Raw genomic sequence first — 72,089 nt, 5'->3', positions numbered from 1 at the left:
GAAAGTAGCTTTAAAAATGTAGTCACGCCCGGAAAACCTTCTACGAACGTTTCGAAGAGAAAGAAATAATTTATAAACAGACTTCCGAGATCGTACGAAAGAAAAATAAAGATAACTGCGAACGTTTTATTCATTTCTTTTTTCCGAAGCAATCGGTTAATGTGTTACGGGAAGTCGAACGTGAGTTACAAGTTAAATGAATTAAGATAATTTGCGGAAAAAAATTGAGAAAAAACCCTAAGCGTTTAATATGCGCATATAAAACGAGCTGTACTTCTCTTTTGGAAAACTTGAGCAAGAGGGGCCAGGTTTATATTTAATATGGCGCGGCACGATGGGCGGCGGAAAAAATCAGTGGCGGTGCTTCGTTCCTCTCTGACAAAATCTTTATGCGCAAGTTACGTTTTTTCGGTCGTTCGATCTCGGCGCAATCAGTTATGCGCCGACGGTCCGGGACTCGCGCAGAAACCTACAACGAATGCGCCATTGGTTGTCACTGTGATCCCGTGACTGCTGACCGCATCCAATGGGAGCGAGGCGCCGGCCGCTCGGGAGCGCTTCTGTGGCTGTGGCGGAGACAGCGACACACTGTCACATGACACGGCGTTACGTGATAGAGTATCGCGTGGTGAGCCTTCGGCCGTAACGCTTTCGCCTCTCGCTTTTACGTCTTAAGCCGCCGTCACGCTGCTAGTACACTCCACAAAAAACAGTCTGACGCGTATTGCTTCCTTGGACGATCTTTTTACATGAAAAATGTTTTCTTCGTACATGTGTTGGAAGAAAACTTGCTTCGAACATGACACCCTAAGAGAAGTGTCCGCACGTAATTCTCTCATCACCTGTGCAGCGAACACCCTGTATGGTGTATGGCCAGGGTGACTACGGCGTCGGGTTCTCACGGAGTCACCCTCGCCAGAATCCTGTTTTACCTTCAAGCAGAGCAACCCGACTCGCTCGCCCGAGCGACTTCCAGCACGCGCTTGCCATCCGCATCTCCGCTTCCGACCGTCGGGATCCGCGTCGCTCGGATCCGGAACTTGGCGTTGCCGAAATTAATCGGCTACCCCCCGAGTCCGCTTTGACCGCTCATTAAAACCCGACGGCCAATCGGAGAGTCCTCCCACTCCGACCACTTTTACGCGGTCCGTCCGGTTCCGGCCCCGCGTGCTTTCGCTGGTGGGTCCTTTAACTCCGCTGGTACCTAATTGCCGCGGCATGACCGAGGGTCAGCCAACGCGAAGCGTCGCGCAATTACTGTTCCGTCCGATTGCCATCCACTCACGTTTATGGTTCCGCTAGAGTTACAAACTGTTTTTCTCCGTTGCACGCCGTCTGTGATATTACGCAATTAAACGAGTAGACGCGTCGACGACGATAATAAGTATTTTTTTTTATATTTAATACCCGACTTGGCCGGCCGCTTGGATAGATGCTGAGACCACTAAAAACAGTAATATTTTAGCGTGACAAACAATTCAGTTGTGTCGAGGAAAGAGCAACACGTTGCAACTCCGAAATATTAAGGTTTTTTCACCCGGTAGCATACGGCTACTTTTGAATATCTTGTGAGGGCTTACTTAATACAACTGTGAGTTGCATTTGTAGTCATTTGTTGTTTCGAATGGTTGCCGCTAGTGCCCATAGGTGCGTACTTAGAATGAGTGCAAGGCCCGGACTAGATTAATATTATTGCAGAAAACGTTTTAGAACTGACAAAAAAAAAAAAAACAACAAAAAAACAACAACATTGAAGTGACGTTATTAGCTTGACTTCATCAACGTCATATGATCTCAAGACGTGGCCACAGGGATGACGTTAACACCATGTGCTAAATTTGGCCGGCGATGTCTCGTACATAAAATTTAGCGCATTTCGTTGGCTCGGCACATCTCAAACTTTAGTGGCCAGTGTAATAGAGTCACTGGACAACGAGGCTTCCTCGGGAGTGGCGCCTCACTGCCATTGGTTGGCATAAAAAATCACGTGACTGTAGCGACAACCGGTGGCGTTCTGGTCAGAAGTCTCCCGTAAGAGTCTCGATACATAAAAACATTGCAACCATATCTATCGATTCAAGAATGTAGCCTACATATGACAATTTTGTTTCATATTTTTCTAACTGAAGACATACGCTTGAAATGTCACTGTGCGTATTGACATTGAAATGAAAAGTAGTCGACCGTTCAAACACAAGCCATTAGCATGTACAACGATATATAGGGTGGTTCAAGTCACCAGGCTTGATCTAAAATGGACCGTAAAAATCGACGCCTGTCTTAAATGTCCTTCTTTCCTTATCGCAAATTAATAACCAACACGCTCAACCATCTACGTTCAAAGCGTAGCTCTCTTTATGTAAAAAATAAGACCCAGAGACTTGCCAGGGTCTACGGCGGCAGCAACGCAGACGACAGGGGTCCAGTAGTGGGGTGTGTTTGACGTTCGTATTGATAGATGGCGCTACTTCCTTATGGCGACGGCTCGCGACCACCGTGGTTTATTAAAATTAATATAATCTTTTTGAAATGTACATTCTGTTAAAACTAAATGCAAAAAATAAAAGCAAAACGTAAAGTAAAAAAAAAAAAAGAAAGAAAAAACGCGCTTGCATAACGGCGGCGTGTTTGCTGCCAACGGATTTCGTCTGCGTGTCGTCTGCTATCTTTCGCTGGTCGGCTGCACCTTCAGACGCTGCTTCCGACATCATCTATCAATACAAACGCCAAACACACCCCGCTACTGGACCCTATCGTCTGGGTCGCCGCCCGCCGTAGACCCTGGCAAGTTTCTTGGCCCTATTTTTTTACTAAAAGAGAACTACACTTTGTAATTTTAAAAGAAAAAAAACGACTTCTGAATTGCACCTTCCACAAAAAGTTTAGATGGCTACGTGCAGGCGTCGATTTTTACGGTCCATTTTAGATCGAGCATGGTGACTTGAACCACCCTATATAACACAGAATGTTCATCGAGCTTTAGCGGTAACTTATGATCGAATGCACTGAATTGCGCTGAAACTCGCGTTGACATCAGGAATCAGTGCCCATAAGCGTAGTTTGGAAACCTACTTGCGTCACGTAACATTCGTCCCCACCAAATTGCGTTAAAAGTGCTACAGAACAAATCGAGACTGCGCCTCAACAAACGCTACCGTAGGCGACTATTCGAATAGGCAGGTACTTGAAAGGAAGACATTCCAGAAGGTCTCCCGAAGCGAGTGGCGGCAGCTGCAGCCTTCCCTGCACGTTTCCCCAAATAGCGGGCAGCAACGAGGCAGTCCAATAAAACCTCGTTAGAGAAAAACACCTCTTGTGGAAGTGACGACATTCGCAAAAACGGGGTTTAATGGACCAACGGTTGCCGAAGTAACGCCTACCCGCTTCCGAGTCCTATCGCGTTTTGTCCCAAATTTATGAATTACCACCGTGAACTTGATCCCCGATAAAACCATATTACCGTTTTGGTGCGAGGACCACTTAACCTCTCAGCGACACGGCGTTTATGACCCGCAACATTCTTTTGGGCTAGGCCCTTTCTAAAACAGGAAATGTGTTGTAGAAATCTGAGCACACTCCGTACATTAGTCCTCCCGTATTCGTGAAACACTTGGGCAATCGAATTTATCTGTGACCAGCGCCGCCGACATTGGTAGCGGTTAACACGCCAATTGATAGTGCAAACGAACACCACATTTTAAGTTCCTGAAGAATTGACGAGTCCCGGGATGTTTCGTAACGTGCCACCAAGCAAGTTTATGGCGTTAGGAAAGCCCGACTGAGCCCCTGTCTCACATCCTCGTTAATAGTTAATTTGTCATCGAGTTAAACCCGACTGGTCATGCAAATACTGGCTATACTTCATCTTCTTACTCACTTGGTAAGCAGCTAAAGCTACAGGCCCGATCAGCCAATGGGAGCGTCGGGAAAAAGCACTTGGCAAGGCGCTTTCGGAGCAAATTCATGTCGGACACGGTCACGTGCCCTTCGTCTGACGCTCTTATTGGCTGATGGGAGCAGCTTCCCCGGGTGCCACCTTTTGATGTTACGGAGGATAGCGAAGATAGGGAAGTACGTCGCTTCCTATTTACGTTTGAATTTCGTTAGAGATCACTCCCGGAGCTCGGACTGCGCGGTTTGCCGGCTCTGGCTCAGTCGCAGTTCAACTTTATTAACAACGGCGGGACAAAACGTACTACTGGGCTGGTTAGCTGGTGAATGCAGCTATCTCTAGGACTGCTTAAAATATCCGCAAAGGGGATTTTGAGGCCATGGAACCGGCCCCGTGGGAACAATGAACTAAAGGCACTATACCTAGCGTTCCATGGCGATGGCTGCTGTAAGTCAGTTATCCACTCAATTATTCGAGTTCGATTTTGCGAGAAAGAAGAGGCTGAATAGGCTTAAGATGTAAGTGACATGAAGTTCATGTTTGTACTTTAGGAGTGGCATGTCAAGTAATTTCGGAGGAAGATCGTCTTAACCGAGAAATAAAGAAAGCGAGAGGCATTGCTGAGCGGAATCGGCTGGAGCGCTAGGTACTTTCTCCCCACGGAGAGAGTCACGTGACATTAAATTCTTTCTTGAGGGTACTTTAGCCTCCGGGAGGGTTACCCGCATTCACCCTCAAACCGGTTCTGTGGTGAAATTTAAATGCAGAGGGTTATCGAGCAACGAAAGCCTCATCTTGGAACTCTCGCCTGTGACGTTTAGCTGAATGCCGTGTCCGTCCCAGTGTATACTCTATTCACCCATAACCTGAGACTACATCCAAAGCTGCAAGCTCGAGGTAGCCCGCTCTCCTAACTTTGAAACGTGGCTTTCTAGCGCGAGCGCTCGTTTCAAAGCCGAGGTCCCATGCACTGGTGCTTACGGCATTGGCTGCTGTTTCAGCTCAAGGCTGAACAGAGTATAACTCGGATCGCAGTGATGGCTACCGGCGCGTGCTGCCGCTACACGTTGAAGTTGCAGGAACACAATTTGTAGTGCATACCATACATTAATCAGCGAATAAGTCAATAAACAGGTCGGTGAAAACGGCAAATAATATGCCAATATATAGGGCAGTAAAAAAAAAGGGGGGGGGGGAGGGTTGGGAGGGGCGGAAACGTGAGTAGAAAACAAAAGGTGTGCAAAGATTATTGTAAATTATATTTTCACTGAGGGCTAAAAGGTGGCTGAGAATTAGAGAAAATACGTTCATGTAAAGTAATTTCGGGGAAGGTGAGGGGAATTTGAAAGAATAAATTCGTGAACGGGCCATTGAATAGATAAGTGAATAAGTAAGCGAGTAAGTTGATGCGTAAATAAGGTAGTGAAAACAGCAGTGAACAGAGTGTATTTATGGATTCACCTTTCTGCGTAATCAAGAAATACTTACACCGTAATTAATTTACAGTTGGATTACTTTTTGCACACGGTCTTGATCAGATGATTATGTCCGATACTCAATTTTGTTAGTTATTTTGGCCGTTACAAATGCCACGAGCGCGAGTGTGGAGAGCTTTCTTTAAGTAATACTGCATTCTTGGGCACGTGTTGTCAAAGCAAAAAAAGCAAAACTATAGGATTTACGCGTCGAACCAACGCCCCTGAACGCCGGTTTGGTGCGCCTTAGGGAAAGACTGAGGGTTAGTTTACACCACCTGGGACCCCTTGACGTACAATTAAGATTTCAGCCACGCGGCTTTTTCTTGGCTACAAGCCTTCTCCAAACTACGGACACCTTTGCCGGGATTTGAACCCAGCCACTGGAAATTCGGAGTCTGGAAATCATATTTTTGAGCCATCGAAGCAACAGGCGCTTTTCAGGGACGCGCCCACGCGCCTGGGCCGTTGCTAGACTTTTACGCCACTTATGAGATTAGTAATACGAGGTGTGATCAGGAAGTTCCGGGAATGATTTTGTAGCGTAAAAAAAGAGGGCAGCACAGTGAGGCGCGCTCAGCAGTCGAAGGAAGGGATCTTTGTGTCTCGTTATACCAAAGGGCGCCGCTCTGTGAACATTTGAAGCTGCGTTTCGCGAGTTTTCGTGACCACGTGCATGGGCACGTACAATGACGATTTTACTATAGACTTGAAACCAGAGCAAGAGCGAACATCAATTTTGCGTCAAACTCGACCAATATAAAGCAGAGACCTTCGATATGACTCAGCAGCCTTGTGTAAAAAAGCAGTGAATTTCGCGAAGTTTTTTAAGTGGCACTCGAACTTCAGGAACGGCAGAACATCGCTGGAAGACGAAAAGCGGTAGGGTGACTTTATCCGACCTCTCATTGACTTCGGTGACGTTCTGCCATTTTTGAGGCGCGAGTGCCTCTCAAAACACCTCGCACACCTCACCTTTTTTTTTTTTTTTTTACATAAGCCTTCTGAATCATTTTAGAGGTCTCTGATTTATGTTTACTGATCTTGACGTAAAATTGATGTTCGTTCTCGCCTTGGTTTGCAGTGTAGGGAAAGATGGCTATCATGCTCGTGCATGTGGTCAAACAAACTAGTGTAGCGCAGCTCCAAATGTTCACAGAGCGACGCCCCTTGGCATAATGAGACACGAAGGTTCTTTACTTTGACTGCTGCGCGCGCATCACTGTACTGCCCTCACTTTCTCTACGGTACAAGATCAGTCCCGGAACTTTTTGATTACCCCTCGTACTTAACCTCACAATAACTTAGGCTTTAGTACGCGCTACTCATTGACGAGCGTCGTAAAAGCAATAATGACTCCCCCCTCCACGCACACACACAAAAAAGAAGAAAAATATTTATGCACTTCCTAATTTATTGCCTCCTCTCTTCGTAATTTCTTAAATCACGCGTCCTTGGCTCCAGCTCCCCGAACCCCCTTAGCCCGGATGAGTCAACGAGGCACGTGAGCACGGCTCATATCCCTGGGGTAGCGCGACCAGCTCGGCCCGCTCGCACAACAACAGCGAACACAAGCCGACGCCTACACGCGGTCGCCGTGTCTAACGAGGTCCCTGTACTCTACCCCACGCTCAACGCCAAGTTTCAGCGCTCTGTAAGCCTAGTCTGCGTCGACACGGATTAAAACTGCATCAAAACATTGTAGAAGACCCACTGCAGACTCCCCCACCTCCTTTCCCGTGCCGTAAGTAGCCTCGTCTTGAGGCCTAAGCGGAGAAGTGCGTGCCACAACTAGTTAAGAACTTCGAGGCTTTAAACTGGAGCGACTGCCTAAGCTTGTACAGTACAGCGTGTAATGCACAGAGGAAGGCTGCTATGTATGTGTTTGTAAAAGCGGTTGTTTGACGGCAAGGCAAGTTTGGCGATTGGTCAAATGTCAACAGAAATTTCAACAAAAATCTTGAGGGAGTTTGTGAGGTTGGCTTTTCCTTCGTTCAACCTATCTTGTGGCAAAGTATCCTTCCGGGTAAAGTGGAGTCGATGGTTGTTCGAGCATGCCAAGGGGTTATATCCTTGAAAACTTGCCCCACAAACGCTACAAACACAAATAGTCGTACAAAAAAAAAAAAAAAAAAAAAAAAAAAAAAAGTTGTCGAGTTTTTTACATTGTTACTAATTTTCTGTACCACCACTTGTTTATAGGTATGTTCTTTTTTGGTCAGCTGGTGGCGCTCCGGCGGCGTAGGTGTTCGTTGTTTGTCCCTTTAGTGTGGACGAGCAACAAGCAAGCGATGCCTGCATTGCCGCGCAAGTGACATTACCTGAAGTACACAGTATAAAAAAAATTTCGCACTGCAAGAAAACACACCCACACACACGCACACACACCCACACACACCCCCACACACACAAACTCACACTAACTTTACTTGCACATGTTCTACCACAAATTAAAGTTATGGATATGGTCAAGAAACCCGTGGAAAGCTTGTAATGCCACTAGAAGATACAGTAAGAACTTCTACAGTAAAATAGATCTATGATTGCTTTCTGTTTGATCAATTTACTTTAGTATAGGACTTTAGTATAGGGCGTAACGGCACTGGCCCTATTCAGTTGACAGAGAATAACAAAAAGCCAACATTTTACAGCAGGTAGTCTACTCGACGTTCATTTTGATTGTCATCCACTCGATGAGTCAAAAATTGAGCGTCTCGATCGCGAAGTAAATCAGTTCAGAAGTCCTACACAATCAACTTGTTTTGCCCACTTCGATCCCCGAGCTCTGACTGACGAATGAGTCAATGAAGGAGGCTACTTTTTCAGCCGCAATGGACACGACACAACCAACACGTTCGTTCATAAAAAGAAAGAAAAAAAAAAAAGATTGCGTAAAAAAACAAAACGCAGAATTTTAAATTTAGAAAACAACAAAAATGCGGCACTTAGGCGACGCGAGAACGAAGCGCATTAAAGTATGCAAATAGACCGCGCTTTTTGTTTTTTGTCTGTCATTTAAAGCTTGCGTGGCTGCGTAAGAAATAGTCTCATTTCGGGTTTTATGACCATATCTTTAATTGGCGTGGCGAATAAGTATATATTCATATAAATAAATGCATGCTATTTGCGTATTATACCGTGAAAATAAACTGGCCAAGCGGGTTTTTTTCCTAAATGTTTTTATGGGCGAATGTCTGCGAAAGTTTAATTCCGAGCGACGGAAGTTTCCACTAAAACAAGATAATAATAAAAAGAAAACGGCTACCAGAACAAAATTTAAACTGGGCAAATTCTAGAACTACAAAATAAATCTATAAAAAAATTCGAGAAAGAACATCGAAGGAAGAGAGTGCTTTCAAAAAACCGCGGAAGCATTTCAGTTGGAATAGAAAGAGGATACCTCGAAAGATAAAACATGGAGTCGCGGAAGACACACAAAATATCCTTCCCGTTTTCCAGGCGCTGCTCCGTCTGAGACTGTAGGTTCGATGGCGACTGACGCCACGACCCGACGTTGCTGATGAGGCCGCGCTAAAAGCGCATCGTCATTACGGGTCCTCGCCTTTCTGCCTTTCCTAACCAGCGATTGAACCAATGCCGCGTAGTGAATGCGTTGAGATTCTGGACTTTTTTCGCGGGGCGCTGGTTTAGCCGCCGCGCGCGAAGATACAAAGAGCGCCAGGGCGATGCACTCGGGCCGCTGCTGGCTTGGCTCCATCAGGCGGGTAACGTCGGTGCCGGTGGGACACGTCCGAAACGGAGGATGTAGTCCCATGAGGTGGTTCACCTTAAAACGGCTGCTAGTCCGTTCATAGCAGGTTCCGGGGCAGCGGAAAAACGCTCGATGACTTCTTTTACCACCAACACGTCTCAACCTGGCTTCGTTCACCAGTGAACATAAATAAAAATTCAGCACCGAGGGTGACCTGCCACGAGTAAAGAAGCGGAACAGCGCGCAGAAATATAGAATAGGCTGCCGCAATTGGCTGCCGTTCACGCTCTGCCTTTTCGCGGCGCTATTTTTGTCGACCCTCAAATTACGCGCGATATATTCCGAAAGTTTGCGCGAAATAGAGAAACGAAGAGAAGACAATGAGTTACACGCGGTGGCTCCGGGTTCCTCGCGCAGAAACAAATAAATCGGTCAGTTTCGTAAATGCACGGAGTAGCGCTAATTTTAATTCGCGCCAAATGAAAGTGGCAAGAACAAGGCCTCCACGAATCGTTGTCCGTTGCCCACTAGCCACCGACGTTGCGAATAAATCACGAAGGTAGCCGAAGTTCGAAACCAGAACTCGAGAAGAAACCCTCTGGAAGACTTTAAAGTCCCTGCATTCTTGGAAAGTAGCGCAATTGCCTTCCCTACTTTCTAGACGGTCACAAACGGATACTAACATACAGATGACGAAAATCTCGAAAGGCGATTTCCGAATCTGTCTATGTTGCCATGGAAATCGCCATGTCGCTCCATTCAAATCTTTGAAGCTTCCAGAGAGTATACCAGTCGCACCAAGATCCCCATGGAGCATCAAATCGTACTGGAAGCGTTCCTCGCCAATATAAGCGTCTTTGGCACTGTGTATGCAATGAACTCATCAATCATGCCTATCTCCACGGACCTCTTACAAGTATGTATTGTTCTTCTTGCGTACTTCAAAACCGTAAACTTATTTTTTAGTGCCTCCAAGCGCCGACACAGCGTGTGGTGGGGGTACGAAGAGGAACGCTTGTTTCGCCGGTATGTGGATAGCAAAATTTCATATACAAGAAACGTCTCCAAAAAGTTGCCCGTCACCAGCCAATTTAAATCGGCTCTCCAAGAATGGAGGGGTGAAGGAGAAATTGCTAATTTCACGGACCAACATGGCGACAATACGGCGAGCTTGGCGCTACTTTCCCAGGATCCAGTGACTCTAGAAGACTTAAGCCGGGGTCGCGCTTCTTCTACATCGTACAAAAGACTGTCTGCATACAGTCTTGAACGCGAGTCACTTCAATATCCGTGCTTCGAATGCCGCATAACAGTGAGTTCAAGGAGAAACTTGGCACGAGGCATTCGAACCGGGGATATTGCGGTGACTCGTGTTTGCAGACTGCCTTTTGTACGATGCTATGAGCAGTGTAACCTCAGCTTTAGAATGCCAGCCGTCGTTTCGCTCCGAGACTTAGCCTGGTTCACACAGACCCGTTTTTTTACGTTACGTTATCTTGCGTTACGTTACGAAAAGTCACCGGAAAATCTGTGCTTCGTATTAAGCGTGGCTACCAATTTAAGAAGATAGCCTGGTACGGGACATTCGGGACACGTGACTTAAACGTAACGTAAGAAAATAAGCAATGTTTAAAAGTTCACCCGAGCTCGACTCCTTAGGTTACGTTAGGACGAGCCTTGTGTCTTTGGTTGCCACGGTAACTCACCGTCCTAGCCCGTCGTCACCGAAACATTCGTGTATAGAATGCCGGCTGCCAGGCTCTCTCCTAGAATTGGTAGCCACGCTTAATACGAAGCACAGATTTCCCGGTGACGTTTCGTAACGTAACGTAAGAAAACAGGTCTGTGTGAACCAGCCTTTATTTGCTTTTTCTTTGGGTCGACGGTGGCTGACGCTGTCCCTTCCATCTTCGTTAAACAAGATTTCAGGTTTCTGAGCAAATGTTTGAACCCCACACGCGACCAAATGGCCCAGAGTGCGGCCAATTACAGCGAACATAACGGCCTACGATTCCATACCCATCGCGATATATTCCCTCTCTCCCCTTTCCCCTTTTTTCTCGAGGAAGCGAGAAAAAAGGCGACTGAATTGCCACATGTCGCCTCTCCACGACTCCTCGCCTCGACCAGCGAGGAACGCGTTCTGGCGGATTCCGATTCTCGCCTCCCCGACCAGCACAGGGGCACATTTGTCGCTGTCAGATGTCATCGCCGGAAGGGGTGGACATGGCGCAGTAATAATCGGGCCCTCTGGCATCCCCAAAAGGGGAAGGGTCTACGCCTGGGGGACTTTCCTCTCCATAACAACCTCCGAATCATTCAGATGACAAATGTGCTCGCTTAGATGCGCAGCCTTTCATTACGGCCTCGCCCCGGCTTAGAAAAAAAAAAAAATACTCGGGCCGTAATTACCCAAAGGCAGGCCAAATGGGAGTCACGTTTGCTTGCCGACTACTTGGTAGCGTATTACAGTGGTGTTCAGAATAGAATACCCGAAGAAGCTGGTGGGCTGGAGCGGCGATGAATGACGAGCGAGGCGGAGTATGCCAAGTCAGGGATAACCGATATGGAAGGGATCAGCCCAAGCTGAGGATAGCTGATCTTATTTTGTTATCATTTAATTTTAAACAGATTAACCCCGCGCGTTTCCGCACCACTTGCAACGTAAACGACCCTAGATATAACAGCGTAATAGTAGGGTCGTATAACAAAATTTGTGTGCGTAGGTTGGAAGTGCACAGGGCGTGACACCGAGAACATTAGCGGCTGCTAGTGGATTTTTTCGCCTTTTTTTTAATACGAAGGTTGTCACTAAATTACTAAAACTACTAGCTTAGTTGAAAGTACTCATTCTGCATGCCAGCATAAGAGATAAACTACGGATGTCCGTCACTACTCTCCCTGACTAAACTTTGGCTCAGAGCGTCGATGTCGTATTCGCGCCAGCTCGGACGTGCAGTGAACCGTGGCCACGCGTCATTTCTAATACTGCCGCACTACGACTATACTTAGTTTCAGCTGAAGCCCAGACGCAGCCGATGCTACAAGTGTGTGTGGCCACGAACAGCGTGCTTGGCAGGGAAGCTGAAAGCCGGGAGCTCGTGCGTGTAGCACCGGCTGCGTCTGCACTTAAGCTGAAACGAAGTAGAGCCAAGAAATGCCGCAGTCCTGCAACGGTTAGTCTTGCCTTCCAGCCGAACGTCCCCGCACTTTCGACACTGCGACACCCGTGCATTGAACAGGTGTTCCGCGCTTCTTTATAAGATTCATTTATTTATTTATCGATATTGTAGATCACTGAAGATCCATACAGAGATAAGAGTTTGTAATAAAGAAAAACACGCGACAGTGGTATAAACATTCAACGAAAAAATTAATATTAATTGTGCATTCGAGTGGCGAACAATGAACGTCAGTGCTTAATTTAAAACGCAATGTGAGCAAATTTACTTATCTACAGTGACGGACAGATTAAGGATCTAAAAGCGTGGCGAGTATCTCAGTATCGCTGCCAATCCGGCACTCGTCGATGGGAAGGCCGAAGAAGAATATAATTATCCACGCCCAGGGTTTCTTAAGCCGCCAATGGCTCCTTATTAACCTTAAATTTGAGATAACACGGAAACATTTCACGAGCGCAAGTTTGTGTTATCTGTGTCGTTCTCCGTACGTACAGATAGACGTTTACACCTAATTTAGGGGTTTTACGAGCCAAGCCAAAAAGAACCAGGCGCTTTCTAGCAAAGAATTAAAGGTAATTTCGACCGATTGGGGGGGCGAGGGGGGGGAGGGAGGGGGGGGGGGGGTGGTTTGCTGATCAATAGAAGTTCTTTTTCCAGTGATTGAAACAGCTGCGAGAGGGATTTTTAAAGTGCAGCTAAGCTCCACATGCCGGCGATCGCCACTTCTTTACGCCATTCGAGAGAACTGGTGTGTATCGACTAATTATTCATGGACTTCAATTCTCACGCGCGATGATTAATCGGTACCACGTGACGACGAGCCACTGCTCTCACAAATTGTAATTAAGTAATTAAGTAAAAAGCCAGACTTTCGGCTTCTGTAGCCTGCTGCGACGTAAGAAGAAGGAAAGTCCCTTCCACAAAGCTCTCTTCTCTTCACAGTGGTGATTTTCTTCTCTCGACTTCAGCGTTCGGTTTTCTAAAGTTGAAAAACGAATGGTTCTGTTAGATGAGCTTGTCCGCTTATTCTTAACCCGCAAGAGGCCGTAATAATAAAACCGTACAAAGAACATTTAAGGGCTCACGGTTCCGACGACAAGAATCAACTCCATTCATTTAGGCACCCGGTATTTTTACGATATTATCGCGAAACATAAAGCTCCCGCGTACCGTTCTTCACTCGTAAGACACTTTCTGGATTCTCGGCAACAACAAATGTCTCCCACCTGAATTCTGGAAAATGGGGGCCACTGACGACAACTCGGAGAAAGTCGGTACAAACTCTCAGCACGTTTCTGCGACTCAACGGCAAGCCTGCGTAGCGCCGCAACAAATTCCGAGCTCCCTTTTTTTTTCACAAATAGCGAAAGGAGTCTCGGCAAACATTTTCCGAAACTAAAGTTGGAGAAAGCGTCGAGTGACATTGGCGTGGCAAGATGGGGCTCATTAGTCATTCGAAAGGAACGCGGGACGTTCGAAAACGCCGTGACGCGGAAGACACGCCGAAGGAACAAAGACGCGCAACTATACGGGTCGAAACCGAGGGCGAGGAGGAATGCCACAATGCCGAGCTCTGACTGAAATGATTAGTGGGTAGACGCCGAGCTAGCTTCCTTTTTTTTCCGCTTTGTCTTCGAAGGTGCTCGAATGCCAAACGCCGGCGTCTAGCGTTTGGCGTTCGCGTTGAAGGGCGTTCGCCGAACGAGTAGAGGCAGCTTAGCTTTGCGTCTACTCAGTGATCATTGCAGTTCAAACTCGGCGTCCCCTCTTTTAGTTGGAACCCGCATAGACAACACGGGAAGGGCAGGGAGGAGTGTAAGTTGTCGCGAGCTTCCCACCTTCAACAATGCTTCGGCGTCTCAGGCACCTTGACCGCGCACGCGCAGCCAGAGCACGGTAGAAGGCATAGGCCAGGCGCTAGCCACGACTTTCCCACTCTGGCAGGGACTAGAGAACAACTTGTGCGGGAACGAAAGAATGCAAACTAGAAGACGCCCACGCATGCGCTAAATTCTCTACAAACATGCTGGTCCACAAATGTTGAACAAAAAATACACGATAGAAGCAGAGGTTACCAGAAAGCAAGATACTCCACGATTTAATGGGAATCGAGTTTTGTTCTCTTCATTCAGAATTTCAGCGCTCAAGATTTTTGAAGCTTTATTTAATTAATCCCGGTGAAATTATTTCCTTATTTGCTTGAAAACACCGGAAGAGTCAAACATACCCCCCCCCCCCCCCTTTCCCCAAAGTCTGTTTTGATAAATTTTCGACATTATGATTAGTGGTGAGAGGGAAGAGAGAAATCCCGGTACAATGTTGGCCACACATTCTGTGGAGGACAAAGTCAGTAGATTTTTGATAAACTGGTGTATTTTATGATTGTGGCGTTTATACGTTCAAGATATCGAATATATTGATTGTCAATTAACCATGTGGCCACCCTTCTTAGAAAATGAACTTACAATATGGGTAAAACTATGCGAAACAATCGGGAAAAAAAGCGAGGGCTTATAAACGAGATTTTTAACCTTTCTATGCGCTGAGAAATCACAGATGGTACAAAAGCATTAAGCGCCAGGTATTGGGATTAGTAAAACAAGTGTTTATTATGAGAAAAAATAATAAGACACCTTTTTTAACTGTAAAAAGGATTCCACTTTGGTTCGAACGTTTTGATCAAATAACAAGAATCAAAATACGCGGAGGCGAATCAATACTCCACTCATTACGCGATCAAAGTCGCCATTACTTTTTTTGCTAAGAGGGCACCGAGCGTCCTAATGAGCCGTATGGATTAAAATTAATATATTAAAATAAGGTGGGAGCTTGATATTTTCGGACAAAAAATAAACACTACGAAGGAACTTATAAAAACACTCAGTAACGAGAAGGGAGATTTATCCCTCAAGGAACGGGAGCTGGTGCTTCCCCAGAAAAAAGGGATTACAACTCAGCGTACTCAGCTGTAAATTAGCGGGCTTTAATGTGCGTGACTTTCGATGCTCTTCACCTAAAATCTCCCCCCCCCCCCCCCCGTTTTTTTTCTCTCTTCCCTTTCTAGTTTTAATTTCTGCTTAAGTTTAAAAGGAAAGTCAAGCTACATGTTCGGAGCAAAACTACCATGCTGGCTAAACAGTTTAAAGAAAAGTCATTAGAATAATTTAATATTCGAGCAGAGGAGCGAAGAGGCTCATTAGCTTACAGCCCGACATAAGCGCTCTTGGACACGGCTAACACGCCCGACAATGCGATGTCGTGGTTCGGTATCGCCGTTGTTTCTTATCAGCCTCGCTGCGATGCTTTTGTGTTCGTACCGCAAAGAGATACCATGCATCTGTACCACATGCAGGGTGAGTCAAAAGGATCGATGGATGTTTAAAGGGATCGTAATAAATCGGTTTGTGAACGTATCGAGCTCAGACTTTGCACGGAGGTGACCGAAGAAAGTGCATTGCGGGTGTACAAATTTGCCTGGACAAACTTACCGGAATAAAAAGTTAGAAATCAAGAACTGTACACCCTTACCTACTGCGTCCATCTTCCAAAGAAAGGTCTTTGAATGGTGCAACAGCCGACAGATGTCGCCAGTGCTCTCCGCGTCGAGAGCTGAAAATCGGCGGTGAAGGCACCTCGAGTACCGAATTTTTTTAGCGTTAGCTTCGGTGATGACAACCCTATTGAAAATTCCATCAAGATACGTAATTTGGGACACTGACTGCCAGTCAGCAGCCTTGGTTGAACGTGATGGACCATCAGACGTCATCTGATGGTCCATTAGATGACGTCTGACTGCCACTGCCAAGGGATTTTTATCAACAAAGGCAGCATTTATATAAGAGTAAAGCTATGCGCACTCATAAATATTGCCAAATGCCTCGATAAAACAAAATGTAAAAAAAAGAAAAAAAAATCAGGATTACAGCGGATCGAACCCGCGACCACTTGCGTACAAACCGGACACCTTAACCCATATGCTTTTTTTTTTTTTTTTATTGTAAAAGGACGGCTATTTACATGGGTAAAAAAACTGCACAGAACAAATTCAAAGCGTCTCAGTAGTAGGGCAACCTAGCACATTCATAACTCCCAACAGCCGAACTCTGGCATTTGCAGCCGTGTACGTACATAAGGGAACTTGGATGGCCTCCACGCCTAAGCGTTTTTAGCGATTTGCAATCGCGACTTCCACACCGTCCAGCACTCTAGGTCAGGCTGTAGCGTGGCCTCTAGCAGAGAGTCAACATACATGAAGCCGTCAATGAAGTGGCGCCATGCCGGCTTGCCCCCCTCCACCACCACCTTAACCCATATGCTACGCCACTGCTTAGAAAACTCGATTTCACCATTCGTTTTATATGAGATCCTTCGGTTGCAAATGCAGTTAAGACTTCAGTATGTTATGCAAAGCACTCGTACATCACTCGCCGTACTTCAGTTCTACTCACCCGCCATGTAGAGTACTTTCGCGCCGTAGAACGATCCTTTTGTTCGCGCGTCTCCGGCCCAGTAGACCTGGTACACCTTGTCGTCTTCAACTTCACCGCTAAAGTTCCTTACATCGTCGGAACTCACAACAGGCTGGGTCCTTGTGGAGTAGAAATTCTACTAAAACATAAGACTTTGTAGAGCCCGGGCAGGATCGACAGGTTGGAGCAAGCGGGCAAACAAAACGAGTCGAGAGCGATCGTTCATGAAAGCTCGGCGAAGCTTCTATGGGCGAAGCGAAGTGGCGTTTTCGGCGTTTCGGCGGGCTTCTGATCAAGGTTGTTAGTCGGCTGCGTGTCATATCTCTAACATCAGCGGTTTTATGGGCTCACGTCCCGAAATCGTTTTCTTGTGCATAGATTATTTTTCGTATTCATAGATTTGACGAAATAGTGGTATCCGAACGAACTTTACGTCCTTTGACCGTACGTCTGTCTGCACGTCAAAGCTTTTTGACGTAGAGTCAGAGCCAATCGATGTACAATCAGAATCGCCACCAAGACATCTTGATGGCATTTCGCGGCGGCCGACTGCCACCAGGAAACCATCAGAAAGCCGACAAGTGGACTCTGACTGCAGTTTGACTGTCGGTCAGAGTAACTTGTTGGCCAATCAGACATGTTTGACGTACAGTCAGGCACAGTCAGCGGTCCACTAGAAAACATTGACTGCCAAACAGGGTTACATTGATGGATTTTTCCTTCGGGAAAACTGTTGTCGGTGGCATGTTGTGGAGGTTTCCTTCCTCGTTGAGGCTCATCACCCAGTGCACAATCGCAGGGGAGCCCGGAGGTCGCCACGTAAACTGCGTCCGAAAAACGTTGGCGAACCTTTTTCATCGTCTAGCACTTCTCGTACCAGGGAGCACCCTTCGCTCGCTCGTTAGGAGCTAAGCGCACCATCAAGATGACTTACACTCCAAAACAGCACGCATGGAAGTTGCAGTGAAGAAAAGAGACGGAGTAACAACTAGAGAGTGCAACCAGACGAATACACGTAACCTCAAATAATCGTCGAAAACAACAACAACAAACAAAACCGTGACAACTCATTTATTTTGTTTTTCTCGTTTTATCTTGATTTTTGTTTTGTTTTATTGGTTGAATTAAATATTCATGCACTTATAATTCTAGCAGAAAAAGAAAAAGATCATCGCTTCTGGCTTAGAAAGGTCTTCTGTTATTGGTAAGGACCAGGCAAACGCTCGTCGTGGCTCCCAGCTGCGATCTTACGTCCTGTCATTTGCCGGCTGTGGCGTCAGTCAGGCGCTTTTCGTAAGCAGCGGAACGCCGTAGGCAGGAATCGAAAGTTCTTGATTTCCAACTTTTTACTCGGGTAAGTTTGTTCACTAAAATATTTATAACCTTAATGTATGTTCTTCGGTACCCTGTGCGCAGAATCTTAGCTCGATACGCTCATAAATTGATTCGTGTGCTCCCTTGGAACAGCCATCGACATATTTCACTCACGCTGTACATGAAACGCCGAAATGCATGATAAGGTTATAAAACCGTAAGCTTTCGGATATGGAAGCCGATTTCACCAAATATTTTTTAACGCTGTACTAAAAGCATACAGACGTGTGTCACCTTAAAAGATAGTTCACACACTCGCGAGTGCCTTAAAATCTCTTGGGATCCCTTACAACGAGGGAACGCTGGTGCCGTATATGGGATTACTGTGGAACACTTGACTTTTCCGCATGTATTTTTTTTTCGCGCATCATTCTTTTTTTTTTTTTTTTTGCTCGAAATACTTTTGACATTTTTATAAACGACATTGTCTTATAAATAGTAGGTTCATTTGACCTCGCAAATGCTACCAAACCTTCGCTCTAGTAGAATTCACTTCCAGAGTCACCTCATAGATGGCGCCAGCGTGCCAGTGTGTTCTTTAGAGAGCATAAATGCAAGCGCGAGAGCAACCGAAATCATGCGGAGGATTTGCAATTTAGTGGCGGACGCCTCCTGCGGAGAATGTTTGTTTGTTTCTTTATCTCGGACACGGGGTCACAAGGAGAAAGGACGAAATGCAGATAAGCTCTTCCTGACAAGGCCCAGTCCCTTCAGTACACTGCATCAGCAATCAACGAGAAAGCACAAGTACAAAGCATCGGCAAGAAACAGCAGTGCAATATCGTAGGTACGATTGCGTCCATAAGGATGAAAATTGCACGTCATATTTTATACAGTAGCTAAAATAGGCTTATTTCCCAATACTATACACAATGTATGTGAAGGCGAATTGGAGTTCAAAATTTATTCCGAACAACGAGCCAGAAGATATCCTTTTACATCGTAGTTGAAGCTGCAACGTGAGGCACTATTTAGTATTATTGCCATAACATCCGGATGTTTATTTAGGAATTGAGGTATCAGGTATGCTAATTTCTGGTTTCCATAGGTTGTTCTTAACCGAGGTATCCGATAGGATTCACGCCCTAAATTATCTTGAGTATTATTCCAAAGAAATATGTCTAAAAAACGTCATTTGGCCGTTAATTATGTCGTTCTGTATGTAAATTGAAAGTTTTAGATGAGACATTTGGTTGACGTTAAGCCAAATGTGCTTTAGAAAGCACGGGGCAGTATGGTTCATTAAATTTAGATTTTCTATGAACCGTATTGCCTTTTTTTTTTTTTGCACGATAAAAAGCCTTTCGAAGTTTGTTTTAGTTGTCGAACCCCAGACAAATAAACAGTAATGAAGATGAGAATTCACTAAAGAGTAAGAGAATTGCAGTTTTAACTGAATTGGAATCAAAGATCTAACTTTGTATGCATCTTATACAATGTATTAGATTGGTCACAAGTGCGCATGCGTGACGTTGTGCGTGGCGAGGATAAAAGCAGGTGGATGGGTGGAGACGCTAGCGGGCGATGAACGCTTTTGCCACCCGCTCGCTGCTCGTATCGCAAACGCGGCCCGTAAACCACGTGACCTCAATCGAGCAGTGGGACGCTCTTCGTAATAAAGGCACTTTATAGTTTTTTCGTCCTAGGTGATCGTAAGAATTCGTTCATGAGCCAAGCACGAGTGAACGACATCGGACAACACCGAACATTTGAGGGAGATTCCTTTACTCCCAGAACACTCGCTCCACCACACGAAATTTCTCTGCCCACAAAAAAAAAAGAAAAAAAAAATAGGGAAAATCCCAGACTTCGCCAGATGAAACTCACGCGGACCCAATTTCGGGGCCACATTACAGTATCCGATGCGGAGAAGCCGAATCGTTCAATTGTGCGATGGCTAGAGATTTCCAGTACAGCTTTCTGGAAATTACTGGGACACGGATCTTCGTTTCGTCAAAAAAAGAGCAACCTTAGCTTGTATTGGTTCCAGTGTTGCCGTGTTCTCTGAGCCGAAACCAGCAATTTGGGAGAGTGTCTTTCAATCACCGGCCCAACAGCTTCTTGGGGAGCGGTCAATATTTCGGACAAAACACAGCCGTTGTTTTCGGTCAAGTTGCCCGTAACTGAGAGACACAAAAATACGGCGCTCGTTTCTTTTCTTATTCACGAAATGTTTTGGACATGCACGTTATCGCGGACGAAATTTAAGATACACTTTCTTTTTGTTTGTGTGTGTGATACGAACGCTTTTGCATATTTGTTTATAAAAAAGTCGCTAACTTTTTATAGCACTGTTCAGAAAGCAACATGTTATGTAGTGAATAAAAATACGTTTTAACACACCGTTTCGGTGATCGCCTTCAGGTTATGCGAGGAAATCAGCATGAACATGCCGTGGCTTGTCCGTGCCAATAGCGTCCCTCTCTCTACGCGTCAGATATACAGAATGTTCCGCGAAATTTTAGTCAAACTTCAAAAATATTTTTGGGCATTTTAGGAAGACGAAACCAAAAGAATAAATTTATTCATTGTTCGGAGCAAGTCGGGATATTTTTTTTTTGTATTTTACCCAAGTAAGTCATTAATTAAAATTAATACAATTTCTAAATATTTAATTTTGAGTAAAAGTTTTAATGACAAAGCTGTAGAGCATCCTCAGAGACATCCAATTCATTTAGTTGTTTATCAAGAAGCCTCTGGCACGGTTTGTTTTTTAGCACTTCGAAGAAAGCGTGCGAATTATAAAAAAAAAAGCACAAAAAAAAAAAAACGCGAATTTGTCAAGAGCGCCCTGTCTACATTGCTCTATTCAGCATACGGGCCTAATTTATTCGAGCCAGAGCTGAGAGCGCTGCAACACAAAACGCGCAAACGCAAAGTCACGTTTTTTTCTTGTGTAATATACGAGTTTTTTGTCGAAGCCCAGAAAAACAGTGTAAAGGTTTTTTGAAAACACAAGCACAAAAACAAAAAACAACAACTCTGAATTGAATGTTTCTGAGGACGCTCTACAACTTAATTATTGCAACTTTTGCTTTAAATTTAATATTTCGAAAGTTAATAAATTAATCTCAACTAATTAGTTAATTGGGCTAAATACAAAAATAAATAGTCTGACTTGCTCCAAACGATGAACAAAATTAATTCTTCCTCTTCCTTAATTGCACCAACATAATTTTAAATTTTGGGTAAAGTCACGTGGAACAGCCTGTTTATGGCCCAAATATTTTGACACCTATCGAAAGTAACATGCGCCAGATTTCGAGACAGATCATATATAACTCGAGGGAGATTTCAAAGTGAAACTTCTCCGGGCAGATATAGCACCGAGTCACTAGCGTCAAAGTCTGGAGTGATCCAGAGCTCTTCTCTAGGGTCCTTCAAACAAGATAAAGATGGGGTATCGCCCAAAAAGTCACTATCTTGAAATAGAAGCTTCTTCCTTGGTTTGGAGCGCACTCGAGACGAGACAGTAGGATGTACACGGAAGAGTTCCTAGTGAGGCACTTGAGAGAGTGACGATCCTTTCCCGTCTGCATTAGTCCCCAGGGCCGATTTCGCGACTAAGAAGGCAAACCTTTTACGGCCGCGAATAAAAGCCACCGGCGAAGGCCCCTAAGTACCGCCGGCGATTGCCCCTCGGCTGTCTCTTAACCGGAACGGACTCCCTTACGGGCGATACAAAAGACCGTCCGGGGAACGTTCAATCGCTCTCTTCAGTTTCTACTGAGCACGCGGAAGGATGGAGGCCCATGAGGAGTCTTCCGACATTTGACTCAAAGCCGCCGTCAAATTCCTGAGATGTGGACAGAGGCGCCCTTTTCCTGATGATTGTCGTTTGGACGTTGATGGGAGTACGCAGGCTAGTGCTCACCACTCACCGGAAGACAACTAAAATCGTAGCCTCCACGAATTGTGATTCAGGGAAATAACGTTCATAATGAATTGAGTCGAAACAAGAAAGCAATTTGCACCGACTTTAAGCTAAGAGCGTCCAAAAACTGCCGTACACGTCTGGACAAATTAAGATTAAACTTTCTGGTCTTCAATGGCATGACCCGAGAAGGTGAACTTGTTTTTAATTGATGATTGTCTTCCTCGAGTCTCACTCGGAAATACTTTTATACCTCGTATGTTCTAGTTCATTACGTCCCCTACAGAAAATCTGAAGGCCTCCCAGTTCAAACAGGTTCATTCGCCATCCTTTTTTACGTTCGAAATCGCCATTCCAACCAGCCGTTTAGTTTGCCGTTTCTAAATTTTTATGCGTGTAATTGCCATAGGTAAGATCACTACAACAGCGAATGAATTGAAACACGAGTTCCTTTACTCCAGCTTTTCTAGAATAAACACGATGTGTTTTATATCATAGGCAAGCGGCTTACAGAGGTACTGCTCCTGCGGCTTCCCCCAAGCTGCACGGACGAAGTCGTATTGTTCCTGCGACTTCACCTAAGCTGCACGGTCGAAGTCGTAAACGCTCTGGGCGGCCGGCGAGTAGAGACATCGTATCTGGAGACAACTGCTGTCGTCATGCTACGACGTTTCATTGGGCCCAGCATCTCGTCGTGTCACGTACGAACACGCTTCGCGAGACAGGATTGGGGGAATCCTAATTGTGTGTCTAACTATGTGTAATATGTTTGGTTGCCCTTTTCATTAGTGCTCACCTCCTTAATAATGAGGCCACAGGGCTGGCTTTTATAGACCATTTTATTGAAAGCGCCGGAAGGAAGCGCTTTTGGCCAATTTAAGTCTCCGCAGACTTCCGGTCAAATAAGAGGACAAGCATCAGCCAGTATACCACCGTTTCTTGCAACTGTCATGAAATATGTTACACTAGGGTTACGTGTTTTCGGATAAATTCGAAAAACTCTGAAAAACACCCGCCCGTAAAAATTTGGCCAATTCGTATTTATCCGATCAACTCCGAATTGCAATGTGCCAATCCCCCCCCTCCCCCCCCCCCCCACACACACACACACAAAAAAAGTATTTTATTATCAATGGTTTGATCAGCGCGCGGAGTCAATGGTCCTGGAAAAATGCCACCACACATTTGTTTCAAATTGCTCTCAGGACAACAGTTCATCGTACTTTCGGGTCACGACAAAAGTCACTGTTTATGTTTTCAGTTTCGGTCATACTGTTTATGCTTTAGGGGAAGGAGAGGTTGTGCTTTTGGAACAGTGGAAGCTATGAACCATAGAGATTGTATAAAGTGGGGAAGAGAGACAGTTGAAACTTCTCTATTACATCCTTTACCACTCTACCTTACACGGCCGTGCGGTAGGTTGATGGATTAGTAGGGAATGAATTCAAGCTTTCCGGCGACTACCTCCAGGAGTTTATTTGTTGTAAGGTATCGACATTTATTGAAGCAACACTTGTGTGCAACTTTTATCGTATGACAAATTAGTATTGCCAGTAGTAACGGCACCAACGCCAAATACAACTGAAGAAAATATTAATTGATACAATCGCGTTTTTTTCAGCATAAGTTTACACTCGAATAATATTTATTTATTTTTAATAAGAAACTCTGAATTTCAGAGAATTGGGAATCAAACAAAAACAAATTCCGCATTTTCGGCAAAAAATAACCTCCAAAAACACCCTCCGAAATTGATGATAAATGAACTCCGAAAGCACGGAACCCTAGTTATAACGTATGACCAATAGTCTAGTGATTAGCTAAAGGACCGGTTAGCGAGAGATTTCTTAGAGATGTTATAATAATCGTAAGACAAACGATACCCTCTTATCTGTTTTGTAGCACAGAAGAGGGACCTCGCAAGGTCCCCGACTTTGTGCTTTATGTAGAACTCCCAGGAGTTTGGATACAATACCAGGCTCGGAAAGCCAGCCGAAACGAAGCGAAGGAAGTCTCTTCGGGACAAGAGAAGGCTGCTGTTTGCAAGGGTCTATACACCTTTTCATTTCAGTAGTTGCCTGACCGGCGGGTAGAGGGCGCTGGCACCCTCGCCGCCTACTACTCCGCGCTGAAGTTTCCATAACAGCGCGGAGTAGGTAGACTGGCTTTGGGGGCACATTGCAAAACGCCAAACCAGGGAGTACAGGAGACATGGGATGGGCATCATTTGAGAGCAGGGAAGCGGTGAGCAAGGTAGAATTTGAGGATAGGTTGAGGCAAATGGACGGGGAGCAATGGGCACGAAAGGTTTTCAGCTATTTATACATGAGGAGTGTAGACACAAAGTGGAGACAGCGCACTAGGAAATTAAGAGGAAAGTTTTTGGGCTATAGCGAAGATACGGAAGAGCAAGTCTCAGTTAAGAAGAAAGTTAAGGCCACAGAAAGAGATTGGTGGCTAGAGGGAATGCAGACAAAGACGGCTCTGGAAAGCTATAGATTAAACAAAAGAGTTATTGCCAAAGAAAGCATTTATGACAATTCTAGGGGAAGCTCATTGCTGTTTGAGGCAAGAACGGGTGTTCTGCGAACCAGAACATACAGGGTGAAGTACCAGGAAATTGATACAGTGTGCACTGCTTGTGGAGAGGAGGACGAGACGGCTGAGCACTTGATACTCTACTGTAAAGGGCTTCACCCTATGCCTACCGAAGACAACATAGATTTAATAAAGTCATTGGGTTTTAGAGACAGCGAAGGGAGAGTGGATTTCAAGACTGTAGAGATTACCAAGCAAAGATTAAGTGAATGGTGGCAGAAATCGAGAGAAAACTAGGTATTTTCTTATCCACTGATGGCAAGGGGGTTTCATAGCCTCACTTTCTTTGCACTGCGGAGTGAATATAGATTTCACATTTAAATATTCTAAGCTTAAATGGTAAAACAAAATGGCTAGGTGGCGTAAGCTACCGCCCGATCCAAAGGGCTCAGCCGTATTCATCCATCCATCCATCCATCCATTAGGTTGCTTCAATTTGGTCGGTTTCGGTTTCAACATGCACGCGATTGTAATGCTGTTTCATGTTACTTTCGATTAATTTTGCGATATCAATTTCTTTTTTGTAGCACACAGCGAATGAAACAATAGTGCTGAGCCACTTGGCAAACCACGAAGGGGTTTCGAGCCTAAATTGCGATCTTTTTTTACGAACACTATGTGCGTCTGATTCCGTCCATCGTTAACTTCGGCCAGGTTCGGCAGTGAAACAACTGTGCTGATGTACAGGGAGGAGTACCATTGTCCACGGCCGTACCCGCGGACACTAATTTTCAGAAGAAAAAAAAAGATAAAGAGCAGGACAAGCTCCGCCTGCAGCGTGCGCTCGTTGCCTGCAGCCGTGCCTTGGCTGTGCGTGCACCGAGCGGTACGGAAGGTAGATAGCTCGCGCTCAAGTCAGATATTGAACTGATCATCTTATATTGAAACATATTATATTGCATCAGTGCTTAGTGAAAAAGCAGGTCGACAACACGATTAACAATCTGCTGAATCACCAAAAACAGATGAACTGACGAGTTTACTGTTCGATGTTTGGTTTCCGTACACCAACCTTTTCTAACTTCGAGACTGGAAGCGTCTTTTATAACGACTAGAAAAGTTTCATATAATTAGGTAGATAATATAAAAAAGTGATATTGTCCCTGGCTGTTTTATTTAAGGAAATTAAGCGCTCGAGAAATATTTTGATAGACCAGCGTAGGCTGACTAGAAAATTTCTTTAACTAAAGTACTCATTAACAGCATTTCAAAATATTGGCCTTATGAAATAAACTTTTTTGTTACATGGACATTTGCTTACGACGTTCTCAAGGTATGAGAATGATGAGATAAGTGAATGCCAGACTTCAAATAATGTCTGATATTCATCTTCGATAAAATTTGCCGAATGAAATTGAAAAGCGTAAAAGAAATGATCTCCGGTAAGTTTGGCTGAAGTCGAACGCCAAGCGCCACCCAGTGGACTTGTGTAGAAAGCTGTTCCCTGATTTGAAACGATGCGCTCTGCACATTTTGACGTCGCCAGCTACTGAAAGTAACTCCCTATTCGCCGTCGACAACCGGCTGCACTCAGGTGATTTTCATGCAGAAGGATTCTTTTCAGCGTCACATTTTGTGAATCACAGGCACTATCAAGTTGTCTGTGACAGTTTCCTACGCGGGGAGGTAAAATATTTGTGGTGAAATAAATTAATTCAAACTGCATGATTATATTAAAAAATGACTCAAGCAACTGAAAGTCTATTGACATGGGACCAAGCACGATATACTATTCCGTGGAATTCATAGATGTTCCACCCTTATTAGTAACCAAACCTCAGTTCTCGTAAGTTATTGGTATTTGAACCCTCGAGGCTCTCTTCAAGTCATATATGTAGTCAATGTGCGCAAGTGCTAACGCTGATTCCTCTAAAGCCTTTTCACACGTATCCCGAACGCCGACGGTAAAAAAAAAAAAAAAAAAAAAAAAAAAAAATATATATATATATATATATATATATATATATATATATATATATATATATATATTCAAAACGTGTTACAAAATTAACTACAGAAGTTGCGCGCACAATGATGTAATGCAATTGCATGGTAAGTATAAGTATCGGACGACACTTTACGGAGTAAGGCAAGAGACGCGGTGAAGCGCGACGAAAAACACGAATTCAACGCATCTGCCAAGGCGCGGACGGGAGAGCTGAGCAACAAGTTGAAGCAACCTAATGGCGGCCGCATCACGTGATTCCAAGATGGCAGCGCCCATGCGGCGGAGGGTGAAAAGGTCTATCCCGGCCCGGAGCACGCATTGGATACCAGTGCTGCGTCAGTGTTCGCCTTCCAGTCCTTACTCACGGAACACTAAAACCAGCCAAACGTTGAACACAACACAGGTCCCCCATCGGCACAGCGAAAGAGAGAAAGGCTGAGAGGGAGAGAAAGAAAGAGAGAAAAAAAAGATAGAGAGAGAGAGACAGACGTGCATAGTGGTGTGGGGATAGCAGCTCCATATTATGATAAAGATATCTAGATTTTCTTGTATCTGAAGGCCAGAAACGGCTAAGTCACTTTCACGTTACCCAAAAAAGCACTTTACAGCATTTCAAGGTTGAAAAGGGAAAGCCAACTTTATGAGTCAGTTAAGGAATTTGGATGTTCTTTTCGATAGAAAACTTGATCGAGAGTTTTTCCTCAACGCACACCATACAATAAACTAGGTTAGATAAACACAAAAATTTGCCATTTTAACGCGATAGTGTTTAGGAACTTGTATCGAAGAAAATACGGCGTCGGCGGGACCGGAAAATCCTGGCATTCACTTGGTGATGTCACAAGTGACGTGACATCTGACGTTACGAGAGTTTCATTTTCCCGCTAGTTATGGCGGGAAAATTTCCGCTGAATTCATCGGGAAAATTTTCCTCTAAATTTAGCGGGTCGATAGGGTCATGACGTTACAGCCACGTGTGACGTCACGTGTGACGTCACGTGACACGTGACGCTACCGAGTAGACCGCGCACACACGCTTGTACGCCTTGGGAACGAGCGCGGGTTTCTGTGGGAAGGCTTTGCGAACGGTGCCCGATAACGCTATTGCGTTCCACTCTTAAAGGCGAAGCTTAAGCGTCCCCCAAGTTTTTGTCATACGTTAATGAAGTTTCTATACACCTTTCCAAAAAACGCTCCCAGGCCGCCGCCATGTTGCTGATGCTGATGCGGCTGGTGCGACTCTCGCGCCCTCTCTCAGCAGAAATTTTCTGCCACTTTCTGGACTGTGAAAACCCGCCGAGCGCGATTCTCTACCTATGTTTGGCCGTTTTGCATTCGATGTTTTCCGACTTCTTTTGAAAGTTTCTATTTAATTCTCTTTATGCGTGCTGCGTACCCTTTCTGTGTTATCTTCCACTGTGAGAAATAGGGCAGGTAAGTGCCTGTCATTCAAGCTTTTCTGCTCAACATTCACGGGAAACGAAGGAGAGGAAAGACGTCTAACGGCATTTGTCGCGATTTTGCGAACAATGACAATTGTTCTCCCCCCTCCCAGCGATAATCCACGCAGAGTCCTCAGTCACCTCCAAAAATAGTTGTCCGAGTCGGGGTGAAAAACGGGTCAGTCGCGTTCGTTCTTTTGCCTTGGTGCTGGTGTGAAAAAAGGAAGCTCTCCCCAAAACGAAGTCATCTTAATTGGATTCCGTCCGATCGTCAAGATGTGACTGTCGTCGACTGCGACTGTTTTATTTGAGATCTTTCTCAAATAACTTCTTTTTGGATAACGCTGCATCGTGTGGTACGTACAGTGTATTGTTCGAATGTTAACACTTTCTAAATTGTATGTCCGTGTCCTGTCCATCGGGAAACATGTTATTTGTGAGCGTGAAAAATGCATGCCTTTCGGCTATCTTCAGTTGTAATTTATTTTCGACAGCTAATCGCTTAGCCATTTGACACGCGGCAAATTGGGTGGCGCCGTCAAAACTTACATTTGTTCTGTCGCGCGCGTACCCAACAAAAATAGTTTAAAGTTTATTTATTTTTTCAAATGTGGTACAATGCTTTGTTAATGTCCTCGGGAAAAAATATATACCGTTAAACACAAAATATAGCGAAAAAAGACGAGATTTTAGCTGCCAGCAGTGTTTGAAACTGCGCCTATTGAAATCAGTCCACTCGGTCAGGGTTAGCAGAAATACCGGTGAGATTCTATCATCAAACGCAATGACTGGGCTCGAAAACTATTTGTTGCCCCTGGAGTCGAGTGTTTTTTGGAAAGGCGTATTTTGTATTTCATAAAAAGAAAAAGATTGTTTTTATTTTCATTGAAACGAAGACTGACCGAGACAGATTCAGAACCTGCGATTAAATATGCTAAAGCTCGACAGTGCGTGTAGTGAAACATTGTTCTTCACACGAAGTCACGATCAGTTCAAATTTAATTCCTGCTAGTTTTTTGTACCGTGTGACGTATATTAAATTCCCCAAGTTATTAGGGGCTCCTCCCTCACCGAACTGCCCTCTACGGGGAAGACACGAGACGTCTGCTTAAAGAAGACAAGCTTTCCCCTGTCCATATATATAGACAAGAAAAGTTTACTTTGTGACAATTAACCGCAAATGTCAACCACAGTGCATGCGAGAAGGCAAGATCGAATCTTTCCGTTACAACAAAAACCCCAAAACCTGAACTGCCGTTCGTGACAGCACTTAGAACAAAGGCCGTTAAAACAAACAGCAAAACCCGGAAAAAGCTAGCTCGTTATCAACTCGCAAAACACGCGCACGTTTTACAAACTCTGCTCTAAACATTCCTCTTGCCGCCTTCCGATCCTTGTTATAAAAATGCGGATTTTGGCGGCGGTAGCGGCGTGTCGGCGTCAGCCTTCGCCCTTAAACACGCTTTTAAACATCGTGCTACGTTGACTTCGCGCAAACTTGAGCTAATTGGTCTCGCTAAGCTTCGCACGACGCGCGACACCTAAGCGGAATGACGAAAACAATCCCTGGAGAAGGGGAACAAGAGGGACAAAGGACAAACACAAATCTCCAAACACAGCTAGGTAACTGGTGCGCGACCGAAAAAATCCGCCTGGTCCGGGTATCGAACCCGGGACCTAGCTGTGTTTGGAGATTTGGAGATTCGATATTGCGTGTTGCTTGACTAAAAGCTAATCTGCTTGCCACCTGCTAAAGAGATGCTGGTCGCATTTTTAAAATCGGTTCTAGTAAAATACGCGGCTTCACTTTGACGTAATATTTCTGCTGTGATCATGTTTCGTTCCACTAAAGCGATACCATCATTTATTTTGGTTTTGTTTTAAACCAAAGTTGCCCTTCAGCTGCCATTTTTTTCATTTTTGTATGTTGGACTTTCTTTATTAGTTTATTGCTAAATTTGTTTGTTAGTAATATCTAGATCTCAGTGTTTGCCATAATGCGCGAGGCTGAAATGCATCGCTTCACCTTTCTGGAATAACTAAGGTGCAAACAGAAGGCAGAGGTTTCTTTAACAAAACTTTCCATCTGCCGTAAGCAGGTGTTCTTACACGAAGAAACCTTGCTGTACGAGTAAAAATAAAATGGACATCCCATTTGGGAAAGCTAGGGAGCGAATCGAAACCTGCATGGGAGTGCAAGAGTTGATTGTGCAAGGGGGCCCAGCCAAAGAGACCACAGGCCTCTTTGGTTGGACCCCCTTACGCCCATTGCATTGTAGTAATGATACGGGAATACGGGGGATATTTTTGATTGGCCATGCAATGACTGTTGCACAGCATTTTTATTGAAGAATTCTACTGCTGTTCGTTTTATCAGCATATTTCTTGACCTGAGCTTTCTGCCATAAGCGATGGCTGTTTTCGACACATTTATGTCTAGTACCTGTCTTCGAAATTGTAATGCAGACGTTTACTTACAAAAATCAGGACCTCTTGCAGACACCCTAATTGCAAACTCTTTTCGCAGTTTTCAAGGCGCCACAGACAGCAAGGGCTTGTCGCCATTCAGTAAAAAGGTAAAAAAATGTTATGTTTTGCATATTACTGTAAAATAGTGGTAACACAGGAAATTTTGATAGAAGATACGGTGGACCTTGCTCAGAATGTTTTTTTTTTAAATGATCTATTGCGCTTGGTTTGCATATTTATTGGTATGTCTCTTCTGCCTCAAGTGACACGAACCTTCTTCGAGCTTGTGTTGGGAAATTCTCTTGTCTTGCCTAATGTAATGCTCTATAGGCCGCTTCAAGAACAGCTCTCTGGCCACCGCTAGTTTGCGACTCTCGCAGTCCCTATTAGCTAAAACTTTCTGCCACCTGCGCGGGTTGCGAAAACCCAGTTAGTGTGACCGTCCAGGTGCGTTGTGCATTCGAAATTTGCCAGCCTCTCTCGAAAGTCTTTACTTTATTTGCTATTGCAGCTGCTCGCCTGTTTTGTGTTATCTTCCACTGTAAGAAACAGTAATTGCGAGGGCGCTTAACCTGTTCGGCCTTCGCGGGAAACGAATGAAGAGAGCGGATGTCAAACAACCCGTGACGCGGGCCATTCGACGTTCTTAGAGTATTATCTTTGCTAAAATAACCTTCCGAAAGTGTTTGCGGTTTCCGCGGAAATGTCTAATCGGGTGCAGGATAGAGAATGAAACAGATGGGTCAATTTCGTTGCCTCGTTGCTGTGCAATAAGCATGCTCGCCTCAAAATATGCATTAAAACAAGTTTGAAATCCGTGCGATCATTTTGAAGTGACTTTTGTAGACACTGTAGATTTGATATTTTGCGTTATTTGCTCAAATAAACCTGGTTCGGACAATGCGCTACCGTGGGCCACATACGATATGTTGTTCGATTGACAACACTCGTTGATTTTCACGTTGTGAGGTGGGAATACTCATACCTTTTGGCCATCTTGTGTGGTTAAATATTTCCGCAGTTAAGACCTCGGTAGGCTGACACGGCTGAGTGTATGGCGGCGTGAGGAGGAGGAGGAGGAAAAACTTTATTTGTCTTAGGGTGATTGTTGAGCGGGCAGGATAGGGAGCTTATCCCCGCCTGGTGGCTAGGAGTCCATGGACCCCAGCGACCCACTCAGCCCGTTGGGTGACCCTGTCCTGAAGGACCGGGTCCGAGCTGAGCAGCGTGGCCTCCCACTGCCCCAGGGTAGCAATGCCAGGCCCGTCGGGCCAAGGGTCCTTCGGGCAATTCCAAATGATATGGGTTAGGTCTGCCCTCCCATGGCATAGCGCACAAGAGGGGGTGAAGAGGCCTGGGTGTATATGGGAGTAGAGGACCGGATTGGGATATGAGTTGGTCTGGAGCTGTCGCCACGTAGTGGCTTGAGCTCGAGGCAGGGAAGGGTGTGGGGGAGGGTAGATGCGCCGCCTTAGTCGATAATGGTTTGTGATCTCGTGGAAGGTGACCAATCGGTCCCGGGCCGTGCGAAACTCCATCCCAGGAGGTGCGGGGTCCCCAGCCCGGTCGGTGAGTCCTCGGGCGGAAGTGTGGGCGGCCTCGTTGCCAGGAAGGGAGGAGTGCGCAGGGGTCCAGATTAGGTGGACAGAATGGTGAGGAGGGTGTGTGGTGAGAAGGCGTAGGGTGTAGGGGGAAACTCGCCCCTTCATGAAATTACGGATAGCTGTTTTGGAATCGCTAACGATTGTGGTGGCGGAGGTGTTGGTCATCGCCAGAGCAATGGCGAACTCTTCTGCCTCTTCTGAAAGTGTAGTGTAAAGAGTTGCGGAGGTCAGAAGGGAGCCTGCATCGTTAACCGCCGAGAGGGCAAACGCCTCTCGGCGGGTGTATTCAGCGGCGTCGACGTAGGCCACGTCCTCTCGGCCGCCGAGTCGCTTATGGAGGGCCTCGGCGCGCTTAAGGCGCCTCTGTTCGTGATATTGAGGGTGCATGTTTCGTGGGATAGGAGAAACCTGGAGTGATTGGCGGATATCGAGGGGTAGGGAGCATTTGTGAGATGGGTTGGATGGGAAGTTAATCTGCAGCGACGTGAGGATGTGTCGGCCTGCCTGAGTAGTGGATAGCCGTTCGTATTGTGCGGTGAGATGGGCCTCGGCTAATTCCTCGGCCGTGTTATGGACTCCTAATTTAAGGAGTCTATCGGTGGAGGTAGAGGGCGAGAGGCTGAGGGCCGCCTTGTAGGTTTTTCTAATAAGGGCGTTAACTTTGTCGAGCTCTGCTCGCTGTAGGGGAAGGTAGGGAGTGGAGAAGACAAGTCGGCTAATCACAAAGGCTTGGACCAGCCGAAGCATCTCCTGCTCCTTGAGGCCATGATGTCGTGAGGAGATTCGATGAATGAGTCGGAGCGTTTGATCTACGCTTATTTGTAGTTTTTGTAATGCTTGTGTATTCTTGCCGTTGTTTTGGATTAAGAGGCCCAGAACTCGTATGGTAGGAACTTCAGGGATGAGATGGTTGTTTACTTGCAACCTGATTTCGGGAGGGGTCGTGGCCACTCTGCTGGGGCGCAGTAGGAGGAGTTCGGACTTTTGTGGAGAGCAAGATAAGTTGGCCGCTCCCACGTGTACTGCTATGATGTCCACGGCGGATTGTAGCGTGGCCTCAATGTGTCCATCGCTGCCACCTCCCATCCACAGCGTAATGTCGTCTGCGTAGAGACTATAATGAAGTCCCGGAAGGGTGTTAAGTTTAGCCGGAAGGGGTAAAAGGGCTAAGTTGAAAAGGAAGGGGGAAAGTACGGAGCCTTGGGGGGTACCGTAGCTTCCCAGTTGTATGGGATCGGAGGTGAGGGACCCTAGTGTAATGGTTGCCTGCCTGTCAGTTAAGAAAGCCTTGATGTACCCGTACATGCGGGGGCCTGGGTTAATGGCGGCTAGGTTAGTAAGGATTGCCTCGTGCGAGACATTGTCAAAAGCCTTGGTGAGGTCGAGGCCTAGGATGGCTCGGGTGTCGCGAGAGCTAGTGGGTTGTAGGATTTGATGCTTAAGCTGTAGCATCACATCCCGGACTGAGAGGCCGGCTCGAAAGCCCACCATCTGCGGAGGGAGGAGATGCTTGTCCTCCACGAACGCCACGAGGCGATTCAGGGTGACGTGCTCCATCACCTTCCCGGCGCAAGACGTGAGCGAGATCGGCCGGAGGTTTTCTAAGACGAGGGTCTTACCCGGCTTTGGGATAAAGATAATTTTTGCGGTTTTCCAGGCGGGGGGAAGATTGCCTGTTTTCCAGCATTCATTCATGTATCTTGTGAGGGCTTCTATGGATGGGTCATCCAGGTTGCGAAGGGCCTTGTTAGTGATTTGGTCGGGGCCGGGCGTCGAGTTGGTATGAAGCTGAAGCAGAGCCGCACGAACCTCGGGGACCGTAATGTCCGAATCCAGGAGGGGGTTACTGGACCCTGCATACGGGGGCAAGGAAGTAGTCCGGGGGACGCCTACGTATCGCGATTGGAGTTCCTGGAGGAGTTCGTCCTCAGTCCCCGGCCATTGGTGCAGGAAAGTATTAAGTCGATGTTGCTGCTCGTGCTTGCTTGAGGTTGGATCAAGGAGGTGACGAAGCAGAAGCCATGTGCGCTTAAGCCCCAATTGCCCTTGCATCTTGTCGCATATCTGGCCCCATTGTTGGGTTAGTAACTTCAGAGAATATTCTTCAATTTCTCTATCTAAGTAGGCTATTTTGCGGCGTAACTTGCGGTTGTGCCGCTGAGTTTTCCATCGCTTATGTAGGCTGGACCTCGCCTCCCAGAGACGAAGGAGGCGGGCGTCTATTGCCTCTAAGTGGGCTTCGTCTGGGATGTCCGTGGTGTTCAGTTGAATGTCTGTTAGGAGAGTGGAGGCCCACTCTTCTAGGTTGGTAATGGTTTCGGTTGCAGATGCCTCTCTACTGGCCCTAAAGTCGTCCCATTTAGTAATGCGGAGGCGGTTGCGACGGGATTTTCCAAGGCACCCCCCTACCGTGGTTTCAAGTATGTAGTGGTCACTACCTAGCGGTTCTCCGAGATTTCGCCAGTTTAAGAGGGCTGTGTTGTGTGTGAACGTTAGGTCCGGTGTCGTGTCAACCGTTACGCTGGTACCTATTCGTGTTTGCTGGAGGGGGTCCGTTACCAGGGTGATACGGTGTTGTTGCGCTTGGGTCCATATATCCCGACCCTTGGGAGTGCATGTCCTGTAACCCCATGCCGTGTGGGAGGCATTGAAGTCTCCCACTATGACCAGGCCGTGAGGACCCGCCTCCCTTAGGGCACGCGAAAAGAGAACGCCAAATCTGTGTTTGCGAGCCGACGGGGGGCTGTATACGTTTAGTATATAGAGACGGGGATCGCCTTTCCGCTGCGGAAGGATCTCCAGGAAGTCGTGCTCGACGTCAACTCCGCCAAGGCTTTTGTATGAAGCGGTTAGGTGTCTACGTGTGAGGATGGCGGTATTGGGTTCCTTATTATCAGGATTTTGGAAAGTTCTATAGCCGGCAAGTTTGACCAGGCCGCGGGTTTCCTGAATCGCTATGATATCGGGGGGTGTTTCGAGGGATTGTATGTAATGTTGGAGATTGCCACGTTTCCGTCGGAAGCTGCGGCAGTTCCATTGCCAGATAGTGGTTTGGTGTCTACTGAGGCGTGGCGGGTGGGGGAGAGGTAAAGCCATACTCAGGGATGCACTGTTGGAGGTAGGGTGTGGATAGTGGGGGTGGTAGAGGATTGGAGGACCCTGCCTGGGATGAGAGGTTGGTGAGTTGGTCCATTTGACCGGTGAGTTGGGCCAATTCGGAGGAGCGCTTTGAAACAATGCCTTCGATTGCCGTAAAACGGCTGTGAACGTTTTGCTCTAAGGTTTGCAGTCTGGCACTGAAAGTGCGAGACATTTCGGTCATTGACTCTGAGAGTCGGCGTAATTCGTCTACGATTTGGACGTCATTAGTATCGATTGCTCTACGCTTGGTAGGCTGGGCGGCGCTATCAGGCGAGGGTATGGCGACTGCAACGGGTTGTGGGAGAGGGACAGGAGTGGGTGCTGGAGGGGTAACCTCTTTCTGTTTAATTAGGGTTCGTAATTCAGTATTTTCCTTCTGAACGGCAGTGATTAATTTCGTGAGGGTTTGGACCTCTCGCCGTAGAGCCGCGAGCTCGTTGTCTCTGGCATCACCACCCGTGGAACCGGAGGCCACATTAGCCCAGCTCACCTGTTTGGTGGCCGCTGGTTGTCGGGGCGGCTCGTCTTGCGGGACCTGGCGCGGTTTGGACCTGGATCTGGATCGTGGTCGGGGTCTGGAGTGAGTACGGGACCGGGATCGAAATCCGGGCTCGGAGGGTACTGATTTGCGTTCCCTGGACCTGCCACGGGGGGGCGGTGGGGTTGAACTTTTGCCGAAATCGCCGACCGGGCGTTGTGCCTGACGGCGGCGAATGGCAGGGTGTTCTTGAAAGCGTTTCTTGCACCTCGGGGAACCCGTGGGGTGGGGTCCTCGGCATACGGCGCATTTCACTTCACAGTCGTGGTCAGTGGGCGGATTGTCGATTCCGCAGCGTGGGCACTTATTGGCTCTCGGTGAGGGGCACACATCTGCCCTATGCCCGATCTTCCAGCAGATATTGCAGGCCTCCGTCTTGTGTTTGAATAGTACGCAGCGGTAGGGGGCCCCGTGGTAGCTGACCCAGTGGGGCACCTCCGGGCTGTCGAAGACTATTAGCACGGAGTTAGTTTTTCCCATCCGGCGGGCAAGGAGAATAGCCGGGTCGTGATTGTAGTCGATTAGGTATCGGCTGATGTTGTCCGGTGTATCGTATTCTGGAACATCAAAGATGATTCCGCGTGAGGTGTTGGCAGGATCTGCTACGTATGTGGCCAGGGGATAGTTCTCCTCTCCGATGCGTAAGGTGTGAAGGTTGAAGTACGTGCGCGCCCGCTCTTCGGAGGGGGTGCTGATTAGTATAGAGTTTTGAGTAGCGTTGATTCGGATTTGGTCGGCGCGTGCGGCGTCGTAGTTGGTCTGGGCAGCGTTGAAGATAAGGTCTTGCAGCTTGCCTGTGCTCATGGAGCTTAGGTTGAGGCCACCACGTGGACGAATGACGATCTTGTAGTCGTCGTCAGGTAGTCTTGGGAGCTGCGGCGGGCGCGGCTTGGAGCCAGGCCTTGGCGAGCTGCGGGAAGCCAGACGCTCGGCTGGGTTCGATGGCTTCGGTGAGGGTGCTTTCGGCTGTCGAGCCTTCTTTCTGGCCGTATGGACTGGGATCCAGTCCGCATTGAGGTCCTCCGGGGCGATGACTTCTCCCTCGACGACGACCTCCATGTTGGGGCAAAGGGCTGGCAGATATTCGCCGCTCGTTGAACGAGACGCCGATCTCTCCGCGGACGGGCGGCGGCGGGCCGACGGATCGGGGCGGTGTTTTTTCGCGGCGTGAAAAATCTGCGTAAAATGGCACAAACACTTCAGTTGCATTCGTTCTGTCATCAAGGACTCACCGAAAGTAGCTTTAATTTGTATATTTCTGCTTCCAAAGATAGTAGAATGCTTTCTAAAGATAATAAAAAAATATATTTGCATATTTAAAAAAAAAAAAAAAAAAACAGTAATTTAGGCGCCAGCAGTGTGCGGAATCGAGCCTACGCAGGCTGCCACAACCCACTGACGACGAAATTCCCGACAACACTGACGGACACATAGAAAACCGGAAATGCGCGCTGTAAATCGCCTGGTTAGAGATAGAGTTGCGCGTTCATCTCCGCAGCGCCGTCTTTCCTGCACGGCAGGTTTATCCCGCTCGTCACGTGACTGAATTCGGCGAATAGCGGCGCCGCGCGTTCGAGGCGCGCGGCGCGCTCAGAAGCAGGGGAACGTACGTCGGGGCGCGTGCAACGTCTACTTTCCTGCACGGCACTTGATTCGGCTCCTCACGTGATCGGATCTCGGCAAATAGCGGCGCGGCGGCACGTGGAAAACAGACGTGCAACTCTGGCTCCCGTAGGGAGCCTATACAGGAACTCCGGTTGGAGGCAGCTAGTAGAAAGGTATAGTCTTTGATAGGGTGAGGATCCGGCTGACGCTTTACCTTCAGCAAACGCTCATTGCCTCTCGCCGTGTTTTGGCTGCGCGTTTGGTGAGGCGTCGTCAGGTGCAGGAAGTTCGAACTGAACGGGGACCATCTACCGAGGTCGTAAGCTGTCGTCGACTATAGCTAGAAAATTACAACCTCTCGCAGACTCACTAATCATAGTCTTTTTCCCTGTTTCCGTTCGCCACCGACGGACAGGGCTTCTCGTCGTCGAGTTAAAAGCTGAGCATTTTTGCATGATGCATTTGAACGCAGTGTTCCCGAGACAAAAACAAACGGCTTAACACTCTCTTGCAGTGGCTCGGTGAATGTGGAGCTCGTGAAACATTTTAACATATTTTACACACTTTACATACTTCTGTGTTTGTCACTTAATGCATTACGCAGCAACAGAAGCATGTAGATTTGTGATCCTTCCGGTCAGAAGAACGTAGCAAAACCTTGTCATTGCCAAGTGATCTGCTACTGGGTGAGATTTCATCCTAGAGCAGATTTATTGATACCCGATACAATAGCACTTTTATTAAATTCCTTTTTTGAGAATACGAAAAAAATTTTGGATTCCAATAAAATGGGGTTTATTGGGACCCACTACATTTGGGAATCGTTGGGGTCCAATACAGTAAGGGTTATTGAAGTCAAATGCAATACGCTTTATTGTATTGGTTTACAATTTCCATAATACGATAAAACTTATTGGACTTATTGGACTTTTTCAACAAGGACGAGTGTAGCCATAGCACTGCGAGCTTGTTCTCACCCCGTTCTGCGACAATTGAAGTCAGATAAGCAAACAATGCCGCCTGGTTAACATCCGAGGACTCGCGCAGCATTGAAATAAAATGCAGTTTCATATCTTACGGTTCGCAAAATTCTGTATGTGTTTTTATTGAGACCAGAATTGAAATGAAGCATTTCGAGGCAGTTACAGTCTTACACGGTCAACAGCCTTATGACGAAACGCCGTGAGTTAGCAAAAATTATAATGTCAGCTCTGTTATACATTAAGGACGTGCTGGAATCACTTGGAAATGAAATAAAGCAATAACTTCCGTGGTAATACCTAAAACTATATACCGGCATTCAAATAAATCTACGCGTGCATAGAGGATTTATACGTATTTTAAGAAAGATTACCACCACCCAGATCGGTTAAGATAAACTAAGCTCGATCGGTTTCGCGGGACCTTCGAACTCATGTAATAGCACGCTCCACCGGCACTAAACTTTCACGAGGCGCATAAGTTTCTGTGTAAATGCATCTTAAAGGGCTTCTAGCCAGTCTAGTTTATCCCGAGCAGTGGCCATAAGTACCCGTTCCACAAAAGCGCTTTTTAGCTTTTATACTTTTCTCAATGGACTTGCTTTACCACTTCGTATCGAAAATATATTCAGGCGGTATACGCACTTTCATGCGAGATAAGAGGAGAGAACACTTGCGCGAAAAATAACGAAAAGCGAGTGCAGATTACGGAAGTGGCGAGCTTGACTGCGGCTGAAGTAAACACAGACTGAAAAGATGATTACATCTCCAGGAAACTTAGATGGGGCTCTCATCCCCAAGCCTGGTTTATACAGCCATGATTGTGCTTTCTGACGCCTTGATATAGTGTCCCTCTTTTTCCCACCTCTGGCACTATGAATGCACTAAAACAACAGCAGTTTCGGAGTGTCCACGTGGAGAAAAGGGAGGAAAGATAGGCAGTAGCGGTGCGGTAAGACGAGGCCCCAAAACACTTTTATCTGCTGCCCGGCGAGGTGCGCGCTCTCGTATGAATACGCTTTCAAAGTACGATGAGAAGGTCGAGTACAAAGGAGGGAGATGAAAGAACTGAGAATATTTGTTATAATTTTGTTTTTCTTTAAAAAGAAAACTTCGAAAAGCACCGGAGTGGAAACCAATATTCCGATATAATATATATATATATATTTGTTTTGCAAAATTTAAACTTTCTTTGTTTTAAACGTTTGCCTATCAGCCTCGAGTACTTTCGTTATTATGTTTTCGTTTTCTTCATTGCTTTAAACTGTCGAATACAAAAAATGTAGCGCAGTTCTACACTCTAACGAAAACGCAGTGGCCTTCGCTCGCGCACCAGTGTTGCCGCAGCTTACAAGAGTGATGGGGCGCACTCCTACCAACAAAGCAATGATATTCAACAATTTACGAAGTTAGGATGACCGAGGATGCTCATCTGACTGCTTTGTGTCACAACGCCTGAGCGCAATTAAAAAACAAACGCACACACACGATGGTAATAAGTGACATAGCTCAGCAATTAACGACGAACATCTCACTGCAGTGATGTGCACAGACGGAGTTTTTCTTTGGGCTTGGCGGTAGAACAAGCACTCTGTCGAATTATTCACACGTCGACTGATCTAAATGGGCACGCTGGCTGACCCTCACAAATTCCATCCGATGCCCTTTCGCTAAACGACACCCCGCTCCATGGCAGCGACACGAGACGCCCAGGCGACGCAACTGGAGCCCACCATCGTCCATCCCACTGCTGTCTGCTTCTTTCCGGGGGACAAACGCGCAAATAGAATGAAGATTCCCCGAACAATTCAACATCGCCAACGGAGCATTTTTCTACAAAAACAAATTATAAGCGTCGGGAGGCCTAGACACAAATGACAAATAGCCGTAATACTTCACCCTCCCCCGAAGCACATCGCGGTTGGAGTTACGTCTCCTTAATCTACGCGACCCAAAATTTAAAACTCGATTTTTTGTTTGTTTCTTATTTGGGTTACAGCTGCGCCATACATTTAGCCGGCCATTTTTTATCCGGGTCTCAGCGTTAGTCCTCGCTCGTGCCGTGCTTGCGCTTTAGCGTGCATGACGGCTGGACACGAGGACCTTTAATAAAACTGCAGGGTCTGGAGCTATCCGAAAGCTAGTCCCCCGGACTTGTATAAAAAACGTCAGGTTCGCGTTGAAGGCACCATTGATTGGGCTTACGTATCCGGGTCAACTTGGACCAATAGATTTGCTTTTCAGCTGATGAGTTTTTTTGTTTTTTTTTCCGACGTTGTCAACAGCAGGTGTCGCAATGCCTTCAAAGTATAACTCCTATCAAAATTTCAGGTTCACTTTTTGAAACAGTTTGAAATAATAGAGATTTAGGGAACCGTTTCTGCACGTCCGTTAAGGTACGATATGAGCCCCTTCGATACGAACTGCCCATGTTCTGCCGTAGCAGATGCGCAGTTCTTACCGGAGAAACTTCCGTACGGTATCGCATGTGCGAAAACGGTTCCCTAAAACTCTCTAATAGAGGGTTTTAGCGAGTCGTGTTTGGAGAACTCGGTTCCGAAATCATGAACGGTGCAGCTGGTCCGTTCCGCGTAACCGCACGTGAAATTTACCTTATTTTAGCGAATCGTAAAACTGGTGCCAACGTGTGAACGATGGTGATGATTGTGTTTGACCGGCAGCGCCATCTCTGAGTAAACACGTGGAACATTCTGCAGAGCGCAAAACCGTGATGGCGGACGACTAATCTAAACAAGACGGCAGACGTAACATTTACCGAGACACATTTTAAGACCTGCGAAGCAAGATACAGTAAAACTTGTCCGAACGACTGCAAAGTTAGGCGATATGTCTCCGTCATCTTGAACTTGAACGATCGCTCACGTTGTGTGCCCTCGAACGAAATCATTTCGTGTGCTCGCGGTCGCCACGGCAGCAAGTCAGCTGGCAGATCTAAGAAAATCACTAGCATGCGTAGTTTACAGCGCTCACGATCGCTTACCACTGTGAGCCGACCTCGAAACGATTTGGTCCAACCTCTAAAGTGAAGTATATAGAGTAAAAGGACGGCAAGTCGCGTCCCGCTGCACTAAGCCTAACGCTCGGCCGGGGGCGGCGGACAAACCGACCGCCATTTGTTTTTTATCCGAGTCCCGAACGGTGCTGGCTGCGTTCCGGTGACGACTCCATCGGCCAGAGTGAGAGAAACAAACGAGAAGAGCCTCCCGAAGTTCCGAACGACTCGCGCGCCCATGCGCAGTGGTGTCACCGATGCGTTCGAGGACGAACCGTTCGTGCGGAACGACTCGCTAAAACTCGCTAATAATAAAAACAGCTCGACTAACCGAAACCGAAAGAAAAACGCATTTGACCGTTGTGAGACTGTCGGAGACAGAAGAGATAACAAACTTTGGAGCGAACGGGCGAAGGTGATGATTCCGCGCAGCGTTTTGTTTTCTTCGCTCCGAAATACAGGGTGATACAAGGAAACGTCAGGCTCTTTAAGTCGACCAGAAAATTCGGTTTCTTAACCTAACGCGCTACGACTTTGTGCAGCGTTGCCCACAGATGGTGCATTTTTTTTTTCTGTAAAATTTGAAAAGAGCGACCTTACCTGAGCAAAAAGTAAAGAAAGAAAAAGGCTTAGCTCCTATGGAAACACAGCAACGCCACCGGTCTGCAAACAACACGGCGCCGTTTCGCACGGGAGACAAGAGATGGCGCAACAAACGCCGCCAACGAACGAGCATACGGCGCCGAGAGCAGGCTTTTTTAGCAGATGATCTTTTCGACTCAAAAGCGGCGCGCGTTCCGCAGGCGGCGACGATCACAGAAACAAAAAAGACAGGCGCGGTAGCAGCAAGGAACTGCAGTACCTTGTCTGCTAAAGACGCCGGCTCTCGGCGTCGTCTGCTCGTTCGTTGGCGGCAGTTGGCGTCGCGACCGCTTGCGCCATCTCTTGTCTTTCGTGCGAAACGGCGCCGTGTTGTTGGCAGACCGGTGGCGTCGCTGCGTTTCCATAGGAGCTAAGCTTTTTTCTTTCTTTACTTTTTCCTCAGGTAAGTTCGCTCTTTGAAAATCTTACAAAAAAAAAAATGCACCACCTGTGGGCAACGCTGCACAAAGTCGCAGCGGGATAGGTTAAGAAACAGAATTTTCCGGTCAATTTAAAGAGCCTGGCGTCTCCTTGTATCACCCTGTAGAAGTCGTTCTTTGAATGGCATTTCTTTAAATCCTACCCGATGAGTTCCCGTAGTCTCTTTGAGACGGATGCGAGGGAGATCGAGCTAAATATTCAGTTCCCAATTCCTTATAGCGTGCATGCGTGGATCTAGGTAGAGCGGCATATGCAACATCCCCCATGCACCGAGCCCGCCGGTTCCCCCTCGGGCACTGCGCTGTCGCACAAACTGCCCGAGGCAGTTTGCCGGCTGCCGGCTGCGCCCGACCGCAGCCGGCACTACGATCGGATGGAGTCTATCAGGCAGCGTCAAAAGTGCATCGTCACGCCGCTCCATGTCTTTCTGGGTTTGCTAGATCCGGCTAAACCGATCACGCCGTCAAGAAAGCGCTTTTTTTTTCTGTGAGTGATGGGTTTAGTTCGTAAAAGCAGCCCCCCCCCCTCCCTCTCCCTCCCCCCGGGCCCCAACCAAAAAAAAAAAGAAAGAAAGAAGTGAGACACTGAGTGCCGTGAAGATGCTCTTGTGGTGCTGTTTCATTATACTTGTTCCACCTCGAGTCCAGAACCGTGCTTAAGTCCAGAAGCAGTCGACGTAACGAGCTGACGGGACCTAGCAGACAGCGTCAAACGTTCACCATCGTGGTGTTCGCCGCGTTTCTGCACGTGTTTTATCATCGCTGAATCAATCACAAAAGGCCTAGTGACTCGCAGTTTTCACGATGCTCGATTGGTCCTATTACTATAGCTCGTAGAGTCGGTTGAAATGAAGTATAGCTCCATCGGATAGTGGAGTCGGCTGTGGTCCGACTTAAAGGAAAACCAAGTATAGTTAACGAAGCCTTTGGGGTGAATTTTGGACATCACCTAAGAATGCTGCGTCAGCGTTCGTCTGGGACTGTCACTGATTGAAGGCGACTTTTAGCCGCTGTCGCGGCAGTCGTGTCCAACTGATGCCCCGCCTTCTTTATGCGAATTCGGCACTGCGGCTTCTTTTCAGGGGATGTCGGGTGTGGCTTCTTCTTATTGCTTGCATTCGCGGGACGAAGCGCTTGCAGGGGGTGCCGCAGTCGCCCCAGTGCGTCGCGAGAGGAAGGAGCAGACTGAAGAGGGCTGAACCATAGCCCCGTCTATAGACCAACTCAACTCACGGATGTCACGCCACTGCGGTGGTGCTGCTGTCGGTACTCCGCATACGCAGACTCACGAATTCGGTTTCTGCGCGCGCGCAGCGCCCCCACTTGGTGTGGGAAAAGCGGACTTGTTTGTAAACACTGCGTTGGTGTATACCGATAATTCCTTTGGCGCCGTTGCGCCTGGTTTACCTAACCACCGCCAGGGACGTCACCTCCCCATACAATGAAGACGATGCTTGAACAAGAAGAAGAAGAAGAAGGAGAAGAAGGAGAAAAAGATTTTTATTTCGCAAATTTCATATGTACAAAATGCTGTGAATGGCATCTGGATTCATAGACACAAGGCTAGTTTTGGATCCATACAAAAAATGTGCATTTTTTTTTCCAATCCAAGTCCAGAATGATGCGAGAAATACGCTGCGCCCTGGCTACAGTACCGCAAAGTGCACTCGCAAGCAAACTTAGCTGAAACGCTCGAACGAGCGTTCCGGTTAAGCTTAAAACGCTCGAACGAGCGCTTTCTTCCGCGGGGTGCGAGCCTGGCGGCAGCCGATGGTATGAATTGGTCACGTGGCAGCGGGCCCATTTCAGAGCACGGTGAGGGGGGGGGGGGGGGGTGGAGGAGGGAGGAGTTTGGGTAGACTGCGATGTCGGAGGGGTGGGGGGGGGGGGGGGGGTGTATCGCATCAGATAACGTTAATCATGCTGTAATAAAAACTATTAAAAATACGGAATAATCGGTAGGGTTTTATTTATCTTTATTTCTTTTTTGTGTAGGGAAATGTGCTGTCTACTACAGGGTGCAGAATAAAAATATAGCAGAAAACGAAAAACAAGCGGCGCATGTTTATTTATTCGAAGCATTTGATCTGAAGACCAGCACGTCTCGCTGCGCCTCCCAACGAGCCCGACGTTGCACCCGGCGATGCCAAGACGTCTGCCGCGTCGTCTCTCGTCTTTGCCGCTTGGTGCGTGCCGGCGACGCACTACCGGTAACGTCACACCTTGTCTTCTAAGTGGTACTTGCTTCTTCCGAGGACATCAAGTTCTATTCCTGTCCCCATCGCTCGCTTCTCTGCTGCCCTCACGCTAACTGACAAGGTGATTTTGCCAACTTTCAGCATTGTGCCCGTTCGACTTCTAAGGAATCCCCGGTGACCAGCCTGCCTGCGCGCGCCTTCGGCCCAAGTTACTTCAAAGACGAATTAACGCTCGGTGCTAAACACCTCTCTGCTTCGTATTAGTTTAACCCCATGGGTGCTGCACTTTAGCGGGACAACTCAGATCTTGACAAAACATACCAAAATAAAACGAATCCACATACTTTAACAAAAACAAGACGAAGCAGGAAGCCGAGATGCTTCTGACGTCCCAACGGAGGCTATCCCCAAAATGGCGGCCATCAAAAAGGCCATTAATTAAACGATGACTTCCTCGCCCACTGCATTCCGTCCTCCCTCTCAATCCCTATGATGCCACCAGCTGCCCAAATCGAACGCCGCTGCTCTTGACAAATCTTTTTAATCTTCATTCTTCATTTTTTTACCTCCTTTTTTGTTTCGATAAAATCTGGTGTCTTTTGCTTCGTTAATGTTCCTTTTCTTTTTATTCGAAGGAGTATGGAATCCGTACTTCGTTCTACCATAGCTCAGCAGACAGTGAAGGCTACGGTCCGGGTGGGCCAATCATCGCGTTGGAAAGAGACATGTGACAGCGCCCTGCTTTTGCGGAGAGTTAGCATGCGCCTCTCTACGTTGCTCTGATTGGTTGAAGTGGGCCGTAGCCTCTGCTGTTTGCCCAGTTATGGTGAAACGATGTGTAGAAGGTGACGTGTGCGAATGTTTCGGTTCTCGCTTACGTGCGCCACATCGTGGAGTCCGAGTAAGATGAAGAAACAGGGCGGCAAGACTGGCTCCGTCTGCGATGGGCCTCCTCCGAAGGCTGCACGACGGGGATAACCATTCTGAGGGACCAAATTGGGCCGGGCCTACGTTGACAGAGGAGAAAGTTTTGTTAGTGCGCGATACCCTAGAGAAATTCAAGTCGAACCTGGGCCATTCTCTGCGTTTCCTTAGCCAGCAGAAGATACCAATGACGCGTCGTCTTCTCAACAGCTGATCGGTTAATCAAACTGAACGATGCGGTGAAGTAATCTATTCGCGGCTCATTATTACTTTTGCAGGTTTAGAATCTGTCCGGATTGATATTATGCAAACACTAAGGTTAAACGGACGAGTACTGTTAGTATTATTATCATTTTCCGCTGTCACCAATAGGGAGGAATGACAAACAGTTCCTGCCCTTTTTTTTCTTCTTTTTTCTGCTTTTGGTGCCCCCGTCAAGCGACTGGTTTCGCCCTTAGCACCCAGGTCCTTTCCAAGGTTCTCGCCCTTCCCTCCTAAAGAAAGCAACAGCGACCACAACTGAAATATAAACTGGGCTGCACAGCTGTGTCTTTCTCGAAATCACCGTCTTAACTCTCTCCACTTTTATAGTGTTAGCATTAGTACCCACATCACAGAAAAAGCTGACGGCATCCGTCTGTGGACAAAACAGTGGAGAAAGAAGCGCACCGCGTAGAGAGGAGGAGAGTGGTGAAGGACAAAGGCGAGAGGGAAGTGACGTCACGGGGCGGAAGCCAATCCGGGCTCGGATGCTGGGGCGAGTCTGAACACTCAGGTGTGCGGATAGCGCATACTTTGGTTTGTGCCACAAAACTGAGTGTGAACCAAGTACTACTGCTGGTCCAATTTGTATGCGGTTTCACCCCCAGTTTCACGGCCCATATCGAATGCACAGGTAAATACTTTCATTTCTCGCTAGACCTTTGTAAGTATTTCTTGCGACAATTTAATAGGCAAGTAAAAAAAAATTCTTCGTCATGACTACTTTTGAGCCTCTGTCTATTCTAAGGTTTCTTGAGTACGAACTCCTCTCCTGTATCTTCCAGAGAGCTACGGCTCAATTTTTTTTCTTCATCTTTCTATATCGCGTGTTACTTTTTTTGGTAAGCTCTACGTTACCGAGTGCCGTATGTCTAGCGGCAGTCTTACTGAAGGTTCTAAATACCAGACCGGACAGAGCGCGAAGGGACTGCACTCGTTGCCAAAATCCACGAAAGCTGGAATGGACGGGACGCCAGAGTGCCTTCCTCAGGGGCACGCCATCTGTCGGTCTACGAGCGAGACGTAGCACTTAAGACTACTTAGGTGTATTTAATCTGCCTTTTCCTATGGTCACTGACAGCTTCAGAAGCGTTGGTGACTGTGCCACCACCTGTGGCTTCGGGATTGGTTTCTCGGCGTTCTTATCGGCCAATACCTCAATCTCATTGGATGCCAAGTGATAAGAAGACGACCGGCCAAGCCCTTTGTTTCTTAAGCTGGCTTTGAAGATAGTACAGATACAAATATACCGAGCGTCCGCGAGAAAACTGAACCCTGTTTTTGGCATTGCAAAATTAAACTAGACATCGCGGAGAGCTCTAACTCTGTCATAACGTAGCCCTAGATGTTCGCAGCCCTAGTTGTTCAAGCAAAGATGCCATAGTTTCAGCACCAACCGTTATCTCATTAAAAAGTTTTAACCGATTATCTCGACATTTCAATAAAAATTACTGCGATGGCGCTCTCGAATACACGGAACTCTATGGCGCCAGAAACCGAAAACAGAAAAAAATTGGCCCCATTTTCTTCTTGAAAATTTCAGGAAATCACTTATAACTTTTGAATAAGATAACGGTTGGTGCTGAAACTTTGGCATCTTTGCTTGAACAACTAGGGCTACGTTCTGGCGGAGTTGGAGCTCTCCGTAATGTCTGGTTTATTTTTACGGTGCGAACAATAAGGAATCACTTTCCTCGCTGACGCCCTATAAATCAAGTTGGACAAAGGAAGGCGGAAAAGCGTGTTCACGATATAGTGGCGTCGGCGCTTTTCACTATCAGAGGAGCCATACTTCCTCATGGTTGGTATTGACTTCAAACATATGACGTGAGAAGCTGTCTCTTATTCGAAAGTTGTAGACTGAGGTATCCACGCCGTCCATGTTGACGCAGTTATTACTATCAAAACACACACACGCACACACGCTCACATGCACACGCATGCACACACACACGTACACACTTTAATATGAGGGGCAAGAACACGAACTTTAAAAGTGCTCTGTGTGTGAATTACGTTTTTATTGTTTGGTTATGTTCAGCTGACTAGTTAGAACATTCTACCATACGACCGTTAGAACCTTCTGAAAGTTCTAACGGTCGTATGGTAGAATATTCTGAGCAAATACAAAACGACACAATAGCGAAGTTGCGCAAAAGTGAAATACGTTTTCGAACTTAGTCTCTGGGATTACCATTTCTCTTTTCTTTTGACATATATCGACCCAACTTTAATCTCGTCGTTTAAGTAATGGGATTAAAACGGAGGTAGTACATCATCAACATGAACCATTGAAAGTTCACAACACTTTACGCGCGATATACTCAAATCTGTCTTAAATATATTTATTAGAGTCGTAAATATTTAACACGATGTTAGTGTAGGGTAGACTGTAATGTAGTAGCAGCGCCTTCATCTCGATCGGCCTCCCTACACTAAACAACACCAACACCAACACCACCAACAACAACAACACCAACAACACCAACAACGCCAACAAAACCAACAACAACACCAACACATCCCTGTTTCTGCCACTTTTGTTTCCCTCCCGTCGTGTTTTAGAGCGCAGCTCTTAGGGGCCCGTTTCCGGCTTGAGCGGCGTCGCCGTCGGCGTCGCCGTCGCCGTCGGCGTCGGCGTAACCGCGCGGTGCATCATGGGAAATGTCCCATAATGCACCGCGCGAGCCCCCCACCAAGGTCACGTGACCTCGTGGGGGGTCACGTGACCCCCCGAAGTCACGTGACTCCCCTGAGGTCACGTGGCCCCCTCCTCGAGGTCACGTGACCCCCGCCGATGTCGCGTGACCCCCCGATGACGTCATCGTCACTGATGACGTCACCGGCATCCACATCGTCATCGTCATCATCGCTGATGACGTCACCGGCATCCACATCGTCATCGTCATCATCACTGATGACGTCACCGGCATCCACATCGTCATCGTCGTCATCACTGATGACGTCACCGGCATCCGCATCGTCATCGTCATCATCACTGATGACGTCACCGGCATCCACATCGTCATCGTCATCATCACTGATGACGTCACCGGCATCCACATCGTCATCGTCATCATCACTGATGACGTAACCGACATCCGCATAGTCATCGTCATTATCACTGATGACGTCACCGGCATCCACATCGTCATCGTCATCATCACTGATGACGTCACCGGCATCCACATCGTCATCGTCATCATCACTGATGACGTCACCGGCAACCACATCGTCATCGTCATCATCACTGATGACGTCACCGACATCCGCATTGTCATCGTCATCATCACTGATGACGTCATCAGTGACGTCACTGATGTCGTCACCGGCATCCGCATCGTCATCGTCATCATCACTGATGACGTCATCAGCGACGTCACTGATGACGTCACCGACATTCGCATCGTCATCGTCATCATCACTGGTGAAGTCATCAGTGACGTCACTAATGACGTCATCGGTACCCGCATCGTCATCGTCACTGATGACGTCATCAGTGACGTCAGTGATGACATCATCGGCATTGGGGGTCACGTAACCCCCAAGGTAACGTGACCCCCCCCCTGGTTAGTTTAACCCCCCCCCCCCCCCCCCCCCCCAGTGCCCTTCCCTCCTCCTCCTCAAGAGCTGCGCTCTAATTCGGCGTTACAGGGAGTTGTAAGCGGCTTTCATTTTTCTCCCATAAATTTACCCGACCTTGTTACACTTTCGTGCATGCAAAATACTTTATCCTGTTATACCTATAAACTGAACAAACGGCAGCGCATTCGCCACACACTTACCAATTGAACTTTCGGCACCAAAACTTCCACAAGAAATTATTCTAACTCTCTCCGATCGTCCCGTCAATTTTGTATTGTGCAGATCCACTGATTTCCTATTTTTTATTTATTTGTTCCCCACTCCGCTTTCTTAATTTCTCTTTCTCGTGAACTCATGGCTAAACTGAGCAGATACCAAAGTTCACTTTCAAAGCCATTAACCGAAACAAGAGCCTCCAACCACACAACCCCAAACATCCCCCAAAACGCCTCTTATACATTTCCAAATTAAGGTTCAGTGATCGGGGCTTTTTTTTTTTTTTTTTTTTATGAATTCGCGTTGCCCCGGCACGAACTTCCTTTTTTATTCCCTTCACTCCCTCTTCTCCCATCTTCGCAGTGCTTTCTCGCTTCTTCCATCGAATGGAGCGCGCAGGAACCGGAAGCCAACGCCGATCTCCCAGCGGTGCATCAATGCTTGATTTCTCGAAACCCATCTGGCGCAGCAAGGACCCACCTATCAGGACCTCCTTCCCGAAGGAGTGTCCCGGATTCATTTCCATGCAGTTGGCCGCGGCGGGCAGCCGTCTTTTACAGATAGATGCTCTTACACGCTTTTAAGTGGGCTTCCTTAACTGTGGATTGGTTACCTCGAGAACTACAATCAATGTCCGAACAGCAGTCGCAGCGAAAATATATCGTAAAATATCGAAAAGTAGAAGGAAAAGCGCGTCTGACAGATATGTAATGAGAAAGTCAATCCCGGCGCCAAATTAATATTGGTTCCGCACGCGACACTTGGTGTTTTTTTATCTCAAGAGTGTGCGCTGCGTCGTGCGAAGCGTGACCTTGTTTCGCGAGCGAAAAAAGAGTAGCTTTTTGAAATGCGTCTCTCCACTTCCTTTTCGCCGGAAATAAACATTCCCTTAAAACCACGTTCAGGTACTAGCGATTTGTTTAGTGGTGCACCTAAACTGCCACTAAAATAGAAGTAAACGCAGAAAGAAGATGTACACCCTAAGCTCGGTAACCTATAATAGAGGTGCACATTTTGAGATCCTAGAATAGCTCTATTTTATAAGGTACGTTGTAACCTATTAGTCTGTAACATTTTGTATAGGTATACATGCTTCAGCTATATCTTGGAGGCTACGTTGTATGCATCTATGTTTTGCTATTAGTTGTAACCTTTAAACGGTGCGTTTGACCGACGCACCAGATTTGTCGCTCAATTGAAAAATAAAGTGGCTGAGACGCCACCCGACGCTAGCATCGGAAAGCGCATTCCTGAAGCCATAGCCTCCTATAGACCTTTCCAGCGCTTATCACCTGGCCCAAAATGCTGAGACACTGAGCTGTGGACGCATGGACAGCGTCTGATACACCGCACAATAGAGCAACAGCGCATGCTCAGAACGCGTTCCACAGCCCAGCAGACAAAGATGGCAGCGCGCAGAAGGCGATTTTTGCAAAGCTTGGCAGATTGCCACGAGAAGCGGCCGCCGAACTGGAAAAAGTGGAGCGGCAGACAACGGAGGAGAGAGCCACGTGACTGGTGCCCCGCTGCGGCGAGACGCCGAAACACACGCTGCGGCGAGACGCCTAAACTTAAAGGGGCCCTGCAATTACCTTTTTACTAATTTTTAAATTGCACCGAACCTGAGCGCACTGAACATAGTAACTTAGTGAAACTTTTCTTTTCTCGAAATACCCTTTATTTTAGAAGTTATAGGCAAATTAAAATTACAAAAACAAGCAAAAAATAACCTCCCTATGACGTCCTTGGTTGCTTGAGAGTGGCCGTGAACTAGAGGAGAAGTAGTGGGCTCATCGAGCGCTCACAGCTGCCGCGCTCCGAGTCGACGGCGCGAGAGGGCGCCACTAAAGCATGTTCTCGATATGTTGTATGCAGCGGGCAGCCAGAGCGGCTCTCATTGCATTTGCTGCGCGATTAAAGGCTAATTCGGCATGACACTTCATTGGCCACAAACGACAGCATACACGGGGTAAAGATCGGTTCAGAATGGGAGCTACTTTGCGCTGCCACACCGCGAAACGGCCAAAACGCAAGACAAAGCTTCTCGCTGAAGGCCTTCGGAACGCTCGGAGCCGGTCGGATGCTCCTGCCCAAACGACCGCAGCGCCGCCGCGTACATCCGGGACCTTTCCGTGTCGGCGCCTGATCCCACTACTCCTTTCTAGTATGCGCCGCCTTTTCCACCGTTTGGTGGCGGGTATGTCGACGGGTCATTTCTTGTTTCCGCACTTTATGAACTGCATTCGTTTCCTTTTTGATCTGAAATACTGAACAAAAACTACTTTTATAAATAAGTGAAACGGTTCGCGCCACTTATATTTTGTATTTCGACTAAAAAGAAGCTTTTAGCGGCTCTGACCAGTAGTAAACCCAGGACCAAAGACGTCAGATTTTGCGCGCTTTCGGTACCGTGGGTCGCCCTCGTCGGTGGAGGAGGTTTCCGCGTCGTCCGGTTAAAATATGACTCACTGATATTTAGTTACTCTCCCCGTGCCTGCTGGCTTGCCCGAACCCAAAGAGACGTGGAAACCGCAAAAAAGGTAGACGCTTAAATATGATTGCAGGGCCCCTTTAAGTTGGGACGAGACGCCGAAACGCACTCCCAAGCGAACAATGTGTTTCGGGTCCTCGCCGCTGCGAAAGGTGTGCGCTGACGTCCAGGTTCTCGAGAAATGTCTCTTTGATGCTCTGTGCTACCAGATCCTCGCGCTCCAAATCTGCGATCGGGCACTCTATGGCTCCGTCGCCGAACTGTCAGGCTTTGTGAGTATTCGCAACTTTCAGCGATGGTGCTACCGCGGTGTGAGAATCGCGCTCTCTAGCTCCTGGATGATCGGCTTTACAATAAAGGTGGTTTGTACTGCCTGGACGCCGTTTGCACGTTCTCGATCACATGGTTAGCCACTGCACATCTTCAGGAGAACGCGGAAGGGAACAAAAAAAAAAACAACTCTTATTCTCTCTTCCAAGCGGACTGAAACATTTGGAAGCACTGGGAGCACACCATACGGCTGCCTCGTCGCATGTGTGTCCTCAGTCAGTTCAAGTCTGATCAATGTGTTCGTGCCGGAAACGTCTTTTAGGACTGCCCGACCCTTCCAAGAGCAGGTCTCAATTAATGACCAATCGTGTTACCGTGGAGAAAAAGAGGAAAGAAGAATTATCTAACACTGTTTTTCAAAAGGGTCTGACAAAGTTGATTGCCAATTGAGCTTCGTAGAAAACCAAGGCACGCCGAGGCCCGTCTCCAAAAGTGATTTCAGAGTCTGAAGGAGCTGGATCCCACATCCGCTACTCTCCGAGGGGAACATAATTAGGGAAAATAGAAATGACCTTCTATGCTACCGACTACACCCAGGCGCTGTTACAGCGACGAGTCGATATTTTTGGCGTTCATTGTCCCACGAAACAAAAGGGTTCAGCTCTATAGGCGGGTGAACGAAACGCCGCAGTCGCAATCGAGCGTGACCCGCTAATTGGCATTAAGCTTAAATGAATGGTGAATTGGAAGAGGCTTAGCTCCGGGAAAGCTCGCTGGCGTAATTTTGAGCTCAATACAAAGGCAATGATTGCTTCGGAAAAAGAAAAAAAAAAAGAGAATGAAAGCCGAAAAGAAATGAAACTTTCCCAACACCAGGCCTTCGTTATATGATCAAGTAAAACAAATGTTTTTTTTAATTAATTTACGTTATATTACAAAATTCCTGACTTCCGGCATCTCTCGTGTTTTTATCATTTAAGTTAAACATTTTGATTAACATTAACCCTGCGGCACCCTGTATCTCGCTTCATTGATGCTTTACTGCTGCTACCTATTTTTACAACCCTCTTCTGGCGATATGCCCTCGTGAAATATTCGTCGTCCTACGCGAAGTCCCAAATAGTCCCTTTCGAGATATGTTGACCACCACTCGAGCGTTTTTCATCAGTGACGCCACGTTCGGGGAGAATGCAGTGGCCACTGGGCGAATCTCCGACGAGCAGCATTCCTCTCCGGGTCGCTTTTTCCTCTACCCTAGGCGATGACAAGGCGCACTTTCGACGGGGCCGAGTGGCTGCAAGCCGCGAGGCACACCGTGCGAGTGAGGAACCCTGGGTCCGGTCTAAGGCGCACAAGCGTCGGCGTGGCACATTTCTCAATACAGGACACACCGCTTTCTTCGCCACTGCTCCCCCCCCCCCCCTTTCCCTTAAAAAAAAAAAAAAAAAAAAAAAAAAAAAAAAAAAAAAAAAGAGAGACAAGATTGCGATGGAGTGTTTGAACGCAAGGGACACCTGTTTGTTTCACAGCCGCTGTGATGCAGACTTCCTGCATTAAGGAGTTGGTGGCTGTAGTCGCGGAGAGCTACGCGGGGCGTGGCGAGCATCTCATTATCGCTCACCAGCCAATCAGATTGCGACACTCGCCAATAAGAACGCCCGAGAACCAATCACGAAGCGAGGACATAGTAAGCCACGCCGCGTGTCAGTGACTAGAGTTGCGCGAGCTGGTGCAGTGGTGCTGAAAACCTCCAATATTCTGCAATAATGTCACTATCAAATTTAGGAGGTACCTGTTGTTTTGCTTCCATGTATCGTTTCGGTTTTCCTTGTTTTCTGTTTTTTTGCCACACAACATATGCTTAGTTTTTGGAATCAGTTTGTGAATTGAAGGTAACTCTTGGGTGTTTACGTACCATCGAAGGGTATTTGGTACGCCGCAGTGCAGTTCCTGAAACCTCATTAGGTTGATAAGAACTGATTTGTTGGTATCGAATTTTCGATCAAACAGAGAGTTTAAATCTTGCATATTTGATGAAGGTCCATTAAATAAGTAGAGTTTTGCGAGCACCTTGCACAAATTCTCAATTATAATTACAGGGTGATTCAAGGAGACGCCAGGCTCTTTAAATCGACCGCAAAATTCGGTTTCTCAACCTATCGCGCTACGACTTTGTGCAGCTTTGCCCACAGATGGTGCATTTTTTTTTGTAAAATTTGCAAAGAGCGAACTTACCTGAGGAAAAACTAAAGAAAGAAAAAGGCTTAGCTCCTATGGAAACGCAGCGACGCCACCGGTCTGCAAACAACACGGCGCCGTTTCGCACGGGAGACAAGAGATGGCGCAAGCGGTCGCGACGCCAACTGCCGCCAACGAACGAGCATACGACGCTGAGAACTGGCGTCTTTAGCAGACAAGGAACTGCAGTTCCTTGTTGTTAGCGGTCCTGTTTTTGTTTCTGCGATTGTCGCCGCCCGCGGAACGCGCGCCGCTTTTGAGTCGAAAAGATTGTCTGCTAAAAACGCCGGCTCTCAGCGCCGTATGCTCGTTCGCTGGCGGCGTTCGTTGCGCCATCTTTTGTCTCCCGTGCGAAACGGCGCAATGTTGTTTGAAGACTGGTGGCGTCGCTGCATTTCCATGGGAGCTAAGCCTTTTTCTTTCTTTACTTTTTTCTCAGGTAAGTTTGCTCTTTGCAAATTTTACAAAAAATGCACCATCTGTGGGCAACGCTGCACAAAGTCGTAGCGCGATAGGTTAAGAAACCTGCGGTCGATTTCAAGAGCCTGGCGTCTCCTTGAATCACCCTGTATAATAAAATTTATGTTAATTCCTGCAAATTTATGAAATATATTTACATGTAAGCCGCTTAATAACAATGCGTATTCCTCTTTATTTTGTTCTCGGGGGTCGATATGAAATTAAAAAAAAGCACCCTGCTGTTTTAATTAAAAAATAGTCCACAGATGAGCTGGTGAGCGCTCAACTAAAAAAGAAAACACCCAAAACAATAAAAAAAAAACATGACTCTAAAGAAAATACCTAAACGGTGGAGTATTTGCTTATATGTTTTTTTTTGTGGTCCGATCTTTTTCCCGTAAGAACACCGTGTTAATCAGATAGACAAAGAACAATAAGAAATGAAAAGAAACTAGAAATTCGGAGGCGCCTGTTAAGAAAGAACCATTAAGTACAAATCACAGCCATACGACGAGGACCGAAAACGGAAAGAGATGCGGCCTTCACCCTTTTTTCATCTTCCTCTATCGAAGGCCGAGTCCGAGATGCCCAAACACAGCGCCCGAGAAACACCCACAAATGAGCTTAATGTACCTCAGAATTTACGGCTTGGGTTTTGTATTCACAAATACATTGTTGTAACCTCTTCCTGCAATATCCCGTATGGGTTGGCAGTATCTGAAATGAATCCGTAGCAACTTCCGAATAATATCGTCTCCGGAAATCCTCGTTGCGTTCATAACGAGCACATTACCACGCGTACCTAAGGCAAACACACGTCCACCGCTAATTAAAACTGGGTTTCCAAACCACTCTAAAATAATTACAGAATAATTAAATGAAAGAAGGAGGAGGAGAAGAAGAAATATTTATTGAAAGAAAAAGAAAAGGCTCGAAGTCCAGAGCCGAACTAAGAAAAATAAAGAACAGCATGAGCATCGTGCAGTTATACGCTATTCTATAGGGCGACATTAACATTTCAAATCGAAAGCGAATGGTCTTGCGGCTGTATGCATATATGCTCGTAGAACGTAACCTCTGCTTTAGTGGAGCTCTCTAAAAGTTCGAATAAGACGGAAGAATGGGGTCTGTGAAATGAAAATACGCTCGAAGGCGAGCGCGTGCGAGTGTGAACACGGCTAGGCCTGCTTTCGTATTCAGCAACAAACTCTGGCTCGGAAATGGTGTTTTTATAGATCCTGACAAGAACCGACATATAATTACTAAAGGCGATACTTTTCAAGGCATAATATTTTTATATATTTTTCGATAGTATCACATCGCGCTAGATACTTAAGAAAACATCGAGAAACTTTTGGCATAAGACGATCGACGATTATTTTCAAGCGGCCTGATACTGTAGCGAGCACGATCGCCCTGTCGCGCATGTAAACGCATGTGAAACAGACACAGTACAGCGAACAAACTGCTCTGTCATGCCTTCCTGCACCTTAGCATGGACTTGCTCGATTCTTTTGCTGTCTATTCTACGGAGTGTGTCATCTTATTTCTAAAGGAGGACTGTAGCCCGGAGGCCCCTGATGCGTGGTCGTAGGCCGGCACCCAGGTTTCACAGCCTAGGACGAGCGCGTTCATTACACTAAATAAAACGAGCAAAGCGCCTTTCACAAGGACGAACCAGGTAATCTTAGATCAGAAAACGAAAAAAAAATTACATCGATATCTCGAAACTTAATAGCCAATCCTCTTGAGTGAATGAAAACTGTACTGTGAACCACCAGCTTCAGTTTCAGGTTGTCAGGTTGGTGCGAAAAATTTTACTTGCAAAACATGACGACAAAGGCTTTAGATCAATTTTATGAGACGATAACCAAGTCTCCGATTAGTTTTTATTTCTGAGGCAAGATATTCACCATGGGAACCCAGTTTTCGTTTGATGTTATTTAAATATCTAACCTCGTGGAGCGCGTTCTTGAAGCTCTCTGCGCTTTAATGTGACGCGGAGTTTTATCGACGCTTTCTGAAGCCAGATTCACATGGTGCGATTTTCCTTGCGATTTCGCAGCTGCGACGTGGGGCACCGCAGCTTAGCTTTCCTTGCCGCACGAGCGCCGTCGCAATTGCGTAATCACAAGGAAGATCGCACCGCGAGGCTGAAGTGGTCTTGTATTTGAAGAAAAACACTCAAGTCCTGTTCATCTGGCCGTCAGCATCACGATTATCGAGATTACTTTTCAATTTGGAGCACGGAGGCTGCAGACAATTTTTTTCAAAGTGCCGCTGAAGCCCCTCCTTCCCGGGGCGTGACGTCATATACGGAGTTTTGGGAATCTCCGCTCTCGAGTATCTTCAGCGCCTATCAAAGCTATGAACGCGCACTCTCGCTGTTTTCAAAATGGTCAAAACGAGACGCCACGACTAGTGTCAGTGTGGGGGAATAGACCTGGCAAGCTTGGAATTCAACGCGCTGCCCACACCAGCGACACGCGCTTGGCGGCCCAAAAATCTGTGTATGAAGTCACGACTGGTCGGAGGGTGTTTTCTCGTGTTTAGTTACATCTTCGGGAAAAAAAAAGAACGTATTATTCACATTAACAAAATAAAAATATGCCAGAGCCTACCTCTAACTCGTATTTTTTTTTTCAAGTGTTTCAGCTTCCCTTTAGGTGTCTATATACACTTGAGCGTTTTTTTTTTGTTCTGTGAGAATCAGTGAATAGCGACGTGTGTAGTCGTGAAGCGACGTTCTCTAGGTCAGTGTTGGAAAGGTAAAAGTATGCATTTACCATCAAGTGACAAAAAAAAATGTTAACAATTTAGTCGGGCTTGCCAGGGTTCTCTCAGTAACGCCGCCACCTCGTCCCCGTGAAGTCACCCTGACGTAGTCCTTCACAGCGGGAGGCACATCTGCCCTGAGCAGGGCAGATTTCATCGAATGACGTAGGCTTTGTACACGGTGGCCGGGAACTTCTGAAGCACCGCTGCAAGTGAAATAAAACCATAACATCAAGAACAAGAGTTTCAGGGGACAAAAAAAAAAAATGAGAGTTTTAGAATTCTCTGTGATTCCGAATTAGAGCGCAGCTTTTGAGGAGGAGGAGGGGAGGGTATGGAGGAAAGGATATGCCCCTCCTCCTTCTCCCCTCCTTCTCTCCTGCTCGTTTACCATTTAGCAAGAAATTTTCTCTAAATTTCCCGCTAAATTTAACAAAAATTTCCCCGCTAAATTTAGCGGGGAAATAATCCCGCTAAATTTAGCGGGAAATTTAGCAAATACTTTCCCGCTAAAATTAGCGGAGGTATTTAACCGCTAAATTTAGCGGAAAAGCTTTCCCGCTAAATTTCACGTGACGTCATATTCATTCACGTCACGCGTGACGTCGCGTGTGACGTCATTTGGGAAACGTCCCATAATGCAACGCGCGGTTACGCCGACGGCAAAGGCGACATTGACGCCGGTCAATTCGGAAACGGGCGCCTAAGAGCTGCGCTTTAAAAAGAATACTGTCAGCCTTGCCAAACAGAAACTTGCTGTCCTCGGACACGGGCCGGGAAAATCCCTATCCGATTTCAGCTAGGGGGCGTGGATCGAAGTACCGCCTAGGGGCTATCAAATTCAATCTCGGAGCTTTGAGTTCACATCAATAAATATTTGGAACCATGCAAAGTGGAACGTGACAATTTCGTCAACGATTTAGGCGTTTCCTATTCGCAACTCCAACGCCCTATAGGTGGCGGGGCGGTAGTTCCAAGATGGCGGAAGAGACGGGGATAGATTCTCCAGGATATCCCGTGCGCCTGCTCGCGCTGACGCTGTTCAGCGCGCTAAAAATGATTTATTTGTCAACAAATGCGAAGCAGTTAGGGAGGGGTCATATTACAGGTGACGGAGATGCTGATGCACGTTAGGAAAACGAGCATGCTGATATTTAAAAGTTGCAGAAACCTCAAATTGCGAAGCTTTGTGGTGGGCGAGCGCGTTTTAGGCACCGGCCACGTTACTGTTTGTGGCAGAATATTTTTGAGGGTGATGAAGATATGTTTGCCGCTTTGCCTGTCCATTAGTTATCTAAAAAGAAAGCCGCGAACGGTGACCGTCAAGCTTCGGAGGAGCAGCGTTCACAGTATTGGTGTCTTCGCGTCACAGCCTCACAACTCACTGTTCGCCGTCTCGGTTTTAGTGTATTGCAACGCGTAATGGTTGTTGATAGAAAGTTTGTTACCGCATGCTACCGTGAGGTGTAGCATTAAAACCGCGAGCTCGCGCTGCGCCTTTGAAGCACAAATTTCAGTGCTCGCCAGGAGCGTTGCCGTGCTCATCGTGCTCTAAAAAAAAAAAAATGTTTTTAGTTCTTACACTTCTTGGCACATATACGACTCTCCAAAACTTCACTTCGCCGTGCAGCCCACTGACGTCGAACTGACGGCCCCAACTTTTACGAGAGGCTTGATGACGGCGCATTATAAGATATTAAACAGCTAAAGTACGCGTCAAAGAGTACCGAAAAAATAAACGAGGTTTTGCAGTAGGGCCAAGAATATCCCGATTATTATTATTACTATTTATTTTTTTTTACAGTCATTTACACTTACTTAAGCTATTTTAAAAAAGTTGCACAACTCGGCTATCAAGCCGCTCGTGAACGTTGGTAGCGCTGGTTGAACGTCAGTGTGCTGTACGTCCAACCGAAGTTTAGGGCTGTCGTACGCTACGCAAAAACTACCTATTAATATAATCGGCGTGTTTAGGGGTTTTATTTATTGCTCTATTAAAATACATATTTTAATATACCGTACATTTGTTGTACCGTGTTATTTGCAACATTGCGGTCCCTCTGGTCAAAACTGCGCGTTAAGCTCTCGTCACAAAGAGCTGGCTAACACAGACGCGTTTAAAATGCTTCGAGCATTTCTTTATTTTCTTTGTAATTACCAGAAAGCAAGTACGGATTTTCTGTCTTTTTAAAGTGCTTGGAATAAATGGTCAAGTTGCTTGTAACGGCCTTAAAACGCGAACCCACTCCCGATTTGTGTTGCTCAACATATCGTTGCGCGATGAGTTTTCTCCTACTTATGGCGAAGAATAGACTTTCCGCAGACCGTACTATTGAGTTCTTAATTATTAGCAGGAGCGTTTTCCATCACGTTGAGTACAGATTGAGCTGGCGGTCATGCACAAGACCAGAAATCCGCAGCGTATGCGATACACGAAAAGTTCCTAATGAAATTAGACATCCCGGCCCTTCGTGCAAGGCTGTTGGAAGGCGGACCACAAGAATTCCTTTTTTAACGCGCTCACTTTTTTCGTTAAAAAGGCTTCGCGCATCAACGCCGACAGCCCCTGCCACCGTTTCCACCCCGCCGCCGCCGCCGCCGTCCCCGGTCCTCTGGTTCTCCGTTCGTCCGCGGGAGGGCGAGCGGCGCGCTGGAGTTGCGAATAGGCGTGAAGCTGTTTTGTTAAAGAAAAATTATTTATTATCTTATTATTTTTTTTTTATTTATTCATTTGTTAGCCCTTTGGGGCTGTTAGAGGACTGTAAAAGGTACACATAAAAAAGAAAAACATCCTAACGCGCCACGTTATATATAAAAAAAGACAAACTGCAGTAAAAACGCACATGATTATAAAACGAAACAAGAGCATAATAATAATAATAATAATGACAATTTTATTGCAAATGAACATAACGTATGTTAAGTCTGACCTGCCTAAGCCACATTGGGCTTGACTGGCAGCGTCTTAAAATCAGTGAAACCATGCCGTTTGCAAAAGGAAACATGTAAAATAAAATCCACACAAAATCAGAATAACAAAAGCAAACTAGTGAGCACTTTACGATCTAAAATTTCTCAGGGCTTTCTTGAGCTTGTATTTTGTTCTTAAATTTAGAATACTAGAAGGTAGTTTGTTCATAAATGCTGGTACATAGTAACTCCGAGCTCTTTTTCCAAATCTTGTCGAACATCGAGGTATCCGGTAAGGCTCTTTGGGTCTAAGAATACGAGAAGGGACATATGGAACTTTAAATTGACTATCCCAAAAATGCCTATGAACAACAGTTTCCATCAAGAGCAGTAAATACAAATAAAAAATACACGTGCTACGTAAGGATGACATACGAAACTTGAGCTCCAAGTGTGAAATCTCTACAGAACTGTTGCCAGTACACATAAATAAATAAATCATAATGACAGAGATAACTTAGAAACAGCGCGAAATAAACGAAGGACAAGAACGAGAAGTGAACGAACACAACGTTCGCTGACTGGCTACTGAAGTTTATTCCTGCGAGGAACAGTAAAGGAAAACATTAAAAAATACGAGATAGATAAAACATAATCCACCTCCTTGGGACACGCCTCAACACTTAAACAAATCTGCCGAATGTCTTGATCAACGACACTTCGTCATTTGCCAAAGTCACGGACGGGGCACTAACACACATGTGCGCTCCGTAGGTAGAAATAAAAAAAAAAAAACGCCTAATCGATTCCTCTACCCACTTTATTTTGGTGACGAGCCAGAACCTTAATCTCCGTGAAAGCATGAGAACACAGACGGCTATCGCAGTGAACTGCTAGGTGTCCCCACGATGAAGAACGATGAGAAAGGGAAAACTCCCTGGCCCTACCACTAACACACCTCCCCGTCTGATCTGTGTACACCCTGCAACGCGACCAAGGGATCCGATACACGACGGCCTTCGCGCACGCAACAAAACCGGGTGCGGTGGCTAACCACACACCGAGACCCAAATAACCCAACACGATTGACTGCGTCGCAAAGACGGGACAACTTTGAAGGAGCTGAGAACACGACAGGCACGTTAAGCTTCTCAGCCACCTGCTTGATCCTACGTGAAAAAGTGTGTACATACGGCAGAACTACCGGCCTAGAGGACATCCTCCTCCTTTCCCTCAAACTCGGAAGACCTCTAAACACTTTGAGAAGTGATTCCGCAAAACCCACGACCACTGCCAACGGGAATCAAGCAAAATGCAACCTGCTGGCCTGAGACAAAAGAACTTTTCTAGCTATAGTGAGAAGATTCAAGATTTCATCAAAGAGGAACGTAGACGTGACAGAGCAATAGCCCTTTTAACACGTTTGGGATGGGCAGAATCATACCCCAATAGCCCCTTCTTTGACCGGGGTTCATACGACCGACAAACGTATGTACACCTGAATCTTAAGGGACAGGTTCGAAAATTGCATGACACCCTCAGACGGGGTCTCCGGCTTGAACCTCAGGCCCAGGGAACAACCCGAAAACAGGTCGAACATATCCGTGACCACATCCCTGCCATCACCCAAAGCTCGACTAGATAATAAAACAATAAGGTAATCATCCACATAACTAAAAACCTTTAAAATGCACTCGTCTTTCTTCTCAGCAATAGCTCGATCACACTTGGCCAAATAAATGTCGCAAAGAACCGGGGTGACGCTGGATCCGATGCAAATTCCGCTCTTTTGCAAGAAAATAGTCCTCAAACGTGACAAATCTTGAAGCAAGGTAAAAACTCAACAACTCTAAAAAGGAGTGGATCGCAATCCCCACTGAGCTCGTGAAGGCGACAGACCCGTTCATGTCAATACATTCCTCAACAGCCTTCATGAGTTCACCATGAGGTATCGAATAAAACATGTCTTCTACATCCAAGGACAAAAGGTCACAGGGTCCCGCGCGGTGCATTATGGGACATTTCCCAGTATGCATCGCGCGGGGAGGAGGAGGAGGAGGAGGGAGGAGGACGAGGGGGAGGGGAGAAAAAGGTGGAGGAGGGGAGGGAGAGGACGAGGGGGAGGGAAGGAGGAAAAGGAGGAGGAGGGGAGGGGGAGGGAAGAGGGGAGGAGGAGAGGAGGGAGGAGGATGAGGAGGGGCTTGAAGGATAAGGGGAAGAGGAGATGAAGCAGGAGGAGGAAGGGAGGAGGGCGAGGAGGAAGACGAAGAGTAGGGAGGAGGTGAGGTGGAGTAACGGATGACGAGGTGAGGAGGAGGGAGGAGGGGTATACCCTCCCCTCGGTACCCTTCCCTTTTCCTCCTCAAGAGCTGCGCTCTAACTCGGCGTTACAGGGTGTTGTAAACGTCTTTCTTTTTTTTTCTCCAATATTGGGAATATTTTATCAATGAACATCACAATGTTTTCCAATGTTTCGTAAGGTTTCATAATGTTTTCCAAAGTAATGTTTTAGAGAAGGGATCGGTGGCCGATGGCCGAGTGGGCTGAAGCGCACACCCAGCTCGACGCGCGTGGAGCGAAAGCTCGCGCTGCAGAACCCAGGGATCCTGGGTTCGAGCCCCACCCCTGCCCGTTTCGATCTGGATGAGCATCGTACGGCGTGCGGTCGTGTATCACTACTTGCGTGGTGCACGTTAAAGACCCCAGGCTAGCGGTTGTACTGCACTGGCTAAATTGCTCATCTACAGCGTGTGACTCGTCGCAACTTTAAAGGCAGACCAACTACACGCTGTAGAAATATCCCTAACCCCAATTTTTTAATCTTTTAGAATGTTTTCCCGGCGTTATGAGATGCCATTGAAATATACATCATGAGCTTTTGAGACCACACGCAATGGGTAAAAAAGATTATTCTTCATAATGCAACCGTTTGTGTAGGTGTAATTTATTATTTCATTACATTTGCTTAGTCCTGGTGGATTGTCAGGTAACGTAAAAACAACACAAGTTAAACGCGCGAGCGCAGCACGCAGCTTAGTTAATTTTTCCATGCCGTTTTTTGTTTTGCTTTCAAAGATAATTATTATTATTATGTACCGAGGAAGGCATTAAAACTATTTATTTTTGCTTATTTTACTTTCCGCACCAACCCCCAGACGCACATCCTTATGGCGGTCAAAGTTCGTCTGTCCGAGATTCGATTAGAAAATTTCTATTTTTTGAAGATATTGTTCGCGCAAGAAAAAGAAAAAAGAAAAAAAAAAAAACGAATTCAGTTAGCGTGCCAGGCTACATCAACCAGAAGCAACGAAACAAACAAAACAATATACCAACTGGAAACGCCATTGTTCGAGATCGTTACAAAACCGGCCTGCAGTTTCCAGCCGCAGTTTATGAACGCTAGGTGTAAGTGGATTAGGGCACGGCGGCCAGAACCAAACTGAAAGTTGTGTGTCTATCTGGTTCAGATACAAAGCGCATTGATCGTTTGATCTTTTTTTTATTTGGTACCAAAAAACAGCTGCAATTTAATTTTACTCTCCCTAAAGCAAATTATAGCACGCTTCTTAACTTCGTTTTTTTTTTCTTTCAGTGCGTGTTTAAGCTGACCGGTTTTCAACGTTTATTTGTTTTTCCTACAAGCCGTCTTGATGGGGTCATTCCTTGAAATGCGCATTCGGTCTTTTCTATAGTTAGAACTAAAACCCATACAGTTTTTCGTTTATACCGCAAGCGATTTGTGAGTTATAAATATGTAATTTTAAATTCGTGTCTCAAAAACTTGAACAGCGAGTTCAAATGATACGCGATTTGTTCGCTAAAAGACAATTTAAGATAATTCGTTTTAATCTTTATTTTTGCAACGAAACTTGTCTCAGCTTAGATCCTTGCCTAGAATAGAGTAAGCCCGGAACATCCTGAGCACCGACGCTGCGTTTTTGTCCAGTCCAACCAATGGACCGCATACTACCGTAGTCACAGGCACAATAGTCTGAAAGCTTAGCGAAGTAGAGTACTCGCTAATTTCTATTCTCGAATTTTTACACCAAGAGTGAAGCTTACGTTTCAGTGCCGCAACATTCCAGCACCTCGCCAAACTCGGTTGAAATGCGCGTGCAAACAGTGTAAAGCTGGGTCCAAATCTTATCAGACAGTGCCCTTAAGACAAGGAACATCCACTTCCCTTTCCCCCTCCCCCTGGCTCACTTACACTCGACCGATTCTCCTAACCGTGAGTTGAGGTGACTAACCTTGTTTGGTTATATTGAACCTTTTCCACGCAACAGCCAAAACGCAAAAGAAGACTATTAACGAGCGCTTTGTATGAGTGAATAAAGAAGCATTTTTTTTCTATGTTGTATTTACGAGAAACTGAACACAAAAACTAGTTTATTCGTTGGAAGAAATCGGTGTTCATTTCGTCACTTGTATGGCAAGCAATATCATCAAAACCTTCGAGCCGAAGTCCCACCGATCATACAAGGTATTTCTTGATACCGATTTCCCATAATGCGGGTGTTATATAATGGTACGAGGTTCCTGCGTTTGCTCTATATTCTTTTAATAGATGTACAGTACTTAAGAATTTTTCCATGCCTCAACTATCTCTACCAATGGAAGTATGACTATGTGATTGATAGATTGTGCTTAAATATGGGATGAATTCGTCATTTGTGTTTCGCGTTCATAAGAGTTTGTAATAATCAATTCTAGCGTATTATTACTAGCTTAGTTTGAATACTTACTGTGTAATTATATGTATTAGACCATGGATTTAGAATGAATTGTTTGTTTCCATTGAGAATGTTTAGTCTACTTTTATTGTTTCTGTGGTGCTCATTGATTGTACTAAGTGGTCATATAAGTTGAGACTTATTTGTTTGCCCGTGCATGCAATGGATTGTCATTTTGCCAAATGTTTTATTTGAAAGGATTCGTTACTAATCTCTGGCTATGGATTTTTAACAATATGTGTATTTTTTTCTTTGGATATTTCTCGATGTTAATACACTTAAAACTTTAAAAGACAGAGCGTTCGCTGTAGACACGATGAGAAAATAATTTGTGGAAACGCTCGAAGCATGATCGAAGGCTCCAAGTGGGCTTGGAACGTGTCTGCCGTTTTGTATGCCCAATGTGAAGGGACCGTCATAGAAGGACACCCTTCACTCAGACAGACTGTCTTTTGTACGAGGGCGTCTTTAAGGTTTCGTGTTCACTTCAACGCTGGCTACGAGCGGCTGGCGCTCACGCCCTGCACGAAACTCTCTGCGGTCGAATGAAAAAGTCAGCTTCGGTTGAAAGAAGGCGTTTGGCGACGTCTCTCGGGGTCCTCCACGGGGTGTGCCGGCCAAAGATAAGCAGCCGACCCGCGTCGGCTCGAAACCGGGCCATCGACGAGCGACGCCCGACGTTGCCGCACATGGCGGCTTTCAACGGTCGTTAAACGCGGAGCGCGAGTTGCCAAAACTTTCCTTTGCTTCCGATGTGGACTAAAAATCGGGAGAGGAAGTACCGTAAGGACTCGCTTTGCGTCGCTTCACAACTTCGCTGCAAAGATTAGAGGCGCTCGTTCTTTCCGTCCAAGTTATTGACTGGGCGCGGCGTTTCTGATTAATACTATAACTTACATTACGGATTTAGTTTTAGTACGGAACAGGAACGGTTTGTCGAAAAAAATGCGGGGCCCTTCTTTACACGCCAACTTTTGTCCATGATACAACAAGAACCTGCGGCGAATCGGGGCCTGCGAAGATGCGCTTTTATTTAAACTAGTTTTCGACGCATGAGCTGTTCCAACCGCTCCTACCGTGCGAATAGCTGAGTTAGCAGCGTGCTTGACTCCCACGCCACTGTCTGAGGTCTGGTTCCCGCCAGCGCTTGCCCTTGTTATATCTCTTTTTTTTTTTTGCATGACTCGAATGTTCCAGATGACTCGAGAACCTTGTTGTTCGTTCGAGCTCGGAAACTCCTAGATACCCGCGTGCTTACAAAAGAAGCTTCGCATGGCTGCTTGAGGGAGTTGTCCTTCCGTCGCCGTCAAAGTACGTACGGTCTATGCTATTTTATGTTTTTCGGGGAAAGTTCACCGCATTAAACGTTCGTTTTAAGTTTTATTAGTCAAATTTACGTGTGTATTCGTGACAGTATAATAGAGAATCACGAAATGTGATTCGAATGTTTAAGACTGGGAGGAGATTAAAATCTGGTAATGGCGGTGGAGTCTGATTTTCGTGGGTCTTTGGATAGAGAAGTGAAACATAATAGAGAGTTTTAAAATAAGGTCCACGAAAGCTCTGCGTCTTCTGAGCAGCTTGGGGTGTCGCACTGCGCGTTCGCAAGTGTTGTCAACATGCCTAGGGCGAGGTTCTTCCGTGGACCAAGAGCGTTGAGGCACCCTACTAGAAAACTCTCGAAATTAAAGGGCAACTCCGCTCAATTCCGAAAAATTTAGGCTTCCATGTGATTCATATTCACAAAGCACTACTAAACAACTCTACGTCTTCAGATTCGCGAAATGTGGAATATTATTTGTGTAATCCTAATTTAAACATCAGCAGATACCGAAACCGAAACTTCGGTTGCGTCAGGCAACATTGGTCTCGGGTCGTCAGAGTCATGGGCACGTCACGTCGAACCACGTGGTCTTGTGACGTTCGGGCGGGAGCGAGAAACAAGACACGCGACGCGGGCAGGTCTTTTTTTTTTTTTTTATCGGACCCGACAGGTCGTTTTGCATGGCGAAGGCGGTGATGGCCCGGGGGAGAGGCGGAAGGGTAGAAGACGAAAGAGGAGAAGGGGAGTGGAGAAACAGACCGATAAGCGCGCAAGGCAGCGCAAACTAGCGCATCCGCGTTACCGTGATCACGTGAACGCCCGGTCAGCCAACACCGGGAGGAGAAACTCATGACGTCATCGTTCAATTTCGCTTTGAGAAGTAAAAACAGACAAAACGTGAGAATGACGTACTCATGCCTCTGACGTAGTGGTTCAACGTTGGCCGCTCCAACTCCGTGGCATTGACTGCGCTGATGATTGCGCCTCTCGCCGCACGCTAGAGTTGGCAGATTTCGGCGACTTGGCTTGCTTGAAGGTTTGTTGGCCAGTTTATTAAATATATAAACGGAATTAGATCGTAATATTTGACATGGGGTCTTCCTGTATAATACTGAAGAGGGCTACATAGTTTGCTAAATATAAAAAATGAAGCGGAGTTGCCCTTTAAGAGGCCCGGAGGAGGTTAAGTTCCACCGATTGCGCTTCAGTCGGAAAACGGTTTCTTTTGGTGGCTTTGGGAAACAGCATACCATCAAAAAGGATCACCACCCAGTACCATCAAAAAGGATCATTCAATACCTAACTACGCCAGTCGCCACCTTTTTTTCAGACAGAACGTCCACTCGGTCGAAAAACGACCTGGGCAGAAAAAAAATGAAAGCCGCTTACAACTCCCTGTAACGCCGAATTAGAGCGCAGCTCTTGAGGAGGAGGAGGGAAGGGCACTGGGGGGGGGGGGGTTAAACTAACCAGGGGGGGGTCACGTTACCTTGGGGGTCACGTGACCCCCAATGCCGATGATGTCATCACTGACGTCACTGATGACGTCATCAGTGACGATGACGATGCGGGTACCGATGACGTCATTAGTGACGTCACTGATGACTTCACCAGTGATGATGACGATGACGATGCGAATGTCGGTGACGTCATCAGTGACGTCGCTGATGACGTCATCAGTGATGATGACGATGACGATGCGGATGCCGGTGACGACATCAGTGACGTCACTGATGACGTCATCAGTGATGATGACGATGACAATGCGGATGTCGGTGACGTCATCAGTGATGATGACGATGACGATGTGGATGCCGGTGACGTCATCAGTGATGATGACGATGACGATGTGGATGCCGGTGACGTCATCAGTGATGATGACGATGACGATGTGGATGCCGGTGACGTCATCAGTGATGATGACGATGACGATGCGGATGCCGGTGACGTCATCAGTGATGATGACGATGACGATGTGGATGCCGGTGACGTCATCAGTGATGATGACGATGACGATGTGGATGCCGGTGACGTCATCAGTGATGATGACGATGACGATGCGGATGCCGGTGACGTCATCAGTGATGACGATGACGATGTGGATGCCGGTGACGTCATCAGTGATGATGACGATGACGATGTGGATGCCGGTGACGTCATCAGTGATGATGACGATGACGATGTGGATGCCGGTGACGTCATCAGTGACGATGACGTCATCGGGGGGTCACGCGACATCGGCGGGGGTCACGTGACCTCGAGAAGGGGGCCACGTGACTTCGGGGGGTCACGTGACCCCCCACGAGGTCACGTGACCTTGGTGGGGGGCTCGCGCGGTGCATTATGGGACATTTCCCATGATGCACCGCGCGGTTACGCCGACGCCGACGGCGACGGCGACGGCGACGCCGACGCCGACGCCGACGGCGACGCCGCTCAAGCCGGAAACGGGCCCCTAAGAGCTGCGCTCTAAAACGTCGCAGTCTTCGAACCACGGGTCGATCGAAGCCTTTGCCAGAGAACCGGGGAACAATTAGGTACGGGCCCTCGATAAACGATCCAGGGGGGCAGAGGCCGATACCCTCCTCCTGAACGCGACAAGCGCCTTCTTTCCGACCCGTGCTTCATTCCGAGAGACGGTTTTTGCGGCACCCCGACCACTTGTGCAAATGAACGATCGTCGGGAAACCGATTAATTTCTAAGGGCAGAGGAGCGAGACGATTAACTGGGGGCAGGAACCGATGCGTCACACCTCCCACTTTTCGCGAATCGAATTTCGGGTGGCGAGCAAAGATATAAAGTGACTTTGTGGCTGCAATATAATAAATGTCTACCGTTACTTTAACTATCTTTTGGAAAGCCAGAGCGCCAACAAAACCAAGGAACCGAGAAAGGTGCTTAAAAACGAAAAGAATGAAAACGACAACGACGACGACGACGACCACAGCAACGGCAACAACAACCACAACAACGACGAAAACAACAATGACAACCAAAGCGACGACAGTGACAACAGCGACAACAACGACAATGACAGCAAAAGCAGCAACAATACCAACCACAGCAACAACGAAACCTTTCTTGAAGCACGCCTTTCCCACCTTGTCTACATCAGTGTTGTATATGCCGTTACGCACCTTGACCTAAATTTACGTCGGTTGATCTACAGTTTAGACTAAGAGTAACATCAAAGTAGACTACATTCCAAGGGAATATGTTATGTCCGATTATGACAAACATTGGTTTCAGTCCTTAATGTCACTGTAGTTCCTCGATAAAGGAGCCTGTAACAGAACATGCAATCGTCGAAAAGTGTGGCCTATATTAACTGCAAATATTATAGGTAACTAGACAAAAAATCCCACACATCAACAACCAAGTTAGTATTTTTGAAGAAATATATTGTTTCAATTTTTCGATGTCGATTATTCGCCAAATTTGAAAATACCACACGAATGATATCGATGAAACTGGACCCGTATATAAAGCAGTATAATCTAGAAATGCGATGGCTTAATTTGCAAATAAGGGCCCGAGTCGCCGACCCATACTCTCAGAAATCCTCAGGCGTTGTAGATCCTTCCTACGGCTTGGCTGCTGATGACTGCGCCACAAGAAAGCCATTTTATTTTAGTCGCGACTAGATGATATGTATGTATATATAGAACAGATATCCAAGTTATCTAATAGCGGCACAGTTACAAGTTCGCCCGGATTTATGTCCACCTGCAAAAAAAAAAAAAAAAAAAAAAAAAAAGCGACACAAACAAAAAGAAAGCAAGCTTCCATCTGAATACCGGCTGGGAATCCTAAACCAATTCTCAAGATGGAAATCCACGTCTCCTCAAGTGCATAGGGTGTTTCCATTCCTCTATTCGCCCAAAAGTCTCAAGATCTGCATAGGAAAGCCATTGGGCAAGTTCCGACAGGAATTCGTCGGCACATCCGTGCGCGATATACAATGCAGTCGCCACATATATCAACAACTTGCACTAAAATAACTGCGACGGTGCTTTCTTTCGTAGAACGCAATTCCCCCCCCCCCCCCCCCCCCCCCCTTTTCTTTCCCCTTGGTCGTAAAATTAAATCACTGACCGGACTCGCCTTGTGAGATGTCCAAGTGTACTGAATAGAATCTGAACGAAGAAGTTTGCGTATGCAGCTGCGAGTAGAGCGAAGGAGGGTACAGATTTCCATCCTCGTTCTGGGCACCTATGCAGCAGATATGATCGTGGTTAGAACGTATCCGTTTTTCTCTTTACTTTTCGCGGGAAGGCTTTGCAGAGTTCGCTGTGTATTTGCAATAATAGGAGTAAATTAACGACGCATCTAAGTGAGAGATGGCGTACCGTACTAACTCGAGAAATAAACGCACCATTTACGAACAAGGCCCGTGAACCCGCCTAACTGCGAGGCACACGGATGACCAATCACCTCAATTGAAAAGAAGATACCAGCGATTTGCAAGATAGGGATAACGTCATTACGGGAAAACGCTATTTGCGGAGATATCAATTTTTTACTCTGAATCTTGCCCTAGATCTCGTAATTATTATTAATGTTTATGCAGAACACGATAATTAGTTGTATGTGTCATTCCCAGCAAAGCAGAAAGTAGCGCGCCAATTACTCGAGCAAATAAGATACTTATACTTAAACAAGCATAAAACATGCTGAGAATGTTTGATAACACGAGATAAAGTGAGTTGTTTATTGGAAGAAGACATATGCCAAACTTTCTAGCTACAAAACTATTTCTGAATTGTACAAGTTACGCGGAATATACTTTTAGTTTGAGGAAAGCGCAGGAGCACTAGTTTATTGTACCATTGATATAATATCAGGAAGACGTGTGCGAGTGAAACATTATTTAAAGTTGAGCTATAGAGAGTGTACAGCGGGAACTAAATGCGATACCACCGTACCTATTTTTCCTCAATACCGGAAAGTATATCCCGTTCCTAGATGACGAGTCAGGATTAGGAAAAGAGATTAGTCATACAAAAGCTAAAAACAGAAACGGCAGTGACAAATAGTCTACCAGATAAATACCTCGGTAGCGACGAGCGGGCCGAGAGACCGCATACGCCTCTTGAGCTTCCCAGATAGCAGGCTTGGAGGAAATCCGGGAGGTGCAGCGGGAAGGATTAGGAGGACGCCGAAGACGCGCTCCTAATCCTCGCTCATCTGCCAAGAGACAGCAGCGACTCCTGCACCTGGGTTGGGGAAAGCGGAAAGAATGGCGTTTCTCCACTAATCCTGCAGTAATAAGCCTGAATTTACTCTCAGCTGTAACGTGTCTAAAA

At 46.6% G+C, this 72,089-nt stretch overlaps 2 protein-coding genes across 2 annotated transcripts; both read right to left on the bottom strand.

Annotated features, from left to right (window-relative positions):
• Positions 1-31,513: 31,513 nt before the first annotated feature.
• Positions 31,514-34,773, bottom strand: LOC120848732. Its single transcript, XM_040220742.3, has 2 exons — positions 33,760-34,773; positions 31,514-33,375 (listed from the first exon to the last, which is right to left on the bottom strand). Exons 1-2 carry the CDS (start codon positions 34,089-34,091, stop codon positions 31,566-31,568), a joined length of 2,142 nt encoding a protein of 713 aa, XP_040076676.1. The 5' UTR covers positions 34,092-34,773; the 3' UTR covers positions 31,514-31,565.
• Positions 34,774-34,833: 60 nt separating this feature from the next.
• Positions 34,834-36,777, bottom strand: LOC115332896 (serine/arginine repetitive matrix protein 1-like). Its single transcript, XM_029995390.4, has one exon. It carries the CDS (start codon positions 36,775-36,777, stop codon positions 35,098-35,100), a length of 1,680 nt encoding a protein of 559 aa, XP_029851250.2. The 3' UTR covers positions 34,834-35,097.
• Between the last annotated feature and the right edge of the window lie 35,312 nt (positions 36,778-72,089).

This window comes from Ixodes scapularis, unplaced genomic scaffold, assembly GCF_016920785.2.
Source record: "Ixodes scapularis isolate PalLabHiFi unplaced genomic scaffold, ASM1692078v2 PGA_scaffold7__128_contigs__length_106722199, whole genome shotgun sequence".
Taxonomy (NCBI): domain Eukaryota; kingdom Metazoa; phylum Arthropoda; class Arachnida; order Ixodida; family Ixodidae; genus Ixodes; species Ixodes scapularis.
The sequence above is the reverse complement of the archived record's forward strand: the minus strand, read 5'-3'. Positions and strand labels throughout refer to the sequence as shown.

What these genes read in the sequence shown, in the direction of transcription:
- LOC120848732 (XM_040220742.3), bottom strand. Translation starts at nt 34,091, where the DNA reads ATGCAAGGGCAATTGGGGCTTAAGCGCACATGGCTTCTGCTTCGTCAC. An exon ending in CTTCGCAACCTGGATGACCC is followed by an intron (nt 33,376 to 33,759) that starts ATCCATAGAAGC and finishes GGCAATCCTTAC; the next exon opens with TAACCTAGCCGCCATTAACC.
- LOC115332896 (XM_029995390.4), bottom strand. Translation starts at nt 36,777, where the DNA reads ATGGAGGTCGTCGTCGAGGGAGAAGTCATCGCCCCGGAGGACCTCAAT.